Source organism: Mixophyes fleayi, chromosome 3 (assembly GCF_038048845.1).
Source record: "Mixophyes fleayi isolate aMixFle1 chromosome 3, aMixFle1.hap1, whole genome shotgun sequence".
In the NCBI taxonomy this organism is placed as follows: Eukaryota; Metazoa; Chordata; class Amphibia; order Anura; family Limnodynastidae; genus Mixophyes; species Mixophyes fleayi.
In genome coordinates this window covers 299,822,356-299,894,444 of record NC_134404.1, presented here as the reverse complement: position 1 = coordinate 299,894,444, position 72,089 = coordinate 299,822,356, and the positions used below count along the sequence as shown (strand labels likewise).

At 40.4% G+C, this 72,089-nt stretch overlaps 1 protein-coding gene across 1 annotated transcript; it reads left to right on the top strand.

Annotated features, from left to right (window-relative positions):
- The first annotated feature begins 20,319 nt into the window (after window positions 1–20,319).
- On the top strand, window positions 20,320–67,173 carry XPO1 (exportin 1). The gene is made up of 25 exons (XM_075203872.1): window positions 20,320–20,893; window positions 37,757–37,888; window positions 38,378–38,479; window positions 45,115–45,187; window positions 45,384–45,445; window positions 45,530–45,574; window positions 45,713–45,894; window positions 48,261–48,309; window positions 48,997–49,116; window positions 49,205–49,333; window positions 49,966–50,124; window positions 50,365–50,562; window positions 51,407–51,545; window positions 52,737–52,918; window positions 55,754–55,910; window positions 56,018–56,181; window positions 57,111–57,245; window positions 57,942–58,125; window positions 58,205–58,311; window positions 58,809–59,003; window positions 62,840–63,008; window positions 64,281–64,415; window positions 65,046–65,205; window positions 65,681–65,777; window positions 66,140–67,173. Exons 2-25 carry the CDS (start codon window positions 37,763–37,765, stop codon window positions 66,284–66,286), a joined length of 3,216 nt encoding a protein of 1,071 aa, XP_075059973.1. The 5' UTR covers window positions 20,320–20,893; window positions 37,757–37,762; the 3' UTR covers window positions 66,287–67,173.
- Window positions 67,174–72,089: the final 4,916 nt, after the last annotated feature.

The following is a 72,089-nucleotide window of genomic DNA, read 5'->3' as shown; positions in this document are numbered from 1 at the left end:
CTGGAGATTCTCCTGTATGTACTCAGATGTGGCTTGAGTTTCAGGTAACGAGAGAGGATAGACCCGACCCCTGGGAGGAGTCTTGCCAGGTAGAAGGTCGATCGGACAATCCCAAGAACGATGAGGAGGAAGACGTTCAGACTGAGCTTTATCAAACACATCGGCAAATGAAGCATACTGAGGAGGGAGTCCCGGGGAGGAAGATGAGATGGAAGATTGCTGTACTTTAAGAGGAATAACTTGAGAGAGACAACGATGGTGACATTCAGGCCCCCAAGACGTAACTTGAGGGGTGCGCCAGTCAATCTGGGGAGAGTGACATTGAAGCCATGGAAGGCCTAAGACAATCGGACTTGTCGTAACAGGAAGAATTAAAAACGAAATTTCTTCATGGTGTAGTACACCAATCTGAAGGGTTACTGGAGACGTACTCTGGGTGATGAGACCATTGATGAGACGTGATCCATCTATAGCCGTCACAGTAATGGGTGTTTTTAAAGTGATCACTGGTAGGGACCATTGATTCACTAGTGATTTAGAAATGAAATTTCCTGCTGCTCCGGAATCAATCAATGCCTGTGACTCAAAGGATTTGGTAGCAAAGGAAATCGTAACATCGAAAGCGCAGACTTTAGATTTCATAGACAATGGAGAGGACTCCAGGGACCCTAACTTCACCTCTCCAGAACTAGTTAGGGCCTGGCATTTCCCGATTTCTTAGGGCAAGAACTGAGCATATGTGTGGAATCAGCACAATAGATACAGAGTCTATTCTTTACTCTTCGTTTCCTCTCTTCTAAAGATAATTTGGAACGTCCTATCTCCATGGGAATCACAGAAGGTGAAACTGGACGAAATTGAGGGTTTAAACGAAGAGGTGCTTTAGCAGAAGTTGTTTTCTCAGATTCTCTTTCACGAAATCTCATGTCTACACGATGGCAAAGAGAGATCAAATCTTCTAGTGACGAAGGAAGCTCTTGGGTAGTCAGTGCATCTTTAATTTTATCGGAGAGCCCCTGCCAGAAGGCGGCAACTAATGCTTCAGTGTTCCACTGAAGTTCAGAGGCTAAGATCCTAAATTGAATGACATACTGTCCTACTGTATGGGAGCCTTGTCGCAAACGAAGAATGCTGGAAGCAGCGGAGGTCACACGACCTGGTTCATCGAACACACTTCGAAACGTGGAAATGAATTTGGCACTATCTTGTAGAATTGGATCGTTTCTTTCCCACAGAGGGGAGGCCCAAGCCAGGGCTTGTCCAGAAAACAATGAGATAAGATAGGCCACTCTGGAACGATGGGTAGAAAAATTTTGAGGTTGGAGTTCAAAATGGACTGAACATTGGTTAAGGAAACCTCTACAAGTTTTGGGGTCCCCGTCATATTTTGACGGAGTAGGCAGGTGAAGCGTAGGAGCTGTAGACACCTGGGATGGCACTGGGGAAACGGAGGAAAGCACAGGAGCTTCAATACTAGCTGTAACAGTCTGTCCAGATGTTCCTTGGGAGGTTAACGATTGGTAACATTGAAGTAACAGCTGTTGGCGAGCATCCTGTTGCTCCACACGGCTGACCAGATGCTGCAGCATCTCTTTAGCAGTAGGTTCCGTATCTGGGTCTGTCATGGCCTGATCTTACTGTCACGGGCACTAGGAGTCTTTACCCAGGGATCACCAGGTGATAGGCTTACCAGAGCAGTATAGGTGGTAATATGGTACTCTGGTAGCAGGGTGATCACGGAACAGGAAATAGCAGATGATGAGATGCTCAGGAAAGTCTATGACTAGCAGCACTGGCAATATGGAGGTAGTAATACACGAGGAACTGTATGGACAAAGGACACGTGAAGGTAGTCAGTGGTCTGCGGTAGCAAGTTGTACCACTGCTATAGTGAGGAGGAATGTCCAACAGAAACGAGGAGGTGATGAGAGTCAGCGGGCTGCGGATAGCAAGTTGTACCGCTGTCTGAGTGAAGGAATGGAATCCAAGAGGAGGTATCCGGGGAGTCAGTGGTCTGCGTTAGCAAGTTGTACCACTGCTATGAGAGAGGATACTGGAACAGGTGAAACTGTAAACAGGAGTCAGTGGTCTGCCACTAGCAAGTTGTACTACTGAATATATATGTGAGGAGGTGCACGGGGAGAGACTGCAACACAATATATACACGGGCACCTTGACTTTGATCCACAGTAATATGCACAATATAAATGTATAAATGACTGAACAGCACTGCCAATATAGAAAGTCTCTTGAAGTAATCCGGCATGAGATAACACAGTCAATGATGGCAGTAGAGTCAGCAGGTAGTACACTCCAGAGGAGAACCAACACAGTCAATGATGGCAATAGACTCAGCGGATAGTACACTCCAGAGGAGAACCAACACAGTCCAGCAAGGTATGCAATACACAGCACAGTCAATGGGAAGTATGCATACCGTGGTTCAGGAGAAGGCAGTCAGACAGGAGTGCAGAGATACCTGAAGGGCAGGAGGCCAGCAGGATACAAGTCCCTGGATGGGTGAAGCAGGGGTCTAGCAGGTGCAGCGCACAGGTAGGTAGACCAGCAGGGAACACAGGAAGGCGTGGAGAGCGGATCAGCAGTAGATGGATGAGTAGCGCTGAGAAGTAACAGCAGCGGGTCTCTGCGGGAACACGGAGGTAACCAATAGCAACCAGCAGGTGCAGTAACGATGGAACACCGGAGCAGAGTTGAACTGGAACAGATGATCACGGAGAGTAGCGGGTAGCAATAGTGGCAGCAGACTCAAGGAAACACGGTAGAGTAGACAAGGACTGAAGACTGAAGCGCACAGAGGCAGCGGATAGGAATCAGCTAAACAGTCACGATGAAACACAGACGGGTTGCAGGTTGAAGACTGTAGTGCACGGAGGCAGCGGGTAGGAATCAGCTAGCAGTCACGATGATGAAACACAGACGAGTTGCAGGTTGAAGACTGTAGTGCACGGAGGCAGCGGATAGGAATCAGCCAAACAGTCACGATGATGAAACACAGACGAGTTGCAGGTTGAAGCCTGTAGTGCACGGAGGCAGCGGATAGGAATCAGCTGGCAGTCACAATCATGAACAGGTGAGTGGATGTGGTTGAAGCCTGTAATGCACGGAGGCAGCGGATAGGCATCAGCTAACAGTCCAAATGATACATGGTAGAGTTGAAGTGATTAGAAGACTGTAGTGCACGGAGGCAGCGGATAGGAATCAGCTCACAGTCACGATGATACAGTAGATGGTAGAAGTGGTATGGGAACCACAGTAGCAGAAGTGGTTTGGAAACCACAGAGGTAGAAGTGGTTTGGAAACCACAGGAATCAGCAGGGCTGAATAAACAAGGAAACACAGGAACACCTTCAGAGACTCATGGGGAATGAGACTCCAAGATCAGGCAACGTGGTGTTGACCACAGGTGCTTAATATAGGGAGGTTGCCTGATCTGCCAATTAAGTTAAAGGAACATACACTGGAGGTATAGAAAGGGCTGCGCATGCGCAGTCCCTCAGGATGGAGGACGGCCACGGTTCCTAAATGTCCGGGAAGAAGCACTCACAGTCCGGTGAGTGACACGTGGTCTAACAGGGATTGATGATTTAAACATTTAATTAATACATATTGATGTTTTAATAAATGGAACTGTTTTCTGGATATCAGTTTTATACATTAAATGTTCCAATTTGTGCTTTCTTATTATTTTACTATTCCTATACTGCCAAATTTTAGAGATTGCACAATCTTTTTTTGGGTTTTTGGTACATAAATTGTATTATTTATAGATATTTTTAATATCTATTTTGTTTTGTTTTTTTTTAAATAAAAGAAAACTTTTTTCTTTAGCAACACTCTGTGATAAGAGCTTGTTTATATACATATATTTTTCATGTACAGATTGCATAGTGCCTGACATAAGCACATCGATATGAGATTCATGAAAACTGTATACATAAAAACAGTAATAATGGTACAGATGAGCAGAATAATAAATACATGGATGCAATTGCATACCATACAGAAAATAATTAGGCTTAAGACATGAATGGGACAAACAAGGACAACGAAGATTGGATGGACATGAGACACAGGTCCTGCTTGTTTGAGATTACATTGTAGATCAAGGAGTACAGAACAAATAGCAGCAAAGGGGACATTAAGCTTAGCGGTTCATGATGGGTCGCAGAGGAGGTGGAGGCTAAACAGTTAAAGTTGCAGAATGGTGGGTCAAAGTGGTTGAGTTATTGGGTAGGTTGAAGGAGGTGAGGAGATTAGATAGGAGGATGGAGAAGAAGGGAGACAGGGAAGGTAAGATAGGATAGGGGAATGGAGAGGATGATGGGGCAATGTGGGGAGACAGGGAAAGCAATCAGTGGGGAGTGATAGAAAGCAGTCATTGGGGAGGGAGGGGGTGCAATAGTAGTAGGGGACAGAAGGAAAGGAGGATAGAGAGGGGGACGGGAACAGGAATAGTGTCAAGAAGCAGGTGGAAGATGAGGAAGCGTAAACAGTTTGGCCGAGAGTGAGAACAGGGGGGATTGGCAAAGGGAACCGTAGGGCAAAGAGATAGAGCAGGAAAACCTTGAGGGGGAGCACAGGAAGGATGGTGGAGAGTGTATCCAAGGGAGAGGGTAGCAATGGAACAAATATGATGAGACGCACAACTTGTAGTGGAAAGCCAACATAATATTGTAGAGCCAGAAGTGATAAGCAGGTAGCAAAAACTGAATAATGTGTCAGGAAGAATAAACATTGACAATCAGTGTCTAAGTATTGACACTAGACACAGAGGCAGTAGATGCTAATTTCAGGCATGCTGGGCGAGATGGTTATTGTAATAAATGTGAATGATTGGTGGATGATATTCCTGGAGGATGAGAGAGGGAGGGACAGAGCTAGAAAAACCAGTCCAAGGTGATGATTGTCTCAAGATAGATTCAGGTTAATGAGGGGAACAAGGTTGTCTATGAATGGGTTTGTTTGCATATTGGGGTGTGATGAAGAGCCAGGGAAGCACTGAGATAGCTGAGGGCTATAAAAAGGCTGGGCAAGAGTTTGGCATCCAGAGAGGGCACATGGAGTGCTGACTGAAAGTACTCTGAAGTTTGGCAATGGAGGGATTGGTGAGAGTTACCTGGAGATTCAGGTTGCTTGTCCAACGCAGTAGTCCACTGCGGAGGTCAGAAGTACCCATTGATGGGTGTGGACAGGTTCAGGCAGAGGTAAGGACCAAGGAAATGTCATGGAGGTGAGCCCAGCACCTGTGTGGCGGATGCTAATGCAGACTCCAATAGAGCATGGAATCAGTGCATGGTTTGAGACTTGGCCAGGAGGGTAGTCGTTTAAGGTAGGGAAACCCTGTCTCAGTGGACAGGGGAGGCCTAGTCAGCGATGTTGGATCTCAGTTACATCAGGTCAATGGAACAAAAGGCTACAGGGATGTCAGAGCAGTGGTAGGCTCCAAAGACATTGGAGCTGGCTCAAGGTGGTCGGCCAGAAGGTCATGTAATGAGCTAAAACACGGCGCAGAGTCCTAGATGTAGGAAGAGAGGAACTAGTAGCTGGTGGGACCAGGGTGAGCCTTAGTTTGGAGTTGAGCAGCAGGTTGGGGTGAGGAGGAAGGGTCATAGGTCCTAATCTGGGTCTGGAAGATCCTAGAAGTTGATGAAATCTCAAAATGATCTGGTAGTCATGTTGGACAAAAATGGAGCCAAATGGCCAGATGGAGGTTGATTATGGAGCCGAAGATGGGAGATCAGCGAGCAAGTGACCATCCTTATTGCATCTTGCATCTTATACAATATGCAGATGCATGTTCAAAACCCCTAAAATCTATAAAATTTCACATATGTATCCCTTCAATCTAGTGAATTACCTAGACTCTCCGCTACTCATCTCGGTTATTTCAACAAGGATATTAACACAGAGGAACTCTTAAAGCCATAGAAGTCTTAAAATTAGCCTCAGCTCCTGGACAGTGAATTCACAGCTCACAAAAAAAAAAAAATCTTAGCTTCTTTGTTGAAATATGTAACTCTATTGCAAGGGGGCAAGTATCTGCCTGGGATAACCATATCCCCACATCTCACCAGAGATGTTGTCATTTATAAACCTTTTTACAAAAAAAAAACAGCCTATGAGCACTTATCACTCACTGGTCCTAATAATGCAGCATGGTTCATTGACAGGCAAGGTGATGGCAAATGCAACCATCACCTCCAGTGTCAGGAGAAAGTGACCAGAGTCAGTACATCCACACTGAGCAGCAGTCCACCAGTAGACCACGATCGGGCCTTGGTAACAAGGGTAATGTAGTAAGGAACCAGAGGTAGCAAACAATACCATGCCTAAGCTCTCTGTTAAGAGATCCATTTCTATTATTTCAATTTAAAGTAAACATTTAATCATTCCAAGTACAGCAATAGCAGCACAAACACTTTCTAAAAATATTTTTAATAGTCCCTCCTTTTCTCTGCCCAAAATGTTTTGTGCTTTGAAATCCCCAAGTATTAGATATTCTAATATAATCCAACTAATAAGCATCATCATCATCATTATACAATATAACCTAATTTAATGTGGTTTACTGCAATATAAAAATCTATTTCACTTATGTTGCTGGCAGCAGCGTCTTTATCTTTTGTGTAGGTTCCAAGATTAATTTTTGGTGAAGTCATTTTATTCAGTAATATCACCAAAGTATTACAACTGCAAAGTATGTTTGGCATTTCATAAATGAAGTTTAATATCTGCGAAATGAAGATTAGTTAGAAACCCAGCCTGAACACTTGTCACTAATGTATTTATAGCGGACCTCTAACAAATACTTGGACTTGTATCATAACCTCTGCTCTCCGTATTTTCATATCAGTCAACATTATTTCAAGATCTGTTTCTTTACCATGCTGATAGATTATGTGTATCTGTTTTCTACACACTAGCAATCAATGACCTCATGCTTGAGGTACAAAGTGCATAACTGCCAACTTAAAAATGTTATTCTACAGTGTGATCGTCATGACAAGTTAGCCTGGCTGCCTCTGTCTTATTTAAAAGCTTGGATATCGAATATGGTGCATGAAGCTAATGTTTTATTTTGCTTTTCCTTGCTGCACAGTTAATGTATTAAATTAGCAAGGCAATGTTTGGTTAACATGCATTTAGAGCAAAAAATGATATATACAGTACCCTGCACACCACAAAATGAATTAGCTAAAGTAGTGTGTCATGTGGGGTGTGAGGTTTTTTTTAAGTTACATAAGTGCAATCTGAAGCCCACAATGCAAAATAGAATAATATAATATGTATATCTGATGTATAGCTTACAACAAAGTTAAGTACTTATAGCAAAAATAAAGTATATAGATGCCACCATACAACTAATATGTCCACCATATACCCTCATGTCATAGACTCTTATACCCCATATAGTATAATATGGAGGCATGTGAGACAATATAATATAGCCCCATGCCCACATTTAATCACCCCCATTGGACATCTGGGGTGGTCCAAGTCGTGTGCACAAGCAATAAGAGGATCACCTGAGGGCAGCATCACCTATATAATGTTTCTCACCTCTATCGCATTTCCTTGCTGCTGCCTTGGCATATTTAAAAGCAGAACATGAACAACTGTGGGGATATAAGGGGTGGGATGAAGGTGGTGCGGGAAACTTGGCGTGGCCAACAGACTAGCCTGTGAAAATGGTGACTGGAGTTCAAATTTTGATGTATGCCTGCCACCATGAAACCAAACTGTATGTCACACAGTGGAGCCATGTGACTTAGCAGGTGTGCAATGTTCCTCACTTTTGTTTCTGGTTCCTAGTAAATTAATAACCTGCATTCTCATGAATATTGGGTCACACCACAAAATCATTCTCTCCAGTGTAACAGATGGTTCACATTAATAATACGTTATGAACTTTAACACGTATCATTCCTCACATAAGGTCCATGTCAGCAACACTTGTAGAGGGAAACAAAAGACTCAGTATTGTGGATAGCTTTTTTATTTCTTTTGCGTTATAGTGTAGTGAACCCTCCTTGTGTTCTGAACATAGAGATTGCACTGTTTTTTTTTATTGAAAAACTTCAATAACAGGTCAGTTAGTGTGTAGTAAACAGAGCAATCTCTCTGCTCTAAAAAAAATTAAAATAATATATGGACATCAGATAGTTGAAGTAAAAAATATTGAACTGATAGAAATAAATACTACCATTTTTGGGGGGCAAATAAGTGTGCTCTATTTTTTGTATAGGAAAACTATACAATATTTAAACAAAATTATTATTTATATTTTATTTTCCATAGATCTCCATTAAACGTATGTGCATACGTTATTATATTTATTCGCATACTGCATATTTAAATGAGCAGGAGCTACATTATCCTTTATTCTTAACAGTTAAAATATTACATTCCGTCTGTAGCAGAACCACCTATTCTCATATTAATTATCAATTCATAGGCTTGCGTTTCTAAGCAGTAACAGTTGAAAGCAAAGGTATAAAAAGCATATGTTCTTTTCAAGTAGTTTGACATGATTTAACACAAATTTCATTGTAACACCACTAGTTGCCACTAGAGTGTGCCAAAAGGCACTGGAGTAGAGCCCTGTAATAAATGAGTTTATGTATTTTAAACCCTGATTTTCAAATAATGAAATAAGTGTAGACGAAGAATGTCGTACTATGCTTATTAAAAACAAACATATTTTAATTCTGAAGAGCTCATTTTGCTTCTACAATTATAATAAAAACAGCAGAGACTCTGGGCCTGATTCATTAAGGCAAGTTAAGTAAAAAATTGAGTAAGTAGTCTCCTGGACAAAACCATGTTACAATGTGAGGGGTGCAAATTAGCTTTCTATTTTGTACAAAGATTAAATACTGTCTTACAAAGGTATGTATAATTGAAGCCATATCACATTTTACTTTCCTTTTATATATTTAAGGTTTGTAAGTTAAAATACATTAATTTAAAGGGCTTTGTAAGGTGTGTGGAGAGTAATACTTTTCTTTCTCTTTGTGATAGTTTTCAGAATAACAAATTTCAAGAAACTGCTCAGTCAAACTGTGAAACTCTGCAGCCTTAGACCATGATCTAAATATAAAGGAAGTTCTTTATGAAGTGCACCTCTTGTACACCACCAAACTGCCTCCAGTCGCAGCAACTCACTGTTGGAGTGTGGCTGCGTCCCGGCTGTTTTAATGATGACCGGCTCATCACTTCCATATTTCCCAGGAGCGTCACCAAGGCAATGGTTGGGACGCCCTGTTGCTAAGATGCCACATGCCAGGTTAAAGGACAGCCGGACGCGTGAGCAAAGTAGCAAAATTAATTAACAGCCTTCTGAGGCTGATTACTGCTGATGTGCCCTCTTGTTTCTGATTGGCCCTTCTAGGTATATAAGACTTAGCCTCCCTGCCAGTTATAGCTTCAGTACTCCTGTTTGCTGACCAGCATGTGGTTGTTCCTGGGACTCTCAGACCTTGTCCGATATCCACTGTTGTGACCCCTGCCTCATTATCGAACTCTGCTTGAACGCCTGTTGAACTGACCTCTGCCAGCTTCTGGTTTCAGCGTGTTTGCCTGTTGCCTTGTTCCATCCCAGGCTCATCTGGTCTCCAAGTACCCTCCTACTGCCCACACTGTGTTGGCCAAATATAAGCTCCTACTACTGTGAGTTTAAGACCTAAGGGAATCTGAGTACCTGTGAGCAATACTCGCTCTATGAGAAAGGGGGCTGCTATAGGTGAAGACCTATTTTACCTGTTCTAGGAGTTTATGTTTGGGGTGCTGGCCTAACATTACAATCGGCCTTAAAACAAATTGATGAAGGAACCTGCTTCAAAGGATGACAGCCAGACTGCGCTGAACCCAGCACGAGTTTTGGCTGGCAAAATCCAGACCCTCTCCCAAGTTGTTCAGGAGTTATCACACTGCCTGTCGGTGCAGGAAAAGGGAAGAGGCTTCAAGGGCTCCCCGGGCCACAATGGCCCCAGCAGCAGAACCTAAGCTAAATCTTTCAAATCGCTTTTCCGGAGACCGAAGACTTTTCAATAACTTCAAAGAAAGTTGCAAACTTTCTTTCCGAGGCCCAGTTCCTTGGGATCTGAACAGCAGAGGGTAGGGATAGTAATCTGACTTTTTCAAGGAGATCCTCAGTCTTGGGCCTTCAGCTTGGCACCCACCAGCCCTACCCTGCAATTCGTGGAAGTGTTTTTAATACCCTTGGTTTGTTATACGATGACCCAGAGCGGATGGCACCAGCTGAAGCTCACCTGAGGTCTCTTAAACAAGGTTGGCGCACGGCCAAAGAATACTGTGCGGAGCTCCGGCACTGGGCTACCGATAGTGAATGGAACGACCTGGCCCTCCCTAGCCAGTTTTGTCTTGGCCTTTCTGAACAAATCAAAGACTCTCTGGTGCAATACCCCTTCCCGACCTTACTGGAGGACCTTATGAAATTGGCTATCAAAATAGATAGGCGGAATAAGGAGAGAAAAGCAGAGAAAGAATCCCCATCTTCTTTTGTGCTGTCAGATCCTTTTCTTCCTCCTAGTGACCCTGCCGAGCCTATGCAATTGGGGGCTTACCGCCTTTATCCAGAAGAGAGGTCCAGAAGATGTTCTTCGGGTTTAAGCCTATACTGTGGCATCAAGGGCCATTTTCTTCGTGCATGTCCCAACAAAACGGGAAAAGATCAGGCCAAGTGAAGGAGGAAGAGATTCACTTGGGCCTGCAGATTGTCTCTTCCACAAATTCAGTATTAGTTCCGGCTCAGATTGCTGTGGACGGGCACAAATTTTCTCTCTCTGCCTTCCTGGATAGTGGGGCTGCAGGAAATTTCTTGGACCTAGAAATTGGTAAGACCATGGGCATTCCAGCCAGTTCCACTGGAATCAGCTATTTCTGTATACGGTTTGGATGGTAATCCTCTGACTGGGGCTAAGATTCTACAGCGCACACTTCCTCTGCAGCTTATGGTGGGTGCCCTCCATTCTGAGACCTTGCACCTTACCCACTGCCGTTCGGTACCATTAATCTTGGGTCATCCCTGGCTGTCACACCATAACCCGCTTATTGATTGGAGTAAAGGAGGGATTAAGGAGCTAGTTTTGTTCTTCCTCTGGCCTTACCCTTCCTCTATGGGTCGTTCAAACTAGTCCCGAGTTACTACCTCTTCCATATAGAGATTTCCAGGATATATTCTCCAAAAAAGAGGCGGACCTCCTTCCTCCTCACCGTGAACATTATTACTCAATTTACTTGTTCTTCGGTCTAAGTTGCCTAAGGATAGGCTGTACGCCCTTGCTAACCCCGAAACCAAGACTATGGAATCATGTATTAAGGGAGAATTTATGTAAAGGCTTCATTAGGCCTTCCAAGTCGCCAGCTGGTGTTGGTTTCTTTTTTGTGGCCAAGAAGGATGGCAGTCTGAGACCATGTATTGACTACCAAGGACTAAACAAGATCAGGATTAAAAACACTTACCCTCTTTCACTCATTTTTGTTCTTTTTGACCAGTTAAAGAAAACCAAGATTTTTTTCTAAGACTGACCTCCGCGGTGCCTACAACTTAGTCCGCAAAACAGCCTTCAACACCCAAACAGGTCATTATGAAAACTTAGTGATGCCCTTTGGTGTCTGTAACGCACCAGCACTGTTCTAGGACCTGATTAATGATGTCCTTCGTGAATTCTTGGGTTTGTTTGTTGTTATCTTGATGACATCTTGATTTACTTGCAGTCATTGGTCCAGCACCGCCAACATGTCACAAAAGTTCTTCTTAAGCTCCGTCAGCACGATCTATATGCTAAACTTGAGAAGTGTGACTTAGAGGTCAACCAAGTGTCTTTCCTCTGATACATCATCTCCCCTAGCAGTTCTTTCATGGACCCTGTTAAAGTCAAAGCGATCCTTGAATGGGCGCTCCCGACAAACTTAAAAGCTATACAAAGATTTCTAGGTGTCACAAACACGAGGATGAAGATGGTGACACTTACCAGCAGTTGGCACTACTGAGTACTGAGGTGCGGAGTCTAACGCGCCTCTGGTTTTCACCAGGGACCCCCACAAGGAAGTATGGACTCTGTTGCAAGAGGCATGCAGGTTTCGGCCCTCAGCATCAGTTAGCTGGAGCGGTTATGGTGTGCCAGGATACAGGATGGGGGCCTAGATGCAGCAATGCACGCACAAAGGATAGTCAGCAGAATAAGGTCAAAACCAGAAAAACAGTCACAGCCAAAATCAGAAGCAGGAGAATGGTCAGGAAGCCGAGTCACAACCAGGAAATCCCTCTAAGACAAAAGCAGGAGCCAAAGGAGAAGTCAGGAACAAGCTGGGGTCAGAATCCAAATGAGCAACAGAAACAAACGCTGGAGCAAGGCTGAAGACCAAATACATATAGAGGGAAGTACTCCTTGATTGGTGCTGCGGTTTTCGGCAGTAAGAACGCAACCAACCGCTAACACACGAAAAGAGTGTCTCTTGTAACTATGCAACGGAAATCGTTGCTCTGCGCATGCATGCAGATCAGGACTGGAGAAAGTCTCTTGTTGCTATGTGATGGAATGTGATGCTCTGCACATGCGTGCGAATCAGGAGAGGAGAATGTCCCGTCGCTATGCAATGAGACGCAGGCAGGCGTTCGGCTAGAGGTAGAAGCAGGATGGCACCTGACACAAGGCTTCGCAAATTATTATCAGAGGTTCATTCTTTTTGCATTATCGTAGCACCTATCACCACTCTTACCCGCAAAGGAGCAGATCCTGCCAACTGGCCTTCTGCCTCTGTAGTGTCCTATGAAGCCTTGAAAAGTGCTTTCACTTCAGCTCCAGTCCTCAGACATCCTAACCCAGAGTTCCCTTTGTAGTCGAGGTGGATGCATCTGATCTGGAAGCGGGAGCTGTGTTGTCTCAAAGAGACGTTCAAGACCAGTTTCTTCATTCCTGTGCCTTTTTATCCCAAAAGTTCTCTCCTGCAGAGTGTAATTATGATGTGGGTAATCGGGAACTGATGGCCATTAAATGGGCATTCGAGGAGTGTCGGAACTGGCTGGAGGAGCTACTCATGTTATTTCGGTTTTAATCGATCACAAAAATCTGCCTACATTGAGTTGGCAAAGAGACTTAATTCCAGAATGACCTGATGGAGTCTGCTCCAAGAGCAAGTCCACTCGAAGATCTGAGAAGATCGAGAGGTCTGATGGCATGTGGGGAGGTCTGATGGGCATTTGTAAAGGTCTGATGGGCATGCAAGGGGCATTTGGTTTAGATCAGATGGAATGTGAAGATGTCTCACGGGCATTTGGAGGGAAGATGTTCATGGTATAGAAATGAAATGCAGTGTCGTAGTTGAAGGTATTTGTAAAAAGCAAGCTAAAATAGATGAAAATGCTGCCTGAATTGGGCAAAAGTAAGAAGACCCTCAGAATCAAATAGGTTGCTCAAAGTCATAATAACCTTAGCTATCCTAAAGGAAACATTAAGGTCAGGTACTAGCTTAGAAATAGCGTGAAGGGATACATTTCTGGTAGGAAACATTATATTAGCATCTTTAGCACTAACTATATCCTAAGCCATCACTGAATCTTTAGTCAGAAAGGATAAGTTGTCAGCGGAAGGTCTCCAATCGTTAGAGACCCACAACAGATCAGCCATAGAAAAATCAAGGTTAAACGCACTTTGTAGGTCTACCCAAGCTTTCTGGTGAGGTGGGGGAGACCAATCTCTGTTATGATAGCAGTCATTTATATCATAGATAGATTTAGATCAGGTGGTTGCTCTTGTATTCATGATTGTAAGATACACTTCCGAGCCACTGCCAAAATAATTAATGGTAGTTTTCTACTACCTTCGGATAGTTTCAAGGAAGGGTCTATTATTTCCAACATTGCCCATTTAGGAGAAAGTGGAACACAATGTGTAAATGGTTAGAGGCATAAAGCTATACTTTTCTCCAATTTTTTTGTATTCTGGGACATTCCCACATACAGTGTACAAAGGATGTTCCTTGGGAGCCACATTTCAAACAAATAACAGATAGACCCCTAACATGTCTACACTGAGAAGACAAATAACCTCTATGGAAAATGAAACATTTATCGATAGGAAGTATTTGTTAGCGTAGAACATGAGAATGACAAGGTTTTTAAAAGTTGTTCTAGTGCTATATCATCATCATCAGCTATTTCTATAGCGCCACTAATTCCACAACACTGTACAGAGAACTCACTCACATCAGTCCCTGCCCCATTGGAGCTTACAGTCTAAATTTCCTAACATACACACACACACCGGGAGAAACTAAGGTCAATTTAATAGCAGCCTACTTTTATGTTATAGGACTGTGGGAGGAAATCCGAGCAAACATGTGGAGAACCTACAACTCCACACAGATAAGGCCATGGTCAAGAATCAAACTCATGACCCAGTGCTGTGAGGCAGAAGTGCTGCCAAATAGATAAGGGGAGATTTGGAAACTAATATGACATAGGTTTTAGTCTGAAATAATGCAAATATATTGTCATGGTTGGCTTACAGGAATTTGATCCCTAGGCTCTGCTGAACATGGCTAAGCCCACCCACGGGCACGGAGTCTAACAGACAGGTGGTTTTCACCAGGAACCCCCGCAAGGAGGTATGGTCTTAGCTGCACCAAGTCTGCAGGTCGCGGTTCCATGAGTGAGTGTACAGCAGAATGATGTGGGGGAGCCAGGTGAAGTGGATGGAGACGATGGAGTCCACAGATGAGTGGTATAAATACAGGCACAACAATAATATAGGCTGATGGTCAGCAGCCAATGAGTCACTAGGAGAATAGGTGCTCTGTGGTACACAACGAGAGGACAGAGCCTGTCACTATGAAGTACTCTGGAGATGGTAATGGAAGTACTGGAGCAGCAATAGTTCAACACAGCCAGACGCTGAAGGCTGACTGGAGTGGTGGAGGTAACTTGTAGTTGTCAGAATTACTTTGTGGAATTGATGATACCTGCCAGCAGTTGGCGCTACTGAGTACTGAGGCGCGGAGTCTAATACGCCCCTGGTTTTCACCAGGAACCCCCGCAAGGAGGTATGGACTTTGCTGCAAGGGACGCGCAGGTCGCGACCCTCAGTATCAGTCAGCTGGTGAGGTAACAATTGAGGCAGCGGTGACAGCCCACCAGGATGCAGGATGGAAGAGAAGTCAACAAGCCGGGTCACAGCCAGAGGAACGGATATAGCCAAATCAGAAGCAAGAGAATGGTCAGGAAGCCGGGTCAATACCAAATATCAGTCTAAGCCAGAATCAGGAACCGAAGGAGAAGTCAGGAACAAGCTGGGTCAGAATCCAAGTAACAGCAACACAGGAACAAACGCTGGAGCAAGGCTGAAGACCAAATACTCTGGCACTAGACATGTGTCAGAGGCTGCTTTATATACCCTAAGGTGCCTCCTGATAGGGTTAGGGAGATTTTGTCGGTAACACATGCTGGCTGCAGACAGGTGAGCAGAGATAGCGTCCCGCTGCTAGGCAACAGGACGTGGTTGCTGAGAAGATGAAGGCGTCCATTTCCTGCACCAAGTGTCAGTGCGGAGACGGCGCCTGACAGTAGTAACAGCTGATGAGTCCCAGATGAAATAGCAGCTCTGAACGGTAGTGATGAGTGAACTGGAGCTGTCACAATGAAGTACACTGGAGATGGTAAGTGAGGTACTGGAGCAGCGAAGGTTCAACGCGGCCAGAGACTGAGAGCAGGCTGGAGTAGCGGAGGTAACTCGTGATAGCAGCTGAGGAGTCACAAGTGTAATAGCAGCTCTGAGTGGTAGCGATGAGAGAACCGGAGCTGTCACAATGAAGTACACTGGAGATGGTAAGTGAGGTACTGGAGCAGCGAAGGTTCAGCACAGACCACGAACTGAGAGCAGACTGGAACACAGGCAAACCACAAGAAGAACAGGAACCAGAACCACAGGCTGCAGGAAGTGAGCTTGAACAACAGGCATCAAACAGGTGAATCCAGGTTTAAATAGTGCTCCAGAAGTGCTTAGCCAATGAAAAAGAGGGAGGAGGTCCTGAAGTGCAATAGGCTTGCACCTGCACAGATCTGAATATAGCTGAATGAATGAACTGGAGAATGTCTGATGCTGGGACATGGCAGTTTCCAGATGAATGGACTGCAGGTAACGAGACAGGTACTATCTGTGGGACCGGAGCGTTACATATATGTGCCTCAGGTATCTCTGTATTTTTGCATTATCTGGGTCACTGTCAACGGGTGCTTTGAATAAGCCTACTTTTATGGGTTAATGGATCCAAAGCAAATGGACAATTGATTTTATTAGTGCATGTCCTTAGTATTGCAAATCTGTAGATATCTAGCAAAATGAAAGTATGAGGCCTTTGTTCATATTTTAAGCAAAACATTTAAGCTTGCAGCCCACATCAAGGGTTCTCATTCCTGTCAGCCATACAATGACATCATGGTTCACTGAAGTTCATTTAAAATGAAATGCACTCGCCTCTCAAACATGGTGGATGACAAGCGCCAAGGGATGGTTTGTAAAGCACACCTAAAAGGCCTGATATAAGATGGATGGAAAGTGGCTACAATACTCGGCAATATTTGGAAACAAAATAGAAAATAAATAAGCATGTGCTTGGCCAATCCAGCACTCTTTAGGGTTCCAAGTTTTTTTGGATCCGCCTGAACATGTGCATGGTAGAGAGTGGAAATGCCACTTCAAGTCCAGTCTACCTTAACTTAAGGATGACTCTTTTAATTAACTTTAGTGTTTACATTTTTCTTCTTCATGCCCTATATTAAGAGGGGGGTCATCGGGACTGTCTGTATTACAAGTGCCCTTTTTGGGGGGGTCCAAATGCTTTTATTGACTTTTTTGGACTGAGCCTAAAAATGTGCTTGTCCTCAAAGGTGCAAATGGAAGGTGGAAAATGCATCCCATTGAAAGCATATACTATGATCCAATCTCTGCCAGCTCAGGGTATGTAAAAAGTGAAGTCCTTTTACAGGTAAAGAATATTGTGCTACCTTCTGGAAAAAAGAAATGACATGCACCTTCCTGACCCCTTTATCACTTGATAAATAATAACTTAATGTCTTCCCTAAAAATTAAATCTAGTAATGTACCTAATCTGCTCTCTGCAAGGGCAGCCCAATCTAGCTGATGACACCATCTTGGTTTGCAGACACATGTTTACCCATAAAAACTCAAGAATGTATGCAAAAGTAGCATGTCCTTTCAAAAAAACGAATTTATACTGCATTTTTGCACTTGAGTAGTAAATTAGTCTTAGTTAGTCCTTAGGCAGAGAGTACCATTTGTAATAAAAGAGCCTATGGAGTACATTTATGAAAATTTGTGCAATGGAAAATGTGGCACTGCCCACAGGAACCAACACCCAACAACAGCGCTGATCGCTGGCACACACAAGATCTGCTGATACAATCCGTGAGATGAATAAAAACAATTTATTGATACATAAAACAATAAAAGGAACAAACACTGGCCAGTGTGGATGATAAATGCAATAAGCAGACAAATAATCGCTGATGTCACAAAGATCCAACCACAAAAACTCAATTGATGGATGTTCATATGTCACAATGTCAATGTCAATACCATCTGCCGTTTTTGACTGTCCACGAGTGCCCTCTCCAGCACGGCTCTGATTCGGAGGATTTAAGAGCTCCCGCTGGAGCCATAGGCTTTTCAATCTCTGTCCACCCTTGGACTTAACGGAACAGACTCTCCTTAAGGATATCTATATTCCTCCAGACCAATATACGGGACTGACATCTCTGACCAAGGTCTGTACAGTATTATTACTTACCACGGGGAGTGGATCTCATGTCATTTTAGCCGAGGAGTTCGTGGACTAACGGTAATATCCATTTTCATTCAATACTTACCTGCATTTGAGCTATTGTCATCATATTACGGAGTGGACATTGTAATACTATCTGAGATTGCAAACACTTATTATATTTGGTGTGGCCACACCGCTATTTCTACACTTCATGGTATTGGTATGGGAGTCAGTGGAACATCGTTTTGTAGTCACTATTGACATTGTGACATATGAACATCCATCAATTGAGTTTTTGTGGTTGGATCTTTGTGACATCAACGATTATTTGTCTGCTTATTGCATTTATCACCCACACTGGCCAGTGTTTGTTCCTTTTATTGTTTTATGTATCAATAAATTGTTTTTATTCATCTCATGGATCGTATCAGCAGATTTTTGTGCCAGCGATCAGCGCTGTTGTTGGGTGTTGTTACGATTTGTTTCTAAGATCTCACTGATCTTTTCAGCTGCAGGTGCTGACGCACCTCTTTTCTGCATCCTTTGAGCACCATATTTCTTTGCGCCAAGTTTGTGTTTACTTATTCTTTGCCCATAGGAACCAATCAGATTCTGTGATATTTCTAGTGCAGTTTAGAATATTAAAGCAAACAATACCTATGTCGTTTGAGCCAGTTGCAATATTTTTGGCGTACTTAATATATTTAATTGTATAGAACAGCAAACAATATGACCATGTATTACTAATTTGTGCAAATGTGCCAAGTTGTCTCCCAAGCGCATTTACCCTTTTTACGCTTTAGAAAGCACCCTTGTAAAAGTGGGATGCACCCATATTTGCAGTACCTTCAGAAAATGTGCCTGTTTGGTATAGTACAGTGGTTCCATAACTGTGTGCCGTGCGCTCGCTGGAGTGCTGCGGCGGTCTCACATGGGTGCCTCGGTCAGGGCCCTTTGTAAGGCAGGGGGCTTCTTGGTAAATATTTTGGCATAAGGGTGCCTTGAAAAATTTATGGAGACCCTAAGGGTGCCTCGGGCAGCGAAAGTTTGCGATCCACTGAAATAGTAAAGAAGGCAAAACAATGTCCAACCTACTTCCATTTTAGGACTGTCACCTCCATTCATTTAAACTTTTCAGTTGGACGGGTCTTAAAATAATCATGATAGTGATGGGACATCAAGACTCTTTGTTGCATGTGGTACTTATGTATTTGAATGTTTATTACATTGGTTCAAGTACATCTAGAAATGCACTCGAAGAATGCAACTATAAGGTACAAAATGCTTCATATTAAAAGTATAGGACTGACCAGCTTTCGCTTTGTATGTTGCACCAACGTAAGACTGCTGGTAGTTCACTATACAGTAAATTAACAAACATATATATCTCTAACATTACCCGCAATATAGAAAGTTTCTCCATTCAATAAAGGTGTATGTACACCACAAACATGTTTGCCCCACTGCAGCATTATCTGCTTGTGCGCTGTGAAATCCAAACCCGCTGTTCACACCGTTTTACAGGTTTAAAATCTGCTGAAAGCAGCAACAAATCATTAGGATATTGCAACTATCCTTGACCCTAGTCTCTCTCTCTCTCTCTGTGCATGTTAGGGAATTTAGACTGTAAGCTCCAATGGGGCAGGGACTGATGCGAAGGAGTTCTCTGTACAGCGCTGCGAAATCAGTGGCGCTATATAAATGAATGATGGATGGATCCTTGCAGCAATTTGAAAAATTCCTTAATGGACTATGGAAGAAGCTTTGTGAACACAGTGCTGGGTAACAAACTAATGGCAGCTATTAAATTACCCATGAATATATATTCTAACTTTTTTTTAATAAAAACCCCATGTTATTGCATTGAGATACACACAAGCAGCACTGCACATTTTTGAATACTATCACATACTACACAATACAGCTGCAAATCACCAAACCAATAACACACGAGGTGGTTGTATATATAACTAATGAGCAGGATACATTCTAAGCTAATGGATGACTTTATCTGTAGTTTCATACATTAGACTCAAAGAAAGGACAATTTGGAACCAAGAGAGGGCAGTGGACGTTACATCCCGAAAAGGTGACGGATAGTATAGAGACTGGTTTAAAAAGTCAGGTAAATGTTCCATACTGCAAGTAACACTGGCTAGATATCACTGGGCGCCAAAGAGTCATATCGACAGTAACATAGAGCATAAAGTGGCGGGGACAAGGTTCTGTTTCTACGGCAACCAAACCTTCCTCACTGACTGACACCTCCCTTTAGCCAACCAGCACCCAGGACTATATCCAGGACGTCATCGCTGCCACTTCCATAGTCGCTTCGCGGCAATGAGCTAAAATAAAAAAATAATAAAGCCCCAGCAAGAGAGGGCGTCAACGTTGTGTAAGTTGACAAGCGTGTCTGCTGGCCAACCTGCCCACTCCTATGTACCATCTCAGCCAATCAGCGTGAACGGAAGGCGGAGTTGCACAGGTTTCCAAACGCTCGGCGGCGTCATGGGCTTGAGAACTAAACGGAGATGGAATGTCCCAGTCTGAACCGGTTTCAACCGGTTGCGAGTGTGTGGCACTAGAGCAGAAGAAGAACCTCTTTCAGCCTGCCCGCCCGCTCCGCCGCGCCTCAACCACGGCGAGAAACTTGAAAACACAGCCCGCCTTGCAGTCAGCCGCCCGGGAAGCCTCTCGTACAATGTGTTAGGGCCCCGGAGAGATTATCAGCCATTCATTAGACGTAGACTGCTCGATATTGGCAGTGTGTTTGTAAGGCGAGATCCTGGCCTGGGCCTAGAGACTACCCCCTTCCTCTCCCCATTCATTGGAGTATAAGGGCGGACAGCACCACTCCCCACCTGAAGGCCCCCCATACATTGTATTATATTGTTATATAAACCCTTCACGGAGGGGGCTCCGCACTCACATAATACTACTCCAGTGTGCGCTGGTTACAGGGGGGGGGACTGCTGGTAAGAGGTGGTCACATTGCTGGTTGTTACTGGATTACTGCACAATATTCTACCCCCGTCTGGTGCTGAGGAAGAGGCATCTCCCGCTCTCGGTAAGTGGCCCCGGTGTGTGTTACCCTCTGTGTTGTGTGTACGTGACTGTGTGGCCGGGGGTGGGTGTGTGTACCACACGTTGTGTACGTGTTTTTGTTTGTCCCCACGTGTGGGGTCCAGGGATGAGGGGCACACGGCTGGGCTGTGATAGTTACGGGGAGAAGGTGGCCGGAATAAGAGGCCTGCGTTGTTACACGAGAGGGAGAACTCGTCTCTTTGAATGGAAAGTGTAGAAGGAAATGTCCTAGTAGGCCTCAGGCTTTCAGGGCACTCTCCTGCGGCCGTGCTCCCAGTAAGGGTGGGAAGGACAAGGGCAGATGGAGCCAGCTCCTGGCCTCCCGTGTTTTTGCAGACTTGCTGGCGGAGTGGAAATTTCCAGAAATGTTGGTGTGTGGAGAGGTCCGTGAGCATCACGTGCTGGGGAGGGAGGGGCAGGGAGAGGCTGAGGGAGAGGGGGCATAGCGGCCTCATCTACCTGCCCGCAGCGCCCCACGTTACTGGAGCTGCCCCCTCCCTCCGGCGGCTGCTGGGCTCCGCCTGACGGGGGACCTGCGCTCATTTCATAAACAAACACTAATGTCTGCCCACAGCTCGCTTACTGAGTTATATGTGATCGTCAGCTCGCGTACAATGTGAATTGTAACCTGATTTTCGTTAGATATGTACGAGATGGAGAGTAGCCAGGACACTTGTAGCACGTTGTTCGAGAGATGTGGTTTTTGTTTCATTTCTCTTTAAATGAAAAAAGCCCTATATATTCCTTGTAGGGGACTGGCCATAGAAATTGAACACTAGTATTTGATTTGAAAGTGTGTGGGTGGTAGATGAGGAATAGTATATATCCTTTCTATTGTCTATACACTGTGTTTGTGTAATAGTTTATGATAGTTTGGTAATGGCTCGGTCATTTATGTTTAGAAGTACGCCTTGGACCAGCATTGGTGGTTCAAATAGAAAAGCAATATTAGATTGGGGGTAGAACCTAGTTTAGAAGGCAGAAAGTTATATTTCTAATAACTCAACAGTTTTAACATGAACTCCTGTATATATTGAATATAATAGAGAGGGGAAATCATGCACACACTTAAATACAGTTTACATGTGTTTGTGGCATGTTTTTGTTTTGATTGGTTTTGTTTATTTTTTAACAAAAATAAAAGCACAGTAAGATCTGGGGCTAATATTGTAAGTTGTATACTTGGTGCGTTTGCTTCTTGTGGAATGACTTTTCCTCTTGTAGTTCTATGAACATTGATGTTAGTCTTAGGTATTTGAAAACTGGCTTCCATTGTATATTTTTGCACGGTCACCGACTGAAATCTTCTTCCTAATGTAGCTTTTGTTTTTGGAGTTTAACTTTGAATGTTTTTTATGTTTTACTACTTACAGCATTTTAGGCAGCATTCATTTTGTATTTCCAGCTGTGATGTTTTAGACCTAATATGTACAACAAAGGGTTTGCAGCAGGTCGTGTTAGAAATTCTCATAGTTCAGCTATCAGTACTGTTTAACCACGTGTTAATGATTTGTACTTGCTGACCAGTTTTGTCACATGCTGTTTGGTTTAAGCCAACCCATTAGGTGGTGTTTGAAAATCCATTGCTTTGTTTACTAGCTATATTAGTGTGCCACAAGTAGTTTAGATAGCACATGCCACTTGTTAAAAGAAGGATATGGGAAAGCATTGTTCTATGTATGTTAACTGTTCTTTTGTGAAAAATAGCTTTCCTGGATATCTAAATAACTTGAGTCAGAAAATATATATATTTTTTTTTTTATTAATGCATGATTGTGGTGTACAACTTGAATGTCAAGTGATTTTTTTCATTTACACTGACTTACATTTTGTGTGACAAAGCAATTTTACGTCAATTTTTTGAGTTTTTCAAAGTTAAATGGGGTACAGAAAAAAAGAAAGGGTAACAAGCACAGTTGGTGACAAAGCAATTTTGTTTTTTCTTTGGACATGGGAATTTCCTTTGACAATGTGTGCATGCTTGTGTGTGTGTGTGTGTGTGTGTGTGTGTGTGTGTGTGTGTGTGTATGTATGTGTGTGTATATATCTCATTTTGAGTGCTATTTAGGTCTTACCATAGTTACTTTAGCACAATTCACCTAAAAATGTTGATTGGTTATTCTTGGGAGAACATAGAAAAGGCTACACTTTGCGCCTGGATTGATTTGGCATGAGTTGTCCCAGTTCTGTATAGTCACTCCTAGGCGGCTATCTTCATTCATGTTTCGAAGCGGGGGAGCTCTCCACGAGTGCAGGTGTAGCAAGACTGCCGTGCTTTGTCACCACACTTGCATATATTGCGTGCTGACTTTTCATATGCACTTTCCTGAGTGGTATGAATATATATATATATATATTTATTTTTTTTATAATCTGTGTGTTTATACTTCTCTAATGTGTTTTGAAGTGATATTTTTTGTGCAATTTAAAATGGTTAAGTACCGCTTCAATATTGGATAGCTATAGTTGAGCATATGCGTACCACGTGGGGAGGGTATGCATAAAGGTAGATCATATGATGTTGAGCTCAAACAAGGTGAACATATCTACTCAGCAAAATGAAACTATAGGTTGTATTAATATGTACATTGCGTTTCCCTCTGGTGCGTTCACCGCATGCTTTTGACACTTAAGCTTTAGCAGCAGTCACGGGAACATATTTCTGAGATGACAAAACTCTCCTAGTTGTTCACATCTTGGAGGACACTAACACTCAATGCATTAAAAATAGAACTTGTTCTTTAGTACATTGATACCTGTAGCAGCCCTGTTTTTGCTGTGTTTTAAAGTGCACTAGCTTTTTATTTGTCAAATTATTGAAGGGTAGCCCTATAAGTAGAGTACATGCCATTCAGCAGTGTTTAATTTGTCCCGATTTAAGTGGTGAATGTATATGCATTTTATTGTGTGGCGCACATGCAAGTAGTATGGTTTACTTTAAGGTCTGGTTTACACAATTGCCTTATAGTGGAACAATTTATCCCCAAATTAACATGGTGGGAAACTTATACAAGAGCTGCATTACTTAAGATGTTTTAGCAAGTTTCACAAAGATTTTTATTTTAAATAGTAATTTTTTTTTCAAAACACTAAATCTGAATTTTTTATTTTTTTTTAAATATATATTTTTTAAAACAACATTTAGGGCCTATCCTAATTCTGCAAGTAGTGTTTAGTGGATTTGAAATTTGTGCACCCTTTTGTGTTCAGCGTTTCTTTTAATGTGCTTAAATTCCCAATATTCAGTGGAAATACCTGTTTGCTGAACCTCAAGCAAAAATTGTTGGCTGTGCAGCTAAAAACTTATAACTGCTGTTCACAACTTTTATTCTGCTGCCTTGCTTTTCCAGGTATTGCGAAACATCATATTTTAGCATTCCCTTTCAGTCTATCAATGCATGCTGTTACATGATGATATGCAGAAGTTGTAGTATGAGTATAGTGGACGAAAAAAATGGGGACCATTATACAAAATGCATATAGTTGTAAATAAACTGTAATTGAATAAAGCTCTAACTGATGGCCCCTTTATACCTCTTTATTATAAAAAAAAATGTTTGTTACTCTGTTGTAGTCCAGAGGCTGTTTCCTTTTCTTTATAATCTAATAGGAAAAAGAAAAAGCCATAACCAGTGATGTTAGACCAGGGGTGTCCAACCTTTTAGCTTCCCTGGGCCACATTGGAAGACGACGAGTTGGTTTGGGCCGCACATAAAATACACTAACACTAACGATAGCTGATCATCCAAAAAAACATAGAAAACATAGTTAACATATTAAACTTATTTGGAAATGAAGTTAGTAAGAGTTAGGAAACCTGTTGCAGAATCTTGATTAAAGCAGTAGTCCCATTACCAGCTGCAATTTAACTTACCTGCATCTACCCCTTAGTGGGGTTCGGGGAATTAAATGCCAAAAACTTTTTTTCCTCTTTCTGCACCCAGGAATCATTTTTTTTAGTGACCAGTTTGAAATGGTCAACGATATAGGTAGCATCAGGAGGACTAATAGAAATCTACAGAGATTTAAAGATAGGGTGGCGGAAAAAAATGGCTCATGGAGCAGCCTCCGATGAGGGTAACAGTGGGTGATAATTTCACCCTACTCAGCACTGCACATTTAAAATGGTTTAAAATATTAAAAATACAATCATCTCTTAATATTTATTAGATACATACAGAGAACACAGCTAGTTCATAATTGCATGGTGCAGAAAATCCAAATTCAGAGTAACAACAATAAGATACTGGATAATCTTTCACTGCTGCTGATAGTTCGCGCAGGTGACTCCCCTGTGCTGTGCTACGCAATGGATGTCGGGGGTGATGACATCACCCCCGACATTCACTGCGAGCACCGCACGGAGGAGGAGACCAGGGAGTGACCGCAAGATAAGTATTTTCTTTCTTTTTTTTTTTTGCAGGATATTTTTTTCATTAACAGCGCTGCCCCCTTGCCACAACCGCTGGGCCACATTTACAGGCGGGCTGGGTCGCATGCGGGCCGCGGGTTGGACAACCCTGTGTTAGACTGTTCACTAAGAACCGTAGTGCTGGATAACTGTGACCTGAATGACTGAGTAGCTATCAAAACTCCCAATCAAGTCAGAAGCATTTTCCATGTGCCAGCCAGCAACATGGCCAGTGGTGAGCAGACTGGGGCTGGTTTCCACTGTAACATAGACCTCATGCTTGTGGTCTTCCCTGTTATATTGGGATGTGGCCAAACCTGGTTAAGGATGTTTGCGGTAGGTGAGGCATGCTGCCCAAGTTTTCAGTTTTATATTTAGTATTGCATTAAATTTTTCTTATGAGGAAACCCCTCCCCCCATACAATTTTGAGTAATAGAGCATAGTGGGATTCAACATTTGTGCTTGAGTTACCACCCAAATGGTTATGGACAGGCAGATTCAGACAATTCATTGGGGGGAATTCAATTCCCCCCGAGGTAGCGCTGCGGTAACTCTATTACGGTAAAGTTAACCCGGCTTTCTGCTTGCAGCTCAGGGAGCGTGCGAGCTAAAAGCCGCCGTTGAAACCACCGTAAGAACGGTATTTAAATGCACTATTACTGTAACAACGGTAATATTGCGCATGCTTACTTTTTACAGTAATGCAGCCAAATGAATACCCCCCCATAATGTACATTCACTCATCTGCTGTATAGTTTTGTATATGGAAGTGATATCGATGTTTGGAAAAGTCAAATCTTTTGCATGGGTGATAGTAACATTTCATGCCATGGGAAAATGGAGAATGCAGTAGTCCCTTGGTTTGCTTCAGCTATCTATCTTTTCCTTGAGATTGCATATATTTATTGTAAGCTAGATCTATAATGCTACATTGAGCAGCCTCCCTTCGTAAGGTATGAAGGTCAGTAAGCTTATAAGTAAACTTGAACATGACCTCTTCTAATCATTACTGTTTGTGATTCAGAAACTGTTAAGTGGGTTAAAAAAAAGTTATCTTCTTAAAAATATTGAAAGTCTCCCTCATATCCTCTTAACCACATCTGCTTAAAATACCTTTTTATGCATGCCCAATAGGAGAGACATCCATTAAACACTTATATGGTCCAGTATCCATGTATGCCCTCAAATTGTGATAGCCTGGATGCCTTGAGGCAGCCTCAAACAGTTCTGTTCCAGACTCCTTAATAATTATCCATTTTATTCAAATTGTGGTAGTGCATTCTACAATAGATCTGTTGGTGCCCTTTTGTGATATGACTTCACGTGGCTTAAAAAAAAAAAGTTCACATGTGAGGATCCATTTCAGCTTGCGCAGCTTTCATTTATATTTAAATATCTTAATTTTTTATGAGTGGTAGTTCTGATTGCATATACTGCATGAAACCTGTTCATAGATTCTTTTAAATACGCAATTGCCTATGTTTCAAAGCATATAAAACATTTTAAGCAGTACAATGAGTGTCTGCAGACAACAGTGAAGCATGCTGAAGGTTCCTTGCAAGTTTGGGTCTGCAGTTCAGCAAATGGAGTTGGGGATTTGGTCAGGATTAATGGTGTCCTCAATGCTGAGAAATACAGGCAGGTACTTAGCAATCATGCAATACCATCAGGGAGGCGTTTGATTGGCTCCAAATTTATTCTGCAGTAGGAAAACAACCCCAAACATACATCCAATTTCATTAAGAACTATCTTCATCGTAAAGAAGAATGAGTCCTGAAAATGACAATATGGCCCCCACAAAGCCCTGATCTCAACATCAAGTCTGTCTTTGATTACATGAAGAGACATAAGGTTTTGAACAAGCCTACATCCACAGAAGATCTGTGGTTAGTTCCCCAAGATTTTTGGAGCAACCTCCCTGCTGAGTTCCTTCAAAAACTTTGTGCAAGTGCACCTAGAAGAATTGATGCTGTTTTGAAGGCAGAGGGTGGTCACACTTAATATTGATTTGATTTATATTTCTCTTCTGTTTATTCACTTTGCATTTTGTTAATAGATAAAAAATAAACTATTAACACTTCTAGTTTTTAAAGCATTCTTACTTTGAAGTATTTTTTTCCATACATGCCTAAAACTTTTGCACAGGCTTGTGCTCGCTGATCCCTATGTATAGCAGCCAAACAGACAAAATTGTGCTAATTTATTAACCTTTCTGTGGTGTCAACATAAACATTGCTTCAATGATTTATTTTTATATATTTTTTTTAATAAAAATCCTGCTGTCTATGGATTTTAGACTGTGGGAAGAAACCCATACAAATGATCAGCCTTCAAATGTGTAAGGGTTTCTCTGGTTAAAAGAGCGAAAAATTCCCAACATAATGGTGGCTTTATAATTTTGTAACCCTACTGTAAATGAAAAGGATATAGTAAATTGACAAGGAGAAGTTTAACGTGGGTCTTGGCAACAGTATGTCTCATTTTCATTTCTAATGTTGGGCTAATCATTATCCAGCAATTGCCAATGTAAAACATTAAGGAAAAGTTAAGTTCCTAATTTTGTCCTTTGTGCCCACACCTTGACTAGACTATCTTCATATAAACATTGATATATTTATTGCAATGGAAGTTGTAATTAGGATGTCACTGTCAACATGCTTTGTCTTAAATCCATTTTGTTCAAAAGTTATGCAAGGGTTTTTTTGTGATGTTTTATGCACCTGGTATTGGTTATGGTTTGTCGCTGCCAATCAGTAGTTTTGGGCACTTTTTTTATTTTTAGTTGGTGTATGTAGTTTTGGGAATGGCATTGCACTTGTTTTAAATGATAGCAATGGCTGAAATGTTCCCTCCCCATCTTATCTATACAATATCTTGCATGTGAATCAATTGTAGAATGCCTTCAAATCTGGTGTTTCTATGCTGGTTAGAAAAGGATTTTAGAATTGTTTTCTTTTTGAGCATGCCTGTCTACCCACCTGCTCTTACTGGTCGAGGGATTGATGGTTAGTAATTTAGAGGTGTTAAGAAGGTACCAATGCAAATGTGGAAACTGCATCTTCATGCTGGCAACTTTCCTGCAGTCCCTTTACCATTTTAATTTGTCTGACATGAACCTTGGCTAGAATAACATTTTTTTTTTCTCTCTAATAATAGTTTGAGGATTAAGAAGCCTAGTTGAGATTTGTGAAAGTACTTGCATTGCAGTAATTGAACAAATTGGTTTTAGTTACAAATTCTGGTACTTATTTCCTTTTTAATTGTGAAAACCTTTCACACTGCTAACTTCAGAAGTCCCTCCCAGCTTGGAATAATTTACATTAAAAGCACATGTGGATAGATGGCTTTGATTGTTGCATCCTAAATGCATTTTTGTAGAACTTTTTTATATAAAATGTTTAGCTCTCTTAAATTGGCATAATGCTTGAGTAGGAGATGCTTCATTTTAAGGTTATATTTAGCACATGAATAGTTCTAAAGTATGCATGTATCATCTATCCCACTTAAAGTTGCAGACAACACTGGTCTTGCAGTTCATTGTATGACATGCTGCATAAAGAGAACAATGTTAATAGATATAAAAGCTCACTCACCTTTTGACTGACTTATAAGTTATTAAACTGCTGATTAAGTCTGTTTTAGGGATGTCTACTAGTAAGTATTTGGTCAGTACTCACTGTTTTGATATGGACATATTTTAACAGTGTCTTTTCTCAAATGGCTAAATGTAGAGTTAATTACTTGAATGGTTAAAGTAGTGTGAAATAATAATAATGTGGTTAATTGAATATGACTGAAAATAGTAGTTGAACTTGTCGGCCTGTTTGTTAAAATAAAACTTACTATGCTAATCCTCTTTTTGCAAAACTAAGCCGCATCAATTAAATTATGACAATTTACCTTTCATGTAATGTTGTACTTTTTTAGCCCTTAAATGCATTGATCATTAGTCACCTGAAAATAAATTGGCTATATGCTGTAAATACTACTTTGGTTTTGAAACGAATATCTATTCAGTTAGCCAGTAAACTGCATCACATTAATTTCACTTCTCTCATACTAATGCAGTTGCAGATATGTCAGTGAGTTTCAAAGCAATACCAAAATGCTAGTATGGAAGCATTTGCTTTACAAGCACCAGGTTGATTGAACACTTACGATTTCCTGGCAGGTCAATGGTTTCACTGGGAAACTATATTTTGGAGATAAACATATTAATGATACAGTGGGATAGACAAATTCCTGAAGGGAATTTAACATTTTGTATTGAGTCGGTTTCATAGATGTTAATGTGCCCTACCATACAGCTCAAGCTCCTCCCACACATTTAGGACTGTGTCCTTATGTGTTCTTTTATAGAGCAAAAAGCTAAGAATGCAATTGTTAGGCTGGGTACACACTACAGAAAATTTATTCCGGAGCGATTTAGTTAAAGATTTTACCAACAACTGATGGTCCCAATCAGCATACCGAATCATGTGTACACACTATACACATTTTTGCAAGATTTACCTACAGATTTGTGCTCTTCATCTATCATAACCATCGGCTGAAAAGATTGTGACTCTGTAAACTCTATGGAGATCTGACTACTCTGCTGGTCGTGCATGCATACACACTGTAGAATTTGCACGACATTCCATCGTTTACAGATGTTTAGTCTGTTGATAAAATCAAATGATGTGCTTTGGAATGATAAAACATGATCGTCTAGCATGCACATTAATGCAGTATTGGTCCAATCAGTCATTTATTGTGTGATTGGCACGATAATCTGGAGAAAAACCTGTAGTGTGTACCCAGCCTGTTGCTGTTCTTGCCCCTATATCAACCAGTCTTTTCTGCACATGTGCTTTGGAAAGTTGTCACTCAAACGGTCTGCTTATAGAAGCACCTTTCAACTAACATGGCAACCTGCTGCAGAGAACTGAAAAGAGCATGGTTGTTCATATTTACTTCAGTATAAGCACACCTGATATATTTATATATCCAGGGTTCTACCCAGAAAATTTTGACAGCTGGGTGGTATTAAGAAATAGCTGGGTGGGGGCAATGTAATGCTTTGCAATAATATTGAAAAATGTTGGGAGGTTATTGTCCACACCTGGTCAGACTGGTGGTCAGTGGCTTAATACACAATGCTGGCTGTAGTGCTCACATGGGCCTGTTCTTATAGGAGAAACCATGGTTTATTCTATTATAATAGGACTTTGTTGGGCTCCTAGAGCTGGGTGGCAAGTAAAAACAGCCAGGTGGAGCACCTGGGAAATAGGTGCTGGGGAGAACACTGATATCTATATTTGTTTGATTACATGCAATCAGTATATGCCAAGGAATATATTTTCACCAAGTACTCAAAAGAAAGTTTGGTGTATGCAGCAGCAGGGAGCTCTCTAATGAGCCCAGCTCTGATAACTGGCACACACATCTAAAGTATGTCCCAGAGTGCTGCGCATACTGCCTGGTATTCTGAAGCACCAAATTTAAACTTGTTCAGAGGGGAACTGACCACGGATCAGTTTTTTGAACAATCAGTTTCTCCACTGTGGCATGTTGGTACTTAGGAAATTATGTATGTTAAGTTTCCGCCTGTGGTGATCTCATATGGAGGCACATGTGCTATGGTGTAACCTTAATTGTGCATGTACCAATGATTTAAATAAAACTCTGTTCCTCTAGGCTAGAGACCTGTTGTAAGACCAGATGCAGTGAAAGTCTTCTCGTGTGTGTGTGTGTATATGTGTGTGTGTGTATGTATGTGTATATATATATATATATATATATATATATATATATATATATATATATATATATATATATATATATATATATTATATACACATATGTGTGTATGTATGTTATATGCAAATCTTGGATAATTATTGTAGAATAAACAATAAATATTCTAATTGTAATGTGGAACATCCCCTTGATGAAGTCTGACTGAAATATGTTGGGGAGAAGATTCTCTTGAACTCTGATCATATAGGCTCCATACTAGGCCAGCTGCTGAGTATCCATAGTTGCTGATGCATGCAGACTGTTCAGATCTTGTAAAGCTAGTTAATCCATAAGAGGTCTATAATAACCAGATAAACTGTTTTTATTTATCGATGTATACTTGGTGGGTTTGTTTTTTTTTTTTGTTTTGTTTTTTTTTAAATACCCCATGTGTATATAAAAAAGTTATGTTTTTTACAGTATCACTTTTTATTATATATTTTGCACACTGCACTCTATGGTTTCTGGGACTTATTCTGTTGCTTTAGGAACAAGTCAGATTTTTGGAGCAAGAGTCCTCCAATATTTCCATTTAAGCCTTTTATTTTATATTGGAACAAGGTCTTACTTTTAAGTGTTGAGCACAGAGTTTACTGTAAATGTGTTAATAGACGAGTTTGTGTATCGCTATATATCTCCTAGTGCGGCGGTTCCCAAAGTGTGCGCCGCGGCTCCCAGGGGTGCCGCGGCGCTGTCACTGGGGTGCTGCGAGCCAGCCATAGGAAAAAACAGAGCACATAAACTTACCAATCCGCGCGGCTCCGGGACCCAGCAGACTCCTCTCTCCCGCAGCTGTCACTGACGTCGATATTCAGTGACAGCTGCGGGAGAGAGGAGTCTGCTGGGTCCCGGCGCCGCACGGATTGGTAAGTTTATGTGCTCTTTGTTTTTTCCTATAGCTGGCTCGCGGCAGAGGAGTGAGAGGGAGCGGGGCAGACAGCGGGGCACATCGTGAGAGGGGCAGTGGAGGGGGACACAGTGTGACAGGGCAGAAGAGGGGGACACAGTGTGACAGGGCAGAAGAGGGGGACACAGCGTGACAGGGCAGAAGAGGGGGACACAGCGTGACAGGGCAGAAGAGGGGGACACAGCGTGACAGGGCAGAAGAGGGGGGGACAGCGTGACAGGGCAGAAGAGGGGGGGACAGCGTGACAGGGCAGAAGAGGGGGGGACAGCGTGACAGGGCAGAAGAGGGGGGGACAGCGTGACAGGGCAGAAGAGGGGGGGGACAGCGTGACAGGGCAGAAGAGGGGGGGACAGCGTGACAGGGCAGAAGAGGGGGGGACAGGGCAGAAGAGGGGGGGACAGGGCAGAAGAGGGGGGGACAGGGCAGAAGAGGGGGGGACAGGGCAGAAGAGGGGGGGACAGGGCAGAAGAGGGGGGGACAGGGCAGAAGAGGGGGGGACAGGGCAGAAGAGGGGGGGACAGGGCAGAAGAGGGGGGGACAGGGCAGAAGAGGGGGGGACAGGGCAGAAGAGGGGGGGACAGGGCAGAAGAGGGGGGGACAGGGCAGAAGAGGGGGGGACAGGGCAGAAGAGGGGGGGACAGGGCAGAAGAGGGGGGGACAGGGCAGAAGAGGGGGGGACAGGGCAGAAGAGGGGGGGACAGCGTGACAGGGCAGAAGATGGGGGGGACAGGGCAGAAGAGGGGGGGGACAGGGCAGAAGAGGGGGGGGACAGGGCAGAAGAGGGGGGGGACAGGGCAGAAGAGGGGGGGGACAGGGCAGAAGAGGGGGGGGGCATTGTGAGAGGGGGCAGTGTGTCTGGATGCAGAGGGGGCAGAGTGCCTGAAGGCAGAGTGTCTAAATGCAGAGGGGTCATTTTTGCATACAACTAAATAAGTATTTCTGTCCTGACCTAAATACTTATCACAATTTTTAGACCCAACTAAAACAGGACTGCTCAATAATTATTTTGGAGGGGTGCCTTGAAAAAATTTGGAGACTCTAAGGGTGCCGCGAACTGCAAAAGTTTGGGAACCACTGTCCTAGTGCATTAATTTATGCTTTTCTACAAATTAGTTTACATTTAATAAACTCGTTTTGATAAAGCGGGTGATAGGAAAAGTTGCATGTAAAATGGCTGAGTATAACGGACTGTATACAAATGAAGTTTTTTTTTGTAGTGTCACTTTTCTTAAAGCCTCTGGCCGAACTATTAAGGTTTCTTTATATAGCACCACCCATATTGCGCAGCACTGTACAGAGAATAAATAAATAACATCAGTCCCTGCCCCATTGGTGCTTACGTTCTAAATTCCCTAACACACACACACACACACACACACGCACGCACACACACTTGTTGTTGCATCATGAGGACCCATGTCTGGAACATGGTGTATAGGGACCCCCCTTTCCTAATGCCCTGTCGACAGAACAATCATAGGTGTATGTGTAAAAGCGGGTTGCCGCATGAGATTTACACTTTGACTTTGCATAAAGTACTGACATGGACTGCAAGATGGGGAAAATGTCAAGTATTTTCGCCGTCTGAGGACATCCGCATGTCTGCTTAAACCAGCACTTAGCCATGGAGGTTACAGCGCTGTTCAACCACTGCGCATCATTTCAACAAGTTTGATCCGTCTTTAAAGCTGTTATGCGGTTCTTTATGTAGAATTTCAACACCGACCAGTTCAAAGTTTTAAGTCTCATTGTGTTGCGTGCCTCATGGCTGAACCAATCATGCTTTCAGGGCACTTGGCATGTCTTTATAAACTTCATCAGTTGTTTCTCCATAGCCTTGACCTCCTCTCTGTCACAGGTTTTCCCCTGCAGTTCTTTACCATCTCTGTATTTTTCCTTTTCAGGTTGCAAAGTTCTTTTGCCTAGCAAAATTGTGTGCTACACCTACCTGTGGGTGCAATGGCTGAGCACTGGTCTAGTGTTGCCAGGTCCATACACCGCCTCTCTTCTGACATGGAAGTGTCGACAAATGCTTGACCACTTGTGCCTCTGTCATGGGGGTTTGCTGATCATGACATGTGACTCAGTAGCTGGACCTGTTCTGAAAATAAAGATGTGTAAATGACTAACGTACAATTCAAAAGAATCGTCCGACACCAAATTTCAAACTTACCGTCTGGATCAATGTGCACCTCGTCCAAATTCTTACCTTTGAATGTGGCTTATCTGCCACTCTTGATAGCCATTAACAGTTTGCTGATCTTTGCGATTTGGAGGGTACCTTCTGGGAGCCGGTAATACTGCCGCTGCACCCTGATGTCGTGCCCAAGGAAGTCTGCTAACTGATCCAGTTCTGTGTCGTTTAGTTTGAGGACCTTCAAGAGTGACATCGTGCTTTCAAAGCTTCATGGAAGACAGAGTGTGGGGATGTTTTGCCCCACACTCACTGGCAAACAGTCATGCAGTCGGAGCCTCTGAAATATGACAAGGCAGCTGGTCTGGCAAACATGTAGACATTTTGGATATACACGTCTCTGCGAGAAGTTCCATTGCAGCTTGCGTGGTGTCTGCAAGATGGGGACTCTTCTCCTTCGTTTTTCTCAGATTTCGATGCAAGTGAAGTGCCAACAGAGCTTCTTCTCAACCCCTGTAAACGCTAGGGCCATATCTTCGTGGAGATCCAAAGTGTATCTTGAGGGGTAGTCTGCAACATTTTGGAAACTTCCCCCTTCCTTTCTCCCATTGAACAAAATCACCTGTGCCAGGGTGACTTTTGCAAGCAGTGCCCAGTGGATAGTCCACTTTGGCACTTCTTGCTGTTTTTCATCAAGGTACAAATGCATCTTTTTCACATTTTCCGTGAAAGGTAAGAGCTGAGGCATGTTTCACTTGGCCTCCTTAAGAGTTTTCAAGGCAGCTGATTAAACTCATTCCATCAACTCATTCCATCTCGCCTCGCATATCCTCCTGAAGTTTTATGTTTTCAACCGCAGCAGTGCAGCTCTCCATCATGGCTCGACAATCCTCGCTATTTTTTGCAGGCTGTGCCTGACCTTGAGTGCCAGCGAGGGCGTCCTTAAATGTACCGGTCTCCTCATCATAGCCTGCTTCACTGCGTCTACTACTTGCATAAATAATAATAATTCGATAGGGTGGTAAATTCTTCCACCCTCTTAAAGGAGTAGCTCTTCTGGCCTGTAGCAGTAGCCTGCCCATTTCTCTAAGCTTCTGACAGATGCACTCGTGCCTGCCAACATCTGAACCGACCCGGTTGAAGAGATGCTGCCCCATCTGCGTGGTGCATCAGTCATTTTTTTATTAAGACTTCATTCTGGTTCTTGTCACTCAAGAGCTTCCAAAAGCCACCACTGATGTCAGGTGCGACAGGCTGAGGAAAGGCACACAGTGACTGGACTATTTTTTTTGCCAGGTATTGGCTTGTTGCCCCTTTGGTTTAGCTTACATCTCCAAGTGTCTCCACAGGTATTTCCTTGCAAACAAGCCTTGACAAGGATTCACAGTGCGTGAAGCCTTCCGCATTCATCTCTTTGCCTGGCAGTTTGCATGGTACCAGAACGCCATGTCCTGTACACAGTACCTCAGCGGTGTGTGTGCAAAGTTGCCTCTGTTAAGATGTGCCAAGTGCATGCACCTTTCTTTCGAGTGCTTTGAGAATTGCATGGCCCGTGCTACTTCAGTCTCATTGCAGTGAACATGCTCCATGCGTTGGGCTATTTTTGAGGGGTTTCTCACAGAGGCAGTACTGCTTTTTGTTTTACACCCTGGAGCCATCACTTTTAAACTCCACACAGATAAGAGTATGGTCTGAATCAAACTCATGCGCTCAGGGCTGTGAAAGCGCAATGCTAACCACTGTGCCACAGTGTTGGTCTGTAAGTTGCTTTAAATAATTTCCATATCTTGGCTTCATGTTAAAAAAGTAAGAGTAATGTGCAAACTATACAATACTATATAAGTTAAGCATAGGCGCCATCATTTTAAAGTAAATGTACTACTTGGCCATCTAGTTTGTCTTGCATTGTCTGCTGGGGCTTAAGCCAATTTATTTTTTTGTTTAGGGTATTGCAGCGCCAAAAATTCCTAAGGAAGGTGTTTGTATCACTTAGGTATGCTTTAATTGTCTTGGTGACAATGGCAAGCACACATACATTCTACCCATATGTGTAAATTAAAGGGGGTTTCGAAAATATGTTGGTTATTTTTTGGGGGGGGGTGGGGGGGGTGTTTCCCTTCCAATCTAGTGTACCTTGTATTCACCTTTCACATGGAAAGAGCTGACTTGGCAATGTCTTTGTATAATCTTATACCCCATTCGTACTGCACCAAAAACCCGGGTTTTTGCAGAGGCACGCTGAAAAACCCGGGTCTTGGTGCAGTATGAATAGTCCAACCACAAAATCCCGGGTCTAAAATCTCGGGATTTTGTGAGGGGTAATTCCCGGGTTGGACCCCGCTCGCCTGCAGTATGAATGGTGCAACCCGTGTAATTCCCGGGTCTCACCATTCATACTGTAAAAAAAATAAATGGGGAAGTAAAAAAAAAGATTTTAATTTAATAAAAAATACATAACAATTGTTTACTTAACTTATTTTCAGCCAGCGGTGTCTCCGGTGCGTTGCCGGCTGTCAGGGGGGCCTCTGGGTACTAAAATGACGTCATTTCTAATGGACTAGAAATTACGTAATTTTAGGACCCAGAGGTCCCCCTCACAGCCGGCAACGCATCGGAGACACCGCTGGCTGAAAATAAGTTAAGTAAACAATTGTTATGTATTTTTTATTAAATTAAAATCTTTTTTTTTTTTTTACTTCCCCATTTTTTTTAAATTTATTTTTACAGTATGAATGGTGAGACCCGGGAATTACACGGCCCTGTGCCCCGGCAATAGCGGCAGTATGAAAGTGGTATTAATAATCTGTTTGTTTGTTTTTTGTTTTAGAATGGGTCTAAAGTCTTTTGTTTAGTATACACTAATAATTGTGCTGGGCTGTGGCAGAATGCAAGTATCGCCCCTTTTCATAAGGGGGCAACTTGTGACATGTTGATTAAAAGAAAATGTTCTTTAGTTGCTCTATCAGGTGTTAAGGATTTTTGTTTTGGGGGATTTTCACCCTCCTTACAACTAGTCATATTATACAGCCAAAGAGTGGTGCTAGATTCCCCAGCCCCCCACCCTCACCCCATGTAAGCTGAAGATGTCGCTATTTTTATTATTACTGCACATGAAGTGGTTTGGTTGGTAATGAAAAGACGACACAATTTTAATCAGTGTTAATTAGACTAGGCTAAAGCTTTTTTTTTTTTTTTTTTTTTTTTTTTTTTTAAAAAATTTAAAAAAAAAAAAAAAAAAGTACAATTAACTTTTATACATCTAAAACTTTTTTTTTTCCTTTTGCAGTTTTTAAATAATGAATTTTAGGCTAAGAAAGGGATGGCAAATATAGACAGTAGGGTCATTTTGTTTATATAGGGTCCACACTTGAAGCACTTTTTCTTGAAAATGTAAACAATGGGGGGTTAACGCCATCTGGTGCTAGTTTCACAGTTTAGTATTTTGAATGCCGATAACATTCTACCTAGATCCCACTGAACACTTTTTTGGTGACTGTTTTTATTCTCTTGTTGGCATAGGGTTGACTTTTTTGGCAGCTTTCATCCCTTTCCTCTTTTTAGAAATTCATTTGTATTTCTCTAGTTTAACATGAAATGTGTTATGTTTTCAGTAATCTATGCCAGCAATTATGACCATGTTAGCAGACCATGCAGCTCGACAGCTGCTGGATTTCGGACAGAAACTGGACATCAACCTTTTGGACAATGTGGTGAATTGTTTATACCATGGAGAAGGAGCGCAGGTAACTTAACATAATTTTTTTTATTTATTTTTTTATGCTCCCCTCATACATTTAATAAAAGATATAGATTTTATATATTTGGGTATGACATGTTGCTATTAAGTACAGCTGAAAATATGATTTCCCAGAGGGAATAGCACTAAAGACTTGTTTTGATGTTGTATTGCATGTTGTGGCTAGCAACATTACATTTTAAGTACCTCCTTGTTTAACAGGAGGTGGTAGTTCTCAACTTACCCATTTCAACACATTTGCATTTTGACTTTTTGTAGCTCTTCTTGGCCATTCATAGCCTCCAATATACTATTGGCTTAATGAAACCATAATCAGGTTGTCATAGAATGTTCCCAGTGTACTGTGCAACAAATGAGACGTAGAATATTCTCTGGATGATGTTACTTATCAATGGCACATGTAAGTTCTGCAGTTTTTTTTAGTGTACATATGCATTTCTGATCCATTTTCTCCCCTCCCACACTTTCAACATAGCAAAGAATGGCGCAGGAAGTATTGACCCACTTAAAAGAACATCCTGATGCCTGGACAAGAGTTGACACAATTCTGGAGTTTTCACAGAACATGAACACCAAAGTAAGAATATTAAGCTTATTTAAGATAACTGCTCTTCCCTCCTCATCTCTGCCCCTTCCCCCTGTTCCCTCCCTACCAACTTTGAGGAAGGTGTCTTAATTGCTCATCTCCAGCTCTTCATTATTTGAAAATACCAGTTGTGTAACTTTCCTTGTTTAAGTGACTATACCATTTAATAATATACAGTTTGTAAAAACAAAGTCGATTAAGTCGTATTCTAATTTAATGTATTTCTCAAAGGCCTTCAGATTTTAAGTTAGTTAATTGCTTAAAAGGGACTTCTAGTAGTCAATGAAATGTCCAGTTTCAAGATGAATGAATATTCCATACCCCTGATTAGTACAGAAATGTAGGGATTTTTCATGTTGACTCTTCAATCTTGGATTTTTTTTCCCTTTCAATTCTATCCCATTTTACAGATTGTCAGTGTATAAATTTGCAAAAATAAAATTAGATGTTATAATTTGGGTATGTTTTTATAAAGGCAAAATTTTGGTTGCACTGAGACTGTAATTTGGCACTTTGAACATTGTCCTGTTTGTTAAGATGTGTAAAATAGCCCTGTTGCTATGTTACATGTAAAACTTTTTTTTTTTTGTAAATACTGTTTGTTTTTAGTGAAGTTTCGGAAGAATGAATTCACATGCACTTTGAGTTTTCACTTATTGATCTGATTTTTTTACATTTTAGTGACACATTATGCAAGTGTAATATTTTTACATAAAAAGACCTCTGGCGTCAGTTTTTAGTTCATGTTGTATATTTTTACATATAGTTCTAGATCATGTTTGAATTGAAGCTTATTTTTGCCATTGCCACATAGATGCAATATATGCAAATATGTTACATTTTTATTGCATCTTGCAATATTTACTTGTACCCTGATGACGTCTAAAAGGATGCATATAAAAAGGTTAGTTTTAACTGCACAATGTTACAAACATTCCCTTTTGCATTTTTAAGGTGTCTTGTTGGCAAAACAAATTTTCTGAACTTCCTCAAAGTGCTAACCTTAGTAACAGTATTTGCTTGCCTGGTCGTTTTTTTTTCTTTTTTTGCTTTTAAATACTGACAGACATTACTAATGTTTAAGTTGATTTATCAACAGTATATTTAAAAACTCAAAATTGTCTTGTGAAAAAATGACATGATTAGCGGAACAGAAAGAAAGCAACAGGTAAAGAACTCTTCGATTTACATAAACTGCAAATGATTTGGTGCTAAAATTTCTGCACTATTACATTTGGCTTTTATGCAATTTTTTTTTTTTTTATTTATAAAGCTGTTAACGCTACTTGATATTAATCATAATGTTCCATTATGTTGATTGCTTGTAATAGGAAGAAAAGGGGTGTCTTCCTGTGCAACTGACACAGCTAGGCTTTGACGGCAGGCCTCCACAAGGTCTACCCTTTTCATTCCCTTTAACTGAATTCTGTTCATCAATTGTTTTTGTTTCATGGGTGGGTGTGGGGTTTTCTGGGAGGGGGGTGGGGGCTCAGTTGATAGATTTCATTAATGAGGGTACATAGAAATTTCTGCCACAGGGATCATGTTCATACATATTGCAATCCATTTTTGCTGTTGCCAATAAGGTTTTTTTTTTTTTTTTTTTTTTTATTAAAATATTTAATCATTTTTTTTATTTTTTAGATTGCGTTGAAACAAAATATTAACTAGTTCTCCAAATTACATTTTATATTTTTCATGTCTAGTTTTATAGATTAGCTAATGAAAACAATAAGGGAAGGCTCTTACATTAATTGACATTCTGTCCCAAATAAAGCCCATGTGAACAATCAATTTGGTACTACACAAATGTCAACATTTTGACTTTCTTCTAAAGTAAGCCAGTTGTCAGGGATGTATACTCATACATTCCTCTAGTTTTATCTTAACATTTACCTGCAGATGTTTTTGGCCATAGGCCCACCCCTTTTCTATGCTGCAAATGGCTTATTTCTTTCATAACCAGTAGAAAAACAGAAATGATCCAAGCACTATTTTAAACTTCTAAAGTTGCTGCTGAGGTGTTTCACATGTATCTTTGATAAAACTTAGTTTGAGACACAAATGTCCTTTTTATAAAACAGCAAATGGAAGTTAAATTCTTTGTATATTGTGTATGAAATCTTACGTGATCCCTTTGGTTGAAGTTATATTGATCGACTTTGTTGTATATTGACTAACCTTTTGTAGTAAAAACTTTTATCCTGGGTCAAACTGCATATTTGAATGCAGAGTCTGAAAAGTTTACCTTTCAGGTATCCTGGTGGCAATAATGTCATTGTATTACATGCAAGGGACTACTCATTATTTTTTTATTTTATATTAAGATTTATTAAAAGATCCTGGAGCTTATTTAACACCTTGATTCAGTTTATTTTTGTAACCAATATTTTAAATTGACTTCAGTTTTAACACACACACACTGGCATAGTCAGAATTATAAAGTAAGTGAGCGTTACAAATTAAAGGCAACTTCTCTTCATAATCTGTGTCTTCCCATGTAGCCTAGGATCAACTGAAATCTCCCTTTGTGTTGGCTTTCATTTTCACAAGGTAGTTCTGTTTCTGGAACCCTGAAGTCATTTGGTTTAAACCGACTGCTTGTTGGAATGGAGTTTTGACTATCCAATTCAAAGCAGAGGCTGCTTTCCGTATTTGAAGTTTGTGTTACATGTGAAAAAAGTACACCCTCCTGTATGCGTTTTCATATCCGAACATAAAGTTCTAAAATTCAATTAACCTTGTGGCAAATAACACATGTAAGATTTTATTTTTCAACAAAAATGGAGCCAGCTTGGAGAGGCTTTGTGTGTAGTACTACACTTGCAGGACCTTTAGCAACAATAACTTGAAGTAATCCTTTTCTGTTGGCTCTTGAATTGTATTTTAAGACATTTGGTCCACTCCTTACAACACAGCTTGAGTTCAGTATTTTTAAAGGGCAATCATATATGCACAACTCTTGTAAGCCTCTTCCTCAGCATCTCAGGGGTGTTGATGGTCTAGCCTTTATTTGTGTTTATTTTTTCTCCAGCCATGCAGCTGTAGGTTGGCTAGTGTGTTTAGGATCATTCTCGTGTCGCATGAACAAATTTAGGCAGTGTTGATGGCCTCTTATTTGCTTATAGAATAGTTGAATAGAAAGTTCATAGTAGACACCACGATTGTGAGGCGTCCAGGTACTGTGCTGAAAATTACCTCTCCAGCACTGTGCTTTGTGTGTTCTACAGGGAGAGCTTATTTGCATATGGAGAATGTAGGCCTTAAATTGTTTGCAAATGACCTTGGAACACTTTCCAGACAGATTGGCAACAATTGCTCCTCTGAGGCTATTGCAGGTGTCCTTTCTCCTTGGAATGGTAACTCAAAACTCCAGTGCTCCAGAACTAATTACTAGATACTGCTTTTGTATACAGATAATAACACTTCCTGATGATGAAATAATGAAGTCCACTTAATTGGTTGCACCTAGCTCAAATTAACTTTATTGCTATGGAATCGGTAAGGGTGTACTTCATCACACATAGCTTTTTCATGCTGGATTTTTTCAAGGGAAATCTGTTGTTGGGTATTTATCACATAAGATTAATTTAGCAGATTTTATGGTAGCTACTAAATGTATCAAATGTTATCTTGGAGTGCCGCCCCATTCAGATTTGTATGTGTATTATAGCTTTCTTTGTTCCATCAATGCTTTAGGGTAATGTCCTCACACAATGTAGGTGCTTGCAGCTTTATGATTTTTTAGGTGCACTAAAGGTACCTATTTATAGGGTGGTGGTGGTTCTGAAAAGAACACTTTACAACAATCCTTGGCTTTTCTATAGGCATTAACCATGCTAAATGTAGCCAAATATAAAGATAATTACTAAGAGGAGCAGCAGTTGGTAAGAAAAGAGGAGAGTATAGGTTTTTGAATGCGTAATAATGTGACTGTGTGTGGATACTTACTGCGTGTTGTCAGAAGTTCAGTTTATATTTGAAGTTCAGGTTCATTGTGTATCAGGTTTTTTGTTGTTTTTTGTAGGAGAAAAAAAAAAAATCAGGTAAAGGTGTAGTGCTTCTGATTTGGTTTAGTCTGTTCTTTCTGCAACTTTAAAGCATTAGTTTCTGTTTAGTATACAAGTGGAATGTCCGTTTTGCTTTTCTGTTTTGAAATTGAGGGGGACATCTCTCCAATGGAGATGTTTTAGCTGTAGTATTGCTTGTTATGTTATGAAGAGGGCTTGATCAGCATGGTAGGATGTAGCTGATTAATGTAGATCTTTTACCTGTGTGAGGATGGGGACCACCATCTCTTTACTCTGAGCTGGTAAAGCTCTTGCCATCCTGATCATTGTCTGTCTTCAGACTGAAATGTTCTAGTTGCAAAGACTTTCATTATTGTGTTTAGCTTCTGCAGCAACGCGGTTCAGTACTTTTCTGCAGCAACGCGGTTCAGTACTTTTCTGCAGCGGCTGGATGCCCTTGTTGCTTGCTTGGAAGAGTGGTGTTCTCGGCTAGTATATGGTGTTTGAATGGATTTCCTAACCTCCATCAGTCAGCCTCCAAAGTTCTACACCGTTTGGAGAATTGAGGTTATAATATGCACATTTGTGAATTATAAGTGGTTGTATGTGTCGAACGTGTTGCATGTGCAGTTCCACGTGATGGAGATATATATATATATATATATATATATATATATATATATATATATATATATATATATATATATATATATATATATATATATATATATATATATATATATATATATATATATATAGAGCTCTCCTGTTTTCAGAACATTTACCCTATATAGAGGCACCTGTTGTTGCAGCTAAGAAAGAGCTTCAACACCTACATAGTGTGGGAACATTAGCCCACAACATGAATGCAAGAGCTAGAATCCATATCTGTATGAGTCTCTGCACGAACTGGGTTGGAACCCTTACCTATTCTGCATAGTAGGACTGAAGACCACCATATGAAATTATGAGTGCAGATGGTCTACACCCACTCTGATCAAATTTTATGGTGGTGGCTTGAAGATTTATTTATTTTTATTTTATTTTTTTTACATTGGAGGACATAACAGATTTGCCAAGTGTTCTTTTCACTTGACCAGACATACTTAAATGTCAGCATCTTCTTTACTACAAAGTAGCAGTTTTGGCAGTAAAGTGGTACTTTGTCTTTAATGTATGTTGTACGTGCTAGTGTCCTGGAAGTCCATTATTTATGAAAATTGTTTTTAACCTTTGTCAGCTGCACATGTACACTATATACACAACTATATACACAATAACTGTAACACCTTGCACATTTCGTATTACTGACCCACTGTTTGCAGTGGGTAGATCCCACTATGGGTAAATATCCTGTTTCCTAATTACAAAGGACAAGTTACCAACAGCATATGATTTGAGCTATGAGCCCCATAACCGAAGACGTAGCGTTCCTTTTAACCTACAAGCACCAGGCGAAGAAGGGCAGAGGATGGCATGTAATATGTTTGATAACACCTGATTTTTACCTGTTTCCTTTTTAACTTGTGGTTTGCATTGTTACAAGGTTTTAGAAGGAAACATTCAGAATTTTCTCTTCGTAATCTGGATATTGACCGGCTGAATTTGTACTTGTTTTGGGGGTTTTGTTTTTTGCATGCTGGGTCTCAGAGAGGGATTGGCACCTTTGCTAGTAAGGGACAAGGGGTATCGTTGCATCATATATACGTTGCTAAAGTAAGAAAGCGTCTTTTTCAATCTCTGACATGTTATGCTTAATGTTTAACTGGCAACTGCCACTTGATATTAGTTCTATAACAATTTCACTATAGGGTTATTTGGTGTGATGAATCTTGACTTACGTTTTGGTTACACAGCAGCCAGTAAAATTGACAGTTTAGAAGGTGTTGTAACCAAGCAATGAATTTCTTATTTATCACAAGGCATTTCATCTAATTTGGAAATCTGATATTTAAACTTGTTATGAGCAAATTGGCGGTTTAAGTAATTTAGAAGAACCAATTTCATATTGATAAAGGGTGGTTAATGTAATGCACATTGAACCCTTGTTTACATGAAAATACCTGAAAGGTAAATGGTAAACAGATACTGCAATTTGTTTTCACAGTATAAAAGTTAGTGTAAATGTTACATATGCTGTGGGCTGGTCTATATGGGGAGGGGATTAGTTCATCTTTGGGTTCCTTGCTGAAGTTGTAGATTCACACCAGTGAAGTGTGTTGCCAATGGCAGCATTTGTTATGTAGAACAACTAGGAGATTCTTATAAGTTCATGCTACACTAGAATCTGTATTTAAATGCATTTCTAATTACTCTTGTTGTTTGTGACTTTTTCTTTCTTTCCTTATCTTTTTAGTAGCCTATCTGGCTACAAATAGCTTACTTGATACATCTTCCTGGTGTGAGCATGATCAAACAGCAGGGATACTTGTTTAAATTCTGAGCAATAATTGTGCATGAAAACTCATGGGATTGTAGCTGAATTACATGTTTTAGTTAAATTGTCTTCAATGTTCATGTGTGAATGAGTTGGCTGTGAGAGTATTGGGAGTGATTTAAATAAATTGATGATTTGTAACTATGGAATGCTTACATAGTTCTGTTCTCCAATTTTAGTACTATGGACTGCAAATATTGGAAAATGTGATCAAAACGCGATGGAAAATTCTCCCTCGGAATCAGTGTGAAGGTAAAGATTCACTTTACACTTAAGCAATATTTTTAACGGCACAAACTAAACTTTTGAACTATTGATATTGCTATTATGGACTAAACATAAGATTTTCAGTACTTCCTGCTTAAATAATTCCAATGTATTTACCCTCCAACGGTAAATGCATAATACTTTTTCTTTTTTTAACTGTATTTCTGATTTTCCATGCTAGGTATAAAGAAATATGTTGTTGGACTCATAATCAAGACCTCTTCAGATGCGACATGTGTTGAGGTAAGCACATTGTTTTCCTAGAAATTGGTGCTGGGTGAATATTGACCAGTGAAAACACTGCTGTAATTGTTGTTTTTCTTTCAGAAAGAGAATGTGTACATTGGGAAACTAAACATGATCCTTGTTCAGGTGAGTTATTTTAAATGTGTATAATGAGAGAATTGACAATAAAAACTGGTGTTTGGAAGAGACCAGTAGGCATCGTTAACTTGCTAAAAGCTTTTCAGTGCTTTACACATGTGAAATAAGCTGCTACGTAATTTGCAGATACTGAAACAAGAATGGCCTAAGCATTGGCCCACCTTCATCAGCGATATTGTAGGAGCCAGTAAAACCAGCGAGAGCCTCTGTCAGAACAACATGGTAATTTTGAAACTTTTAAGTGAGGAAGTTTTTGACTTTTCCAGTGGACAAATTACACAAGTGAAAGCCAAGCATTTAAAAGACAGGTAAATTCTTGTTTTATGCAACGTTTTCGGGGGGGAATTAAAGCAAAACTGCAAATGGAGAAATCTGTTTTTAACACAGCAATTGTTCACTTTAATAGAATTATTATTTTGGGGCTTCAGTTATGATTTTAATTTATGCAATGGAATCATTGTGGCTGCTTGATTTGATGTTTCATAAAATATTTGCTTACAGTTAAAATCAATTTTCGTTTTAAATTGTGCTCTATTACATGATCTGTTCAAGATTTGTCAGTGTTTTTATAAACTGCATATGACTTGTTAAACCAAATGTGCTTTACTGGAAAACGATCTGAACCTCATGCTGAATCCATTTTTTTTTTCTTTTAAGCTTATAGTGGCATTGTTCATTGTGACATTGTTATAGTGACATATTAGAATCTACGACTTGCTTTCTGTTAAGTTAGTACACCATTTACACCTAGTTTGTTGTAGTGAACTTCAGAACTAGAGAAACTAAAAGTTTATCATGCTCTTGGGGGCACTGGAACCATAGGTATAGAGCCTCAGTAAGAAGATTGGATCTTTAATCCAGTCTTCTGCAGAGCTTACTCTGTTCGTAGCACAAGGAGTGGTGAACAAAGAGTTTTCTGTCTACCCACTCACAACTTCAGATATGGAGCCTGTTTCGGTGGGCTTGTCTAGTAGACAACTTGGGCTCAAAGGCTGGAGCAGTCAGTTCAGGACTTGGTGAGGTTTTTCAAAACTACCCCTGCATCTATGCCCTGCAAATGCCAGAACCCTGCAGTGGTCCAGTCCTATTAGGAAGATTGTCACTGATGATCAGAACCTTACAGAATTCCTCATACTTGGATGAGGACTCTTAGTAAGGAGGGGTGTTGGTGACTTTGGTGCAGGCTATATGTCGGCACCTTAATATTCAGGACAGTGAGAAGCCTGATGTGTTATCTTTTTCCAATAAGAAACAGTAAATGTCGTGTGTTTTTTTTTGTTTTGTTTTTCTTTCGTTCCCCCCCCCCCCTCACTCTCCTTTTCTCAGCCTGAACGTTTATGTTGTGAGGCATGGATCAAGTCTGGCAAGGTTCCAGGTTACACGCACACTACAGACTCTTTAGCCTCTCCCTAGTGAGGATACTAAAAAAATGGGAGTCTTTCCAAAGTGCATGTTCCCATAGTGCTTGTCAAAGTCAACAACTGTTTTGATTTCCATTGCAGAATCTCTTAAAGATGGGTAAGATAGGGAATATGGGGCTATTTTAAAGTATATATGTTTCTGCTGGGGCCTTTTAGGTTTATCATGGCATTGGCTTGGGTTAACAAAGTGATGGAATAATGATTTGAACAGGTTGTGTTACTCATTGGAGTTAGGATTTCAGCCTGTGTGATCATGGTACATTGTAAGTTTGGTATTGGGGGTAATGTAGTCTTCTGTCCTGAACTAGATAAAATTATTTGCCAGGGCATGGGGAGGGGAAGAGTTCTTTTCTGCGAATTAATGCTTCCATGTCTAGAGGTCCCAGTTTTTTGTTCCTTTTTTGTTTCTCTGGTAAACCTAGATCGTCAAAGACAGCAAAGAGGGAAACTGGCTGTCCTCTAAGCGATCAGCTTGCAAACCTTCAGAAACGGTCTGCATAACGGCCATAGAACATCTTCCATTTAGACCCTTGGAGTCGATGGAGTTGTAATTCATTTTTATATGGAAAAATGGTTTGAGATTGTTGGCTCTGTTTTGTAGACCGGCGCTGTTTTTCCGCACAAAACCCTCTCAAGTGTCCAGATTTAGCTTAAATAGAGATATTGTCATTACGACTTTAGGCCGTGAATGATCTCCGGAAGATGAGGGATCATTTCTCAGACTGTTTCCAGGTCGATCACTTCAGTAATTCGACATGCTTACATTGGAGCAGGGAAATGTGTTCCAGAATGAGAGGCCATTCTACCAGACTGGTTAGGGCTTCCTGGGCTGAGCTTTTGCCGAGCTGTTGTATTCAGTAGCCACCTGGTCCTCTGTACATATGTTTACAGTGTTTTGCAGAATCTGTTCGTTTTTTTCCCATCCTAAGATGCTAGTTTTAGTCGAAGAAATTGCACACCATAGCTTCATAGTGTACCCTGCAGTGGGGGAGCTTTAGACAGAACAGGGCCTGTGCAGACTGTGTTGGTGAAAGGACTTGAGACTTTAAACACTTCAAGAAATCTGACACACAATCCTGGCTGAGCTCTATACCCATGGTTCCTGTGTCTTCCAATGTATTCAGAGAACAGAATTTAGCGCAAGTACATAAATGTAGTTTTTCTGCATAACCTATTAAAGAATGTTTCTTCTAAAATTTATTTTGTAACCATTCTATTGTGCTAAAAAAAATATTTTCTTCACCCTTTTGCAGTATGTGCAATGAATTTTCAAAGATATTTCAACTTTGCCAGTTTGTAATGGTAAGTGTTTTGATGGTCTACAAGAGCAAACACCCCCCTCCCTGCCTCCCTCCCTACTACCTGCAGGTCTGAGCCCCAAATCTGTTCTCGGAAATTGGTTTGGTGCTTATCAGAGCCCAATATTTTTTGTATATTTTTGAGCTGAACATTATACAATTATTTACTGTAGTGTTTACATATCCTAAATGTTTCAAGAGTTTCTTGCACTCTGCAGCATATTGCCAAATTGGAGGGTGGATGTTTTGTTTTTTCTTTCTGCTTTTTTTTAAATTTAATACAAAAGACCGTCTGACTGAAAGCTTGGTAGACGTGCTTGGCATAAATATAATGTAAGGATTGGTAGACTCAGAGTTGCAGTAACTCAACACTTCATTCTAAGCTGATTGATTTTTATCAGATTCTGTTAGGACACTGTTCTAAATTTGTGGCAGGAGCTTCTGCTATGTAATGGATTATAAAGGCAGTACTTTCATTTTCTTAAGAGAATTGTTTTGGCGTATATTGGTGGTCTTTGGTTACTGTTAAGTCTAGATATACCTATTAGGCCCGCAACAACCTTTTTAACAGATTGAAACGTACCGCAGTGTTACATTTTGTGACACTAATGGAATTGCAGATTGTAGCAAGTAAAGCTGATTTTTTTTTAAGCAACAAATGTCTAAAATTATTTCTTTAATTTGTATAAAGGAAAACTCGCAAAATGCTCCTCTTGTTCATGCCACCTTGGAAACACTGCTTCGATTTCTTAACTGGATACCACTGGGATACATATTTGAGACCAAACTGATCAGCACACTAATATATAAGGTACACTTAATTTATTGGGTTAAAATATATCTGTGCTCGTAGCTTGTTTAGAAGTAAACTGATCACATGTTATGTATTTTTTTTCCAGTTTTTAAATGTTCCAATGTTCAGAAACGTGTCTTTAAAGTGTCTCACTGAAATAGCTGGAGTCAGTGTAAGCCAATATGAAGAGCAGTTTGTAACCCTTTTTACACTGACTATGATGCAACTAAAGCAGGTAAGACTTGTACATATCTGTACACAAATTTATTTTATTTTTGAGCCCGTTTTTCTGAGTACAATGGAACAAATTCGGTATCCGTAATATGTCAATGATCGCTGATATAGAGGAGTAAGTAGATCCACTAGCAACATTGTAATTATATTCTTACAATTGGGGTAAGTAGAGAACCCACAGGGAGAGAGGGTAAGGGGGAGACTGCATCAGTTAGGCCACGGGAGACAAATGCATCCATAGAACAATGTCATACCAGGCTCAGGCAGGGGCTGTAGCACCCTACTAATTACAGAAGTGGGGCTAATCCAAAAAGAGGGGTTGAGTATAAACGCATGAGTCAGAAGTCCCATGTTGCTGTGAAGGATTTTTCAGAGTTGCACATAGATTATGTATTTTTCATAGTGATTGCCATGCTGTTTTGATGCTCTGTAAAAACATTGGTGCTGATAAATGTTGTCTTAAAGTTGTTCTACTTTACTGTACACTTGTGTAAGATAATTGGCAACAGATTGAAATAGATTACTCATTTAGAAATTAGCAGAAATACTTTTGAAATACTCGCTATTGTATCCTGTGCTATAAAGCAATTTAAAAATGGAATACATCATTGCCACACTTTCTTTTGTGTATAGATGCTACCTTTGAACACAAATATTCGTCTTGCATATTCCAATGGAAAAGATGATGAGCAGAACTTTATCCAGAACCTCAGCTTGTTCCTTTGTACTTTCCTTAAAGAGCACGGACAACTCATTGAAAAGAGGCTCAACTTAAGAGAAACTCTGATGGAGGTCAGTTCAATTCACTCTGCAGAAATTTGTGTTGGGTGTTATGTTACAAATCAAGGCCAACAACTGCACTTGATTTTCTAAAGTAAAATAGCTAATGCCTAATACACACATACTTTGGTACATAATTGGATGTAACCAGATGATTCAATGCCTGTGCATGTTATCATTAGCACTTGTTATGATACACTTTTAAAAAAGCAAACCTCTCATTCTCATTGATGTTTTCATGACCAAATCCAGGCTCTGCACTACATGTTGCTAGTGTCTGAAGTAGAAGAAACCGAGATCTTCAAAATCTGCCTTGAGTATTGGAACCATCTAGCAGCAGAGTTGTACAGAGAGAGTCCATTCTCCACATCAACATCCCCACTGCTTTCTGGCAGTCAACATTTTGATGTTCCACCAAGAAGACAGCTTTATTTGCCAGTTTTGTCAAAGGTATTTTCTTCCTTCTGCTTACTGATCAGTTTTCTTATGCTGATAGGACTGCAAACAATGTATCTGATAGGTATATATAATTATTTTTATTTTTTTTTTATTTATTTTTTCTTCAAGACCATGCTGCTACTTCTGAAACTTAAAATGTCATGTTTCAGAAGTGAGAGGGTAATAGTCTTAAGAGGTTTATTCATCTCTGGCTTCTTTTGTAAGGTATCAATGTTTTCTGAGGCTTGTTCTTTACTTGTCATAGCACAACATCAGGGTGTTAATTGGTCGTTTATCTGTGTCTAAGAATTTCGGATGAAAGGAAAGACATTTTTAATTTGGGCAGCGGTTGTTCAGAGTAACATACAAATGTTTAGAACAAGGAAGCTATACTAGTTCAAGCATAGTTTTGCACAATTTTAATGGTTGACCAATAAAGTAAAATAAAAAAAAATAATGTTTTATTCCTATGTTCTGAGTGGACATTTAGCTTACAGTAACTTCTGAAACGTCTTATTGATATTAGTTGCTGTATAAGGTGACTTGTATTTTGGCTGTCAGAACCTGTAAATGTTTAGTGCTCTTGCACCCACGCAGTTACTATATGAATAAATATCCTTATGCTTGACTACATAAATAATTCATTTAAAAAAATAAACATACTGCTTAACTACTGAATTCTGTTGTGATTGTTGAAAATGGAAGGCAAGACTGTGTGCTGAGTTTCCAAGCGAGTAGCAAATTATGGCTTGAAATAGGCTGGTTCCTCACAAAACCTTCTGTATTTATTCTATGCCATTATTTCAATTGTCCTGTTTCTGGAAAGTTAACAAAAGTTTTCATCGTTCTTCTGCAGGTGCGTTTGTTGATGGTTAGTCGAATGGCTAAACCAGAGGAGGTGCTAGTTGTAGAGAATGATCAGGGTGAAGTGGTTCGAGAATTCATGAAGGACACAGATTCTATTAATCTGTATAAAAACATGAGGGAAACGCTGGGTAAATATCTCATTTATAGTCTTCAATATGAGTTTGTCCACACTTTCAACTGCATTCATACTTGTTGCACACCAAACAATTATTTCAGGAACGTTTTTGTTAAAATATGTGAATTGGTGTCTTCTGTATTACGAGATAAACTGAATAGTTTCCCCAGATTAATTGGAGACTTGTGCAGTTGTTGTCTTTTCGTAATATGCTCTTGTACAAAATATACTTTTTAAAGTATACCTTTCATTTGTTTGCATAGTTTTTACACTTAATTCTTTGAATTTTGGTGTAACATTCCTCAGACTCTGCACATCATAGAAAATGTAAGTGTAGTGCAGCCCCTTCTTGAATTTTTAATAGGTGGGTAATTCATGTTCATTTGAATTAAGCTGCCCAATACTGAAAGATCTACCCTCACTTGCCAGTAGACAGCCCAAGTTGTTATAAATCCTCCTGCGGTGCCAAGTTCAGCAGGCTGTGATGCCTGTAAGTGCCAGCCACAGCTTCTCATAACATCTAAGTGGTCCAGTTTAGTCCAGTCCAGTTTAGCATACTATTACCATGACTGACTGTTGCTTCACTATGAAAACTATAACTTGTCTATGGGATTTTGCTCTCAAACCAAATTACAGTGCACACTAGTTACAACATTAGTAATGGCTCCAGGTATTGCTATGCACATTATTCTTGGTGCCAGGGTTGGCACCCTCTGGAACTAACCCTGCTACTTGTTTTACCAAGTCGTAGCAGATGTTTAGGCATATAAAGTCCGCTCTAGTTCAGTGAACATATATAGAAATACATGCCCTGCAAGGCAATAAGTGAAACTGGAGACAGGAACTTATAACAATGTCATGTAATCTATTAACCCTCTCAAGAACTTATACCATACACTGTATGCTATAATCACACACAGTTAGTTTCTTGCTTCATTTGGTATTCCTTAAAAATATAAGCAGGCTTTTTCCTTTGTTTTTCTGTATTCACTTGTGGTGGACGTGCTTGTTGGCAGCTCTTAGAGTATTTCTGGTGTGTAAGACCGTAAACTGAAAATGTACCACTTCCGATCACCTTAATCAAAAGGAGAAATTTGATTGTTTAAACTGTTGTAATTTCAAGAGCTGGAATTATTTCTGTTCATTTTGAAAGTCTCCGTATATAAATTCAGTTATTAAAATAAGTTAAATGTTTTCATTCTAGTATACCTCACGCATTTGGATTATGCAGACACAGAAAGAATTATGACTGAAAAACTGCACAACCAAGTTAATGGGACAGAGTGGTCATGGAAAAATCTGAATACCTTGTGTTGGGCTATAGGTTCTATTAGTGGAGCAATGCATGAAGAGGATGAAAAGAGGTTTCTGGTTACTGTTATCAAGGTAAGGGTTTAGCTGTTTCAATGACTATTGGATGGATGTTGAATTTCCACATTTTGCTTTGCTTATTTTCAGCAGGAAATCACAAATTGGTGTTTGTTGCGCACTGATGGGAGCTGCTAATCTTGCATAACATTTTGTTTTACTAAAATTGTTAGCAAGGTTTTTGAATGCCTTTACCTCTTTATAGACGTTTAGATCTCTTAAACTCCTTTTAATCCTTCCCCTAAAATAAAAAAAAAAAGTTTACAACTGGGTTTACCTGTATCCGTGCTGGATCACTAGTGTTTGTGCAAGCCATACATGCAGTTCTATAAAAGTGCTCTGCATGGACTGCATTGTCCAGCTCCAACAGGTGGCTTTCTGATTCAGGTACCTCCAAATACGGGAGAGACAACCCCCATTTGCTACGTGTGGTCCAGGGTTTATAACAAAAGCAGTTGTGCTAATTGAACAACACTTTTGTAAGGTTTAGGCTGCAGTACTTGCATTGAATGCATTTTTTTTTATGTAGTTTTCATAGTGTATGGATTGTAAAATCATGTACAAATTTAGCAATTTCTCTTTCATCCAGTTTGGGGGACATTCAAAACCTTTGGTATAGAGGCTCAGCCAGGAGTGTGGGCATTTAAACTTCTACATGAGGTGTATATCTCCTTGCGCCTCTAGCCTGAGATGTATTTGAGTTCAGGGATATGTCTGGAATCTTGTTCTGGTTTTCTTACTGCGTGGGAAAAATGGAAGAAAATCAAGTTGTGGATTTTTGTTGCCGCAAAATGTCAGGATCCTCAGGTGCTTGGCTGTTCTGAATGTTTAGTACTTTGAGCACAGCCCATACTAAATCTACACTTGATCATCTCATATTTTGTAGTGGTTTCTTCTAGGAGACCAAGTGCTCAGCCAACGTGTCTTCCTCCTGGAAGCAACATTCAGTCTTATGGGCCACATGACTGAAACACAGCAGGACATTTACACTAACAAACTCCAGCGCTGGCATTATAAGGCTTCACTTAGGTTGCAGACCCTTTATCTCTTCCCAGCAAGAACATGTGAAAATGAAGGTCCACTACTGCTCGTGTTTCCTATGCCAGTGTCTCTTAGTGATGGGCATGGAGGCGATCGTTTAGTCTATAGAAAAGTCGACACTTCCAGTAAAAGTGTTGGCTAATTCTGAAATGCAGCAAAACAAAATCTAAACCTTAAGGGAGCCAGTTCTCAAGATGGTCTCTTAGACATTTGGCCTCGGTTTGCAGAAGTGTTCAGAAAAGCTAGTGGAAGACTTGCAACCTAGAAATCCCAGATTGGAGTTGCTAGGGCATATTCGGGAGGCTAATGAATATCTGGAGGACACGGCCAAGCTCAAGTGATTATTTTGGCTTCTGGTTTCTGTGTGGCGGACACTGGTTTAATAACTGGTAAGCAGAAGGGCCTGCCCTTCTTGGGTAATGTCTTATTTGGCCCAGTGCTGGTTAAGCCAGGCCACTTGTGATCAAGTTATGTTTTTGTTTTGCCTGTTAATGCTCTTAAGACCTAGAGCATAGAGTCAATAATCCAGGTGGTGAGAGTTAAAAGCGCTTGGTCAGCTAAGCAACCAACTTCTAAAACACTCAGATAAATAGGCTGCATAATGTGTCTACTCAGGTATTCCTGTGGTGGGAGCCTGTCGTCTTTTCCAGTAGTGATGGTTTGATTCCACCTCAGTTACCTTGGTGATAGGAATCCTAGATCAGAGATGCTTCATAGATCTTTTGGAATCCCCACCCAGATGGTATTTCACCACCAGTCTGTACATAGAGCAGTCCAGGCGTTTTGGGAGGCATTTCAGCCTTCAATCTCTGTACGGGTAGTCCTTTTAATCTCCAGGCCTTACTTTTCAGCCTATTGACAGTGCTGGAGTGTTTACAAAAATTATTATAGTTATGAGTGCTGTAATGAGGTCTGAGGATGTGACTATCAAACCTTACCTGGTTGTTCAAGGTGAGATCTCAATCTGACTTGGGTTCATGTGCAAGAGACTTTAGAATTCCATGAATGGATAATCAGTTGTCAAAAATTCAACTTAACACCTACCTAGCAGATTATTTTCCCAGGGATAAGATACCCAAGAGCAGAAGGTGTTTTTACCAGAAGATAAAATTATTTCTTTACAGGTGGTATATTGCCTCACAGATTGACATCTGTTCATTTTTGAATGAAGATGTTAGGGAAAAGTTTCGACTTTCAAAACAGTGTAATTTTTGCTTTGTTCGAGGCAGTTCCAGATCCACAAGAGTTTGTCCTGCGTTAAAACAGACTATTGCTCGGTGGTACTATTTGTCAGGTTTTATATTGGATTGGGGAATGCTTGTATTCTACGGATGGTGGTTTGAACTTCTGAATGTACCCACCTGTAGAGGCAGCTTGAGGACATCCACAAAGATTCTAATGTACCCCCAGTTGGATGAGGGGAAAAAAAAGATTGAATACTTTCCACTAAGTTCATTTGTGGAAACTGGGCACAACACCCTTTTTCTTTCTAGTTCTTTTATGTTATGATTATTGTTGTAGGGAATATTTTCCTCCCTGGTTTTGTTCCCCTCAATTCTGTCCTGTGGGGCTTGGTTAGAATAAATATGTGCTGGTATAGAGGGAGGAGCTATTGACTTAATTTCGAAATGTAAAGTTTCTGCGGCTCTATACTCAAGGTTTCCAATGTCGTCCAGATGACTTTGAGAAAAGGATTGTACATGACAAGTACACTAATTTTGCTTTAGATCTTATAGGTGTAGCAATCAATTAACAAAATAGTGATTTATTCACTAGGTTACATTACAATAAAGAAATTGTCTTTTATTGCAGGATCTGCTTGGACTTTGCGAGCAGAAGCGTGGCAAGGATAATAAAGCCATTATTGCGTCCAATATTATGTATATTGTGGGCCAATATCCAAGGTTTTTGAGAGCCCATTGGAAATTTCTGAAGACAGTTGTCAACAAGCTGTTTGAATTCATGCATGGTACGTTAATGTTTTATGGAAGCATGTGTTGGGCTGTTTCATTGTTTAAGTACTTTTAAAGCAATTTGGGCATAAAGTAGATGTTAAAGCTGCACAACTCGTTTCAGAGACCCATGATGGAGTGCAGGACATGGCATGTGATACCTTTATTAAGATTGCTCAGAAGTGTCGCAGGCATTTTGTTCAAGTTCAAGTTGGAGAAGTGATGCCTTTTATTGACGAAATCTTAAACAACATCAATACTATAATTTGTGATCTTCAACCACAACAGGTAAGACACTGCCTTATTCTAGAATAGATTATAGTCACTCATATTTTTGTATGATACTAATTATAGGCCTACTAATAACATAGTATGAAAAAAATGCCCTCTTTGAAAACCTTAATGAGTGTGTTTAGAATACTGCAAATGTATTGTGTGGGTTTTTTTTTTTGTTTTTGTTTTTTAACTACAAAGTTAGTGCTAGTAGACTCAAGTTAAGCCTTTATTAATATTTCTACTTTGTGTGTTCAGGAATCATTTCCCTGCTCTTAGCAATTTAGTTTGAGCATTTAACAAAATACACTTGTATTCGTACATATTTACTAGGGGGTCTGTTGTGCTTGCTATTGGACAGCATCAAGACAAATGCAGCCGAACAGATAGATCATTGATGTCTATGGTCATCATGATCGCACTACAAATGGACACTACCAAATGTAGTTCAGGCCCAATATTAGTATGTAAAGCATTAAAGGTCCATATTGGATTAGAAAAGGTCTGTGTATTGAAAGTGCTTTCATCAGTGATCAATTATTACATATGCAAGTTGTGTTCACCATATAGTGAACACTGTGGATGCCCTGTGCAGAGAAATGCAAATGTTTACCAGTAGAGTAAATTGGGCTTTTGTTTTTCAATCAGTGAAAATTACTTCTATCCCTGAACAAGCAAGATTGGAAATTTATGGCTCTTAAGAGGCTTTTCACTAACTGCAGACTGAATTCTGCTTGCTTATGTGCCTAAAGGGTAATATATCTGCCAAAGTTCACATAGGAAACTTAGGCTGGTTTCTGCAAATGCATTTGATTATAGCTGGTCAGTTGTGAGTGTTTGTTCTCAGTCTGAGTTTAGTGGTTTGTTCTACAGCATGAAATTTGAGGTAACTTTATCATTTAAACATGTATATTGCATGTATTTTTAAATATATGTTCTTTTAGGTTCACACATTTTATGAAGCTGTTGGGTATATGATTGGAGCCCAGACGGATCAGCCTGTACAGGAACATTTAATAGAGAAATATATGTTGCTTCCTAATCAAGTTTGGGACAGTATTATTCAACAAGCCACGAAGGTAGGTAATACTGTAACAATCCATGTCTTCCTCACACTTACAGAAAGTAAATTATAAAAAAATAAATATGCTTTGTTCATATTTTATGATGATTAACAGAATCTTCAGGGTGATGCTGCTCTGTGGAGTTGATCAGTGATGCTTTTGATTTCTTTTGCTGAGTAGTCAATATACCTATACTTATTATTGCAGCCATGCAATAATACATTTTTCTCTTAACGGCAAGCAAAATATTTTTCTCTTATTTTTTTGGGAGAACATTGGGCCATGGAAAATTTGGTACTTTAAATAAAATCTAATATAAACTATATTAGACTTGACTGAAGTACCCATATTCTGACTGAACTTACCAGGGAACAACTTGTCCATTGTAAAAACATTGCACATAGTCCCGACCATGGCTTTATCTGTGAGGAGTTTGTATGTTCTCCCCGTGTTTGCATGGGTTTCCCCACACACTCCAAAAACATACTAGTAGGTTAATTGGCTGTTAACAAATTGACCCTAGTCTGTGTGTCTGTGTTAGGGAATTTAGACTGTAAGCTCCAATGGGGCAGGAACTGATGTGAGTTCTCTGTACAGCGCTGCGGAATTATTGGTGCAGTATAAATGATGATGATGATGATAGTTGGTGATGTCATCTAAAGTGTTCTGCGCTAGCATTACATATTTTTTTTTTTTTTTTTCTTTTAACAGAATGTTGATATATTGAAAGATCCAGAAACAGTCAAACAACTTGGCAGCATTTTAAAAACAAATGTAAGAGCATGTAAAGCTGTTGGTCATCCCTTTGTAATTCAGCTTGGAAGAATTTACCTGGATATGTTAAATGTGTACAAGTGCCTAAGTGAAAATATTTCTGCAGCAATTCAGGCAAATGGTAAGTGTGGCTATATTAACTTTTACAGGAATTTAAAACATAAATTAGATGCTAAAATCTTCACTGTTCTTTGTTCCAGGGGAAATGGTAACAAAGCAGCCTCTGATACGCAGTATGAGAACAGTTAAAAAGGAAACATTAAAATTAATTTCTGGTTGGGTGAGCAGATCAAATGATCCCCAAATGGTAAGCCTTTCTTTCCCTCTCTTCATGGGTAAGGGTTGAACTAAACAAAAACTTGAGGCATCTAAGGTTTGGAGCAGCATGTTTTTGCTATTCCTCTGTGCAAGCTATGAACTAATTTGGGTTGTCTGCTTTTAGTTCATTTTTTCAGTGTGTATGGAAAGAGACAGTGGTCTTCTAAAAAGTCCCTATACTATTTGTGATTCCAATAGCAAATTAGGTTGTCTTGGACTAACTGCTGCTTTTATGGCCCTGCAATAAAAACACGATCCCTATCTCTGTCCAATTTCAGAACTGCCCTCACCATAAACTTTCACAACTTTCTTTATTGTTATATAACCCACTGTGTTCATCCTTTTGAGTTGAATGTTTCAGATGTTTTAAGAGCAATTATAAAATTGTCTAAATTCCCCACGGACACCACTGGGTTTTACTAAATGTGAAATTCAAAGCTTAATATGTGATTACATTTTATTCATTTTTCCCTTTTTCCTATCAAGGTTGCTGAAAATTTTGTCCCTCCTTTGTTGGATGCCGTTCTTATTGATTACCAGAGAAATGTACCAGCTGCCAGAGAGCCTGAAGTACTTAGCACAATGGCCACTATTGTAAACAAGCTAGGAGGCCATATTACAGCTGAAATACCTCAAATATTTGATGCTGTTTTTGAATGCACGTTAAACATGATAAACAAGGTATGTTACAAATGTGGATAAATGTATGTTTAATATATGTGTCTGTTAACTGTTTACCAAATATCTGTATTATTAAATTGGTGACAGGTATTGCTTATCGCCATTAAATGTTTTCTAAGTGGCTTTTTTTATTTAAAATTTTATATTTTGCCATAGCAGTGAGCTGGGCTTTGATCTTATTGCGTTCCAGATGACTTGCTCTACTGTAGGGTTATCCCAATTCCAGTACAAATGAATATGTTCCAACTGCGCTCGCGAAGTGTTAATGAAGAAAAGGGGTGAATATTACTGCAGAGTAAATAAAACACATCACATACAATGGCTGGATATGACAAAAATAAAGGTGGTGTATCAATGCATACCATAGAATAAACTGTAAAATAGTCTGAATAGAGAAAAAAAAAAACCAAAAAGAGCAAAAAATCCTTGGCTCTAAGAGTCCACAAAAAAAAAACACACAATGTCTCTGGAAAAAACACTTGCAGAATTTGGAATTGCTGTCAATGGAGTATAAACCGATTAGGGATCAATCCAGAAATCCACACATGTCCACGTATGTCAGGATATACCTCAAAAAGAAGGAAAGGAAAGGAGGGAGGGGGGGGAAGGAGAATTAGGGAGGGGAAGGAAAAAAGAGGGAAAAGAGGGCGATATCAGCTGGTGATATGTGCTATGATTGATAAACAATAATGTTGTGGTAAGGGATGCAATTCTCAGACTGAACAAACGTATGTGACCAGGAGGGGTTAACTAATAGCAGTTTAATGAGATCCAATTGGCCATAACAATAAACTACAATGAACCATGCACAGCATGAAACGCTAACTAAAATACAAACAGAAAAAATATATAAAAGGATAAAAAAATTGAAGTTCTGACCGGAGTGTGCACCACCAAACTCACGCTAGTGTTGGTAAACAGCGTGAAAGCGTTGCTGGATGAAGGAGAATCAGGGTCCAATGATCTCCTTCAGAATGGAACTCCAGAACAGGCGGGCTAGTTCCAACAGTCGGATCGTGTATGCCGGAGTCAAAAAGGTGTCCCAACGCGTTGACTCATTCCGGCATCCGTAGATAGGAACTGACTCTGCGCTCCACTGTGGAACGCATCTCACCCGCGGATTCCGGCATACACGATCCGACTGTTGGAACCAGCCTGCCTGTTCTGGAGTTCCATTCTGAAGGAGATCATTGGACCCTGATTCTCCTTCATCCAGCAACGCTTTCACGCTGTTTACCAACACTAGCGTGAGTTTGGTGGTGCACACTCCGGTCATCACTTCATCAATTTTTTTATCCTTTTATATATTTTTTCTGTTTGTATTTTAGTTAGCGTTTCATGCTGTGCATGGTTCATTGTAGTTTATTGTTATGGCCAATTGGATCTTATTAAACTGCTATTAGTTAACCCCTCCTGGTCACATACGTTTGTTCAGTCTGAGAATTGCATCCCTTACCACAACATTATTGTTTATCAATCATAGCACATATCACCAGCTGATATCGCCCTCTTTTCCCTCTTTTTTCCTTCCCCTCCCTAATTCTCCTCCCCCCCCCCCTCCCTCCTTTCCTTTCTTTTCCTTCTTTTTGAGGTATATCCTGACATACGTGGACATGTGTGGATTTCTGGATTGATCCCTAATCGGTTTATACTCCATTGACAGCAATTCCAAATTCTGCAAGTGTTTTTTCAGAGACATTGTGTGTTTGTTTTTTTTGTGGACTCTTAGAGCCAAGGATTTTTTTCTCTTTTTGGTTTTTTTTTTTTCTCTATTCAGACTATTTTACAGTTTATTCTATGGTATGCATTGATACACCACCTTTATTTTTGTCATATCCAGCCATTGTATGTGATGTGTTTTATTTACTCTGCAGTAATATTCACCCCTTTTCTTCATTAACACTTCGCGAGCGCAGTTGGAACATATTTATTTGTACTGTATCTACAAGGAGGGATTCCTTGGTTCCCCCGTTGCTGCGAGTGTGTCACCTAGTCTGATATTGAGCGCATATGTATATCTATTGTACTTATCCCAATTCCAAGCCTGAATAAGTGCCCTTTTTCTGCAGTTTTATACTATTACTTGCTTTGTGTTGAGACATATACTGGACGAATATCGTGCTGAATAGTGGTAGGGCTAATTTTACATAGTATGGTTGGGGAAAAGAGTCAACCTTATATAAATATGCAGATCTAGAGGAAGACGAAACAAACCCCTGAAAGCAACCGCACATTGGGAGATGCATTCCTTCATGACTCTAATTCCTTGTGTCAATTGGATTACCAAGTAATCGCCCCAGCTACTTAACAGATCACTAAAACTGAAAATGTCATTGTTGAGGTTATGAACCATTAAGGTAAAATAATTGTTCAGTGTCCGTTTAACATTCCGCTGCAGCTTTGGTAAAGTATTCTTTCCAGACTCTGTTACAGCAATCTGTTGCTCTAACTTCACCAACCAGTGTACCATGTCAACCAATCCACATATTGCATTTAGGAAATGAAGGTTGTCTTGGCTGTCTATCACGGTATGCTTGTTTAGTTAGAGAAGCACCTCCCTCATCATGGCAACATGCTGCCGAAGAATGAAAACTATGGTGTGTTAACAGGTGTGCTTATACTTCATGTATACTTTTCAGCTCTGTTATGGAATTATGAATTCTTGAGTGTTCACTATTCTCCCAAGGAAAAATTCTTTTGTTGGTCCTGAAAATGTTCTGTAGTTGCGATGGGTGTTAAAGGTTGTTCATTTATTGTCCTGGTTATATTATATATTTGTAGACATGAAGTTGGTCACATCTAGTTTATGAAGTGTCTTTTTTTTAATTTGACCACTGCATTCCATTTATTAATGAGTCCGTCTCGGATTCCACTCAAGTACGATGTATAAGACATACATAGAAGAACTGTACATAGGTGGCCAAAACTGTATCCCTTATTGTAAAGATGAAGTTTGACAAGTGATTTTCTTTTTTTATTATGGCAAAATGTGCTGCTTGAGCATCTGTTGCATTTATCTGTTGTAACCTGTAGTCCAATATTTATGTACATACTTTTACCCTAATCTGTGCTTTTATCTTATTAAAATCTGCACTGTGGGACTGCGTGAAATTCTTTTCAATATCTAAATAGACATCAATTGCATTGACAAGTACCATCTCCTAAAATAAGATTCATTCATTCATGCACCTTCCCTGTTAGACCATTTACACTATTTGTAAATTGCTTGGTTTTGTTTTTTCCCCCTTTTTAAATATTGGGGCCATATCTGCATTTTGTCAGTCTTCTGGTTGTAGTTAATAAATATGTGAAGTAAGTTTATTTAAAGTGAACACTGCGCGTTCAGCAAATACCGGTGGATGTCATCTGGTGCATGTGCTTAATATTCGTTATAAATATATGGTCCAACTCGGGAAAACAATCTGTAACTGTGCCCTTGCACGTTTCATAGCATTCTTCCTTTGTAAAATCACATGAAAAATGTTTGTTTGCCTTTTCTTTACCTCCAGTCAGATTCCATATTTCGCTGGGTTTATTTTCTGTACAGGCAAAAGGAGTTTAGTCATATCATAGAAACAGTCACTTTTAAATCAGAAATGCTCATGCAAATCTACTGGACAAGCATTTTCTGCTGTAATTTTTAAGTGGCTTATATTTGAAACCATCTCATTAAGTGTCCTGTTTTGGGTAGAATGTGTAAGTAGAGTATGGGTGTAATGGATATGTCCCTCAGGCCCTTCCAATTACCAAATGTCTCTAATAGAAATCAAGATTTGTTTATAATTTTTAAAAGCTGAAAGCCATTTATAATAGCTTTTTACTTTTATTCTTGCCAGGACTTTGAAGAGTATCCAGACCACAGGACAAACTTTTTCTTACTACTGCAGGCTGTAAATTCCCACTGCTTCCCTGCATTCTTGGCAATACCTCCAGCACAGTTTAAGCTGGTTTTGGACTCTATAATTTGGGCATTTAAACACACGATGCGAAATGTTGCAGATACAGGTAAGATATTTCTATGTTTGCAACTCTTTTGGGTGTTATTTTTGTTGTGTTAATGAGTGCCAGATGATCTTAATGGTACTCCTTTGTTATAAAATTGCTGCAATGGAAGTCCCAAGAGACTCAAAACTGAAGGATTTAAATTTGTCTAAACAGTCGTAACGCATATAGTGATTAGTGGTTGTATGTGAACACATTTTTACCGACTTATTGCTGGAGATGCAGCAGTTTTGTTTTGCTCTTGTTGACAAACATGCTGCTGGACTGTGAAAGTAATGTAACATTGTGTAGCCTAGGTAAAGTTATCGATACTAAAAGCAATCATACAGTACAGTAATAGCACCATGATGCACCAAGAGATTAAGATGTTCTCTGGTTTCCCATTCCCCTCAACACAAAAGGTAACACAGTATCTACAAACACGGGGGTGGGGAGTGGATATCAAGCTTAGAGGGGAAATACTTTATTCTGGGTCAAAATCAGCTGTTAAAGACCTGCCTGCATATCTTGATTTTGCCCATCTAGACCAGCCCTTGTAATATTTTGGCATACCTTTGTGTGACTGGCTGGTAAAACGTTCATGTCCCATGGCTTCATTATTCCAGACTAACCACTCAGCAAAAGCAGGTCGCTCTCGAGCCATCCAGGCCCTAGCGATAACATTGGCCAGTGTTAGGAGATTTGTCACTTCTCTGACCGCACTCCTACCCAACAAAAGTTCCAAACAGACATCTTTGGAAACGGCAGCCGGAAGGCAATACCTGTGTCTCGTATTCTCTCCACATCCAGCTCTAGAGTAGGTGCAAGAAGGTAGCGAGAGTACCACCACATTTTTGGCACACTGTGTTGTTCCTAGCACCCATTAGGAGCAACGTGTGTTGGGAGTAGTGTACCCAGTGCAGTATATACAGCTGCACTTGTCTGTACCTTCCCTAGCACTATCGAGCACAAGACTCCAGTCCTCATCATCCAGGTCGTCCTTACCAAGGAGGGGAATTACATTTAGCATAGAGTATACCATGTGTTTGTTTTTGCTGCTTTGATTGATTCTGCCTTTTGTAGTTTGCAGTATTCTGTATTAGTGTAGATTAGTATTGGAAACTTCTTTTTTTTTTATTAAGTATCTTTACTGTGGAGTTGCACCTCCTATATTTATGGTAAGCTTTGCATTCCTAACTTTACAAAGAACAGTGTTTTTTGCTTGCTAAAATAGTTTGAAAATGGGGTGGGAGCTTCTTTATTTTCTGTCTTTTATTAACAATACATATCTTTCAGGGTTACAGATCCTTTACACATTATTACAGAACGTTGCTCAGGAGGAAGCCGCAGCACAGAGTTTCTATCAAACGTACTTTTGTGATATACTTCAACACATCTTTTCTGTAGTGACGGATACCTCTCACACAGCTGGTATGTCTTTCTGTTCATTTCATCTAAATGTAATGTAAAAAAAAGTTTCTGTGTAAACCAAACTTTAATTATTTGGTATGACAAACCTGCAAATGGCTGTATGTCACCCTTACAGAATCTACAACCCCTGGGGCATGGCAGTAGCAGCACAGGTTCTGCACCAATGAAAACAGATGGGCTGTGTTTAATATTTATCATTGAGTTACTGATTTCTAATAGACATGTCTGTAGGGATCATGAAGCACGTGTTTAAGTTTTATATATGTGGCATGACACACATGGCTTTATCTATAAAGGGAATACCCGTGAGAACTTTAATTAACGGGTCAAGTTATCCTGAATAAGTGATGCCTAAGTTTTGTCTTTTAGCTTCTTTGTACCTAAATGTATCTTTTATTACCGTGTTTGTAACTTGTATTAAGGCAACTTGCTCTTTTCTTCTATGTTATGCCTAAAACAGTCACAAGTGTCGCGATTTATGAAGCCAAATGTAATTGTTTCCTGCGATAAATAGGGTCATATAAATCTGTTTAAATATGAAATGACTTTCCTCAGGAGGCCAATGACCCTATGTTTCTTCCGTATCTGCTACTTCAAAAGGATTCATTTTGTAACTTTTTTTTTTTGTAGGCTTAACAATGCATGCTTCAATTCTGGCATATATGTTCAATCTAGTAGAAGAAGGAAAGATAAATGCTCCACTGAATCCTGCAACTCCACCTAATAACCAACCATTTATTCAAGAATATGTGGCTAATCTTCTAAAATCTGCATTTCCTCACCTGCAAGAGTAAGTTAACAAATGGTTAATGTATGTGGATAGGTTATTGCATGAAAACTCTTGTGGCCCTTGTACAATGCAAGGAAGTAAAAACTAATGTACCAGCTTCATTCCTAGGTTGCCTTAAAATCTAATATCCAAGAACGTGTGTATATGTATATAAAATTTGGTTTTGAGTAGCTTAAAATTAATATTAAATTAACTCAAGTATGTTATATTTCTAGAGAAGTATTTGTGACTATGTCAGCTTGCATGTTGAGTTCTCTGGATTATTGATGCACTGCCTTGGGAATATCATGCATGCTCCAGTTTAGGTACAAAATTATGTACGAAATTATGTTGTGCTCAGCAAAACTACTTTTGTATTAGTATTGCACCCTGCATATACAGTTGAAAGGGGACAGAACATTAGGGTTCCCCCACCCCCCTTTTGGTGTATGTACAGCTATGATGTGGGACTAATGTTTGGGTGTTTTCTCTTTAGTGCTCAAGTTAAACTTTTTGTGACTGGCCTCTTCAGTTTAAACCAGGATATTCCTGCTTTTAAAGAACACCTTAGGGACTTCCTTGTTCAAATCAAGGTAAGGTTTAAAATGGTTTTCTTTTCATTTATCTGTATTTGTAATCTTTTGAACTTGGACGAATTGTCGCCTTAAGATAGGCTGCTCAAATTTAAATATTATACCTCTTTGCAGCCCTATAAACATTCTTATTGCTGCAGTTTTAGCTACAAGAAAAGTTCCATGAATATATACTTAATCTAAATTTTGTCTTTGCTTAGTACTAGAATATTGTCGTTTGTACTGTACTAGCCACTGGTGGTATTCATGTATGTGCAAACTTTGGGTATTTTCATATTCATAACATTCTTGTCGTACCTGCTTCATCTAGGCAATCATGGTTTTAGCTAGTGTTTACAATTTTTGTGTGTTTTATGATACAGGAGTACGCCGGGGAAGACACTTCAGACCTGTTTCTGGAAGAAAGAGAAACAGCCCTTCGGCAAGCCCAGGAAGAAAAACACAAACTTCAGATGTCTGTTCCAGGCATTCTTAATCCACACGAGATTCCTGAAGAAATGTGTGACTAGTTTTTAGAAGCAAAGTCATGCCGTTACTTTCCCTCCTCCTGTTGAACATCAATTTTGTTCAGAAAAACATCACTTTGATTAACGTTGACCAAAATGATGCCAATTTGTAAATTATAATGTCACCTAGTGGCCCTTTTTCTTATTATGCGTTTTTTGTATAAGAAATTTTCTGTGAAATAATCTTCCATTGTTTAAAGCTATGGTCATCTTTAAGGTTTGCATGACATTGAGAATTAAGGCTTTTTTTTTTCTTATCCTTTCTTCTACCCATTTTGTGGCAGTGGGGTCGAGGACAGTCAAATTTTATTTAAAACAATTTGTTGCTGCAAAAGCATTTCCTTCTCCCCAATAGAAAATCCATATTTTTTTAATTAAGTGAGTGTTTTCTTTCTAGTTGATATTGCAGCGTAGAAGATATTTGAATGACAAAATGACTCTTGAAGAAATGTATGGGCACTGCTGCATTCTCTGAACAATTAACAGGTTTATTTTGGGCTGAGGTGGGTTATACTGCATACATACTTGCAGGTTAAATAGACTTTTGCAGCAAGATCATGTGCATATCATCCCATTGTAAAGCAACGTCAAAGTATGGGAACACAGTACAGTTATTTTTACACATTTTTGTTTTGTTTTGTGTGTGTGCTGTCGCTTTGTCGACAACAGCTTTTTGTTTTCCTCAATGAGGAGTGTTGCTCATTTGTGAGCCTTCATTAACGAGAAGTGAAATGGTTAAAATATTTATCCTGTTAGAATAGGCTTGCATCTTTTTAACAACTCATAAAACTGGCTTTTGAGATGACTTGTACTAATTTACATTGTTTACCATGCTGTAGTGCTTTAAGAACACTACTACTTAAAAAGCAAAATAAACTTGGTTTACATTTGTCTTGTTTCTGAAAGTATTGTTGGAGACTGGAACATTTAAAGAACCCCAATACATGGACCACCAAGGAATAAGTGTGTTTGTGTGTACAGTTAATCTTTCCCTTCCCCCACCCCCTTTTCTGGAATTCTTTTTAAGCACCTCAAATGACATGCTCTATGGTAGTGCATTTCACTTATTCTTGTCTACTGAACACATCATTTTTTGAACATCATTTCATGAGCACAGGCCTAGTTTTGTAAAATAGGCCAATATTACTGTGTTTTTGATATTTGATCTCCCTAAATATACAGTGATGATGTTACATTTTTTATTAAACATGTAAGAAGGCTTCATATAAAACTAAACTTTGACCTATATGTGGCTGAAAGGCATTTCTTCTGTCACCATTTCATAGTTTCATTTTCACAATCGGATAATCCAGCAAGGTGAAGTGACCACTGTTCTCTGTTGCCTCATTGTTGGTATGTTTATTGATAATGCTGGTAAAGCTAGACTTTTGAATTCAGAATCCAGTATTTTGGGAAGTGCTCCACCAAAATGTGTGTGTGGTGGTTTTTTGTGATGAAACCCTTTCCGTCCACTTGGCATAGCAGGCGAGGTTCCTATGTCCTGTACTCTTGCAGTTCATGAGATGATCAGCCCTGTTTCCGTGTCGAATTGTTTCCCTGGATTTACACCCTTGAGAATTTCAAATATTAGTTTTGCTTTAGAAAACACATCTCTCAAATAAATCTTTAGGTTATATGTAAGTTTGTATCCATTAAGGTCCCCTATAAAATGGTTAAAACCTATAATAATGTTCCTATAAAATAAACTAATTCCTACTCCGCAAGTAGCTAACAAGGTGTGTAAGTGTATATGTGTTGGGGGTGAATCTAGGACCTAACTCACTGAATGAGTGACCCAACTGGCAGTTTTAAGCCCCATCACCTCAATCATCTGCATATGTGCTCCCCCTTTTTTTGAAGAGCTAATTCAAAAGAAGCCCAGACCATAAAGAAATTAACCCAAAAATGTCAAACGTGGAGTGGCCAAGTGGATATGTACTACAAGACAAGGTTAGAGATGTGTGGGTGAGCTTGAACTGAATTCTGAAACTGATAGGGCACCAATGAAAAGATTTACGCAGAGTAACAGCAGAAGAGAAGATGAGCCTAGCCGCAGCATCCTGGATGGATTGAAGGTAAGAAAGGTTTGAGTCGGAAAGGCCAGTGAGAAGGAGGTTGAAGTAGCCAAGATGAGAAATGAGCGAATAGACCAGGATTTGGTTGTTTTCTGATAGAGAAAGGCGTGGATTATAGTAATATGGAGGAGGAAGCTGCAGGATTTGGTGAGGGACTGGGTGTGAAGGGTATAGCTGAGGGCAGAGTCAAGGATGACTCCAAGCCAACAGGTGTGGGTGACAGGAGAGGGGGTTATGTTATCAATGGAGAGGGAAATATTGGGAGGCATAGCAACAATGGCAGGAGGAAAGAGGAGTTCTGATTTTAAGATGTGGAGTTTGAGGAAGCACTGTGACATCCAGGTAGCGACAGCAGAGATGCAGCTACATTACTTTGATAGGAAGGAGAGAGGTCAGGGGATGAAAGACAGTTTTGCATGTCATCAGTGCAGATGTGGTACTGGAGGTCAGTTGATTGAAAAAGTTCAGAGAGATGGTGTAGAGAGAAGAACGGAGGCTGGAAGCCTGAGCCATGGGGAACTCCCAATAGAAGGAGGAGGGGGTCATTGTAAGCAGAGAGACTAAAGGAGCAGCCAGAGAGGTAGGAGGCAATTCTGGAGAGATCGGTTTCACTGAGACCTAGCGAGTGAAGGGTGTTGAGAAGAGAATGATTGTGTCAAAAACAGCAGAGGGAGAAGTGACATTTAGACTTGGCTGAGGGTAAATTATTTGTTACTTCAGTGAGGGAAGTTTCAGTTGAGTGAAGGAAACCGTAGCCAGACTGGAGACTGTCAAGTCGAGAATGGGAAAAGAAAGTGGGTGTTACGCTGACGGTCAGTACACAAACTCACAGAACTAGTTGGCAGAGGTCTTCACCTTTAGCAGCTGCCTTTCCCATAGAGCTTTATACACTCACCGGTACTCAGATGCCCCCAGGACTTATCTCCAGATGTAGTGAGTTTGTGAGACTAAACCGTAGCCGCAGACCAGGAGGCAGTGAAGATGGCAGCGGATGGTCAAACGAAATCCAAGGTCAGGGATCACTAGCAATATAGCGGGGTCCAAGGCACAGGGAAGATGAGTTGGGGCTCACAGGCAAAGAGGCAAATCCGAGGTACAGGCAGGGGTCATACACGGCAAAGACAATCCAAAAGGGTTAACAGCACAGGAGCAGGTAGCAGGCACAAACTGGAAGCTATAACCGGCAGGGAGGCTATGCCCTCCCTGCCTTAAATACAGGAATAAACCAATGAGAGCCTAGCCCTCTAATTGCGCTCAGACTGGCCATAATTATATTAGTCCGCAGGCTTGCTGAAATACTGCGCACGCGCCCGGCTGCCCAATGGTGCTGGGAAGCGGCGCTGAACTAATTAGCGTCCGACCGTTACTACGGCAACGGTCGGGCTGGCCCCGGAAATTATGTCCCGGTCGTCATAGCGACAGCAGGGACGCAGGTGAGAGTCGTGGCGGCTGGGCACTGCCACGGCTCGTAACAGTGGGTCAAATGATTGCGTCTACAATCCTTGAACGACTTGTCAAAGCTAGGGGGTCATATTTGGAGAGAGATTGATAGGTGAAGGGAGGGTTTCTTCAAAAAATAGGATGAGCATGCTTGAAGGCCGATGTGAAGATTCTATTGGAGAGAGGTCAAAGAGGTGAGCGAGGTGACAGGCATTGGCTGAGAGGCAGCAGAGGAACATGGAGCATGGTCAAGACAACAGGTACTAGGAGAAAAGTGTGGAGTTGTAAAGAGAGACAACAGTGTTTGGGCATGACTGGGAAGAAATAGGAGCAAGCAGGGGCTTGAGCGAGGACCCAAAGAGGATGGGGTCAGTGTTGTAGAGGGGACAGTGCGTGCAGTCAACTTTTGGGTGGGAGCGCGGGTATTAAGGGAAAGGAGATTGTGACATTCAATTCTGTCTTCTCCCTTCTCTGACCACACAAATGGGAGAATACTAGGTCCAGAGTATGAGCATTAGAGTGGGTGACAGAATTTGTCCATTGCTAGAGGTCATAGGAGGAAGTGAGTTAAAAGTTTAGAGGCATCAGTAGCAAAAGGAGGGATGGTAGGGATATTAAAATCCTCTAATAGTGGGAAGATCAGAAGAGGAAAGAAATTGGTATAAAGGGCCAGGGGGATGATTGATGACGGCAACAAAAAGGTGAAGAGGTGGATGGAGTGACCTTCAAAGGAGGAAAATGAGAGTGAGGGATCAGGGGTGAATCACTAAAGGTGAAGCCAGGAGACCAATGGAGGGGGAAGAATATGAGTGAGCTTATTGCAGGCAGATCTCACCTTCCTTTGTCCTGCACACTGGAATGCAAGTGAGTAAAGTTGTCTGTATTAGATGTCCAGGGGGGCAGGGTGTTATGTGGTGGAGGGGTGAGTGATGGGATAGGTTTGGGCTTGTAGTATGGAATAATGTGCGGAGCCATGTGGTGAAATTGGGGTGGGGTGGGGGAGAGAGTGTTGAATAGAGAGTAATGAGGTACATGCAATGTAGTAATTGAGTCATTGCAGTATCATGAAGTAGGAGAGTGGGCCAAAGTCTGCTCCAGATACTGACATTCCATGATCGTGTGTGTATTGCATTATCACTGAAGAGAACTGTCACAGTTTAATAAGGGAAACATTTTGTCAATTTTAGTCCGTGCTCCAAATTACAAAGTTAAAAAACAAAATGACCACATTCCACTCATTTTGGGTAATGAATCCCATACCCATTTAGTTTTGGGGTTTGTTTTTAGCTATGTATTCTGTTTTGTTTTGCCATGTCTTTACGAATTTGCGTACAGAATAGTGAAGCAATTTCTCCCATAAATTTTGTTTCACATTGTAGACGATGAAGTAAGTGTTTTTGCAATAGGTTACTAAAAAAAAAAATCCCAAGTATCGAGAAATATAAACTGCAGAAGTTAGTCCCAGCGTCCACAGTGGAGGCATCAATTTTGTGAACTGATCTGATATCAATTTATTAGAAGCCAGTGAATTTACTGATATGATTAATATTCTTAAGGACCAGATTCCCTCCTGGCTCGGAGGTTGTGGCAGAGATGTGCGCGTAATGCGATTACGTTGATTAAAAATTCACAGGGTGTAGTGACATACAATCCGAGCCAGATAGTGAATTTCAGATGTACTAATCATCGTTATATAACTTAGATGGTTCTTCATCGCCACCCCCTGATTTAGAGGACAGAATAAATACTTACCTACACTCCTACCTTACACAGCATGAAAGTGTCCTCAGCCCCAGGTCCAGATGGCTTCCCAGCCAAATATTACAAAACGTTTGCAGGTGTCCTTGGCCCTAAACTCACCATGTGGTTTAACGCCATCCTTGATGGAACCACCTTTGATCCGACGACGACCCGAGCCCAGATTTCAGTGATCCCAAAAGAGGGTAAGGACCCCTCTCTTTGTAGTAGCTACCGTCCCATATCACTTCTAAACGTAGATCTCAAGATATAGGCTAAAATCCTCACGAATAGAGTTAATTATGTGCTCTCCAGGCTAATACACCCAGATCAAGTTGGGTTTGTTCCAGGTCGACAGGCTGTGGACAACACTAGGTGGATTATAGATCGCATCCAAAATATTAATGATAACAAGCAACCCTCTCTACTCATGTCACGTGACGTGGAGAAGGTATTTGACCCTTTTGGCTGGCCTTTCATGATGCAAGCATTAGCTGCATATGGCTTTCAAGATCTCTTCCTCAAGGGGGTGTCGGCCCTGTACCATAACCCAT

Coding starts and splice junctions, on each gene's coding strand:
- XPO1 (XM_075203872.1), top strand. CDS start 37,763: ATGCCAGCAATTATGACCATGTTAGCAGACCATGCAGCTCGACAGCTG. Junction 48,310..48,996: donor AACTTTGCCAGTTTGTAATG/GTAAGTGTTTTG, acceptor ATTTGTATAAAG/GAAAACTCGCAAAATGCTCC. Junction 64,416..65,045: donor GGATACCTCTCACACAGCTG/GTATGTCTTTCT, acceptor TTTTTTTTGTAG/GCTTAACAATGCATGCTTCA.